The following is a 72089-nucleotide window of genomic DNA, read 5'->3' on the forward strand; positions in this document are numbered from 1 at the left end:
AAAGCTACTGAATTTTGCAAACTTTTAGCTGACAATTCTCACTTTAGAATCACTGCTGCCATTATTGATGTTTAATAATGCCAATTTAAATGCATTAGTGAGTTTAAAATGTGAGCTCTCCAAAATGTGCCTTATTTACTTCTGAAATCTTTCCTTTTTAGCAATAGAGATACATGGTTTCTCAGAAGTGACAGATGCTGCATTCCTTTTGCTGCTCAGGATTCTCATCATCCTTTCAGACAATTGAATTTCTTCCATTTGTAAAATGTATTACCAGAGGAAGAATTGCAAGTAAAGCCCAGTGACTGGAATCAGAACTGTTTCGGCAGTACAGGAATACTTCATTGATCCATACTAATACCTAGGAATCCCATTTAAAAATTTGTATGTACTTATTCTTAGGAATTAGATCTTGAGCAATATCATTAAAAAGTTCACATGGGATATAAATTTGTAATATAAATTTGTATAATAAATATGTATGAGATACACTTAAACTTGAACTAATTTGATGGTTTGATTTTTGGAAATGCCCTAAATAAAGGTGACCACATTAAATGTCTAAAGGCTGATTCACCAGAGAGACTGAAGAAAACAATCGCAAGCAGAGCATCTTTATCCAAAGAGGTACTTTCTAGACAGGTTCCCAAAAAAGGATCTACTTTAAATGAGATGTGAAGAAGCATTTGTCAGTGATCTAAATGGGACTATTAAACTGATGCCAGTAGATACGAAAATACTAATAAAATTTGTGACTTCATAAATAATTATTTGCAGAATGACTCAGAGAAAGCAATAGCCCTTTCCAGACTTAAAAATTTATGAACTGATGACATTCTATTGATTGGAACATTTACCGCACCTTCAATAGGTATAATTAATGAAACTGTTCACCGAATTAAACATAGTACTTAGCAGGATGACACTATGCCCCAGTTCTCTGCAAACATCTCCACATTCAAACATTTTCATGCTCCTGGAGTCATCTACTGAGGAGCCTACTGCTTGCCCTAGTGAAGTCGGAAAGTGTTTCTCATTAAGTTCAGGTATCTTATGCTTACCTACATGCAAATATAAAGCTACTTATGAGATATGTAAACTGTAGGATCTGATACTTGATGAAACAACACTGTTAAAAATCAGACGTAAAAGAATACTTGGTTGATATCTTTTATCAATTAACTTCAAATCATTACTATAGTGATGAAGATGTGGACGGTTACTGCAACACACTGGAACCTGTGGCATAGACCTGGAAAAGAAATTTGTTATATTTTGTAAATAACGTAAACTTGCATTTTAATACATTCAAATACAAAGGTATAGATCCAGGAACAGGTAAAATGGCATGAAGTTTTAAGCAGCTACATTATGGCAAGAAAGGCTAATAGGATTTTTGAACATGTTAAAAGAAAAGAAATGAGCAAAAGCAGAGAGGCAGTTCTTGCCCCTTGATGAGATCATTTTAGAATAATATGTTCCTGTCTACTACCTTTTTTTTTTTTTAAGATGTTAAAAAAGAAGGACAGAAATGAAATAAGAAGAGCCATAAAGCTCAGGCCTAAGATAATGCCTTAAAGCAAGAAACTTGAGGTGCCAGATCATCTTGCTTTTTCAGAAAAAGGACTGAGAAGAGACTGGAAACTAAAACAGAAAAAGGCACAAAGAAAACCAGAAGGTGGACTCAGAAGGCAGAGAAATTCAACTTAAAAACTAGACGTCGTTGTTTTACAAAGATTAGTGGATTTTTCATCTCTCAGTGCCTTCAGGTGAAGACTAGACACCTTTCTAGAAAATGTTTAGGAAAATGTGAATCATTTTGCCAAACAGTTGTTAGAATGTAAGAGTAACTGCGTATTTGTTCAATATATGAAATAAAGAGACTTTATGATTTACTATTCTGTTCTGTCCATCTGCAAAGGTAGAAGGGTCAGTGGAGCAAGGATTTTGGCTAAAGGAGATCAAAGTTTTCTGGCTCAATGAATCCTGTTGCCAGAAATTCACTGCCAACCAGGCATCTAACAAGCAATTTCAGAAGATTCACATCTTGAAAGAATGGAATTTGATCCTTGCCTAACTGTTCAATCCACAGATCCAAGAGCTTAAAGCTGTCACCCTGAAAGTCATATTGCTACATTTGTAGTACCCTCCTCATATTGCATGATCTTATGTCATGTATATACTGCAATATTTTAATGCAACAGCCTCAAAAGGAGATGAATTTACAGCCTTAGTTTTCTTGGGTTTGTGAGCTTCAGTCAGCACCAACATGTTATTTTTACTTTAGAGACATGTTAGACTACCAAAGACAGCAGCAAGTTTTGGGTTAGCAGCTGGATTTTCTACTGCAAAGCATCATATAAACATGGTATTCTAAATTCTGAATTTTGGGGTAATGAAATACTTCTAATTCTAAAATTGACTTAATTCTAAAAGCTACCAGCCTTGGGAAGCTGATATCCTATAGTAGTCCACAGAATACAACTGTGGCTAGCAATAGAAGTACATGTTCACCTGCCAGTGTAGATTCCTACTCGAATCTTCCCTAGAAAGGGAGTGTTTCACTCTTCAGCTTACAACTTCAGTTGTTCCCCAGTAACTTCCCTCAATCATCTCTCCTTTTCACCCTTCACATAAAAACAGCTTTCATGTGTTGAGTGAAGCTATAATCTGTAGGTTACCAACACTACAGCCCATCTAGACTTCTCTAGCTACCACTCCAAAACCCCACACTTCAAAGAACTTTGAACAATTTGAATTTAAGTTTAAAAACCAGTATGAAAATTCACTTCCATCCAGTCCCATTCAGCTGCTGAACTGGAAGTTTTAATCTAATGTGATTTTCCATGTTTGGTTATTACAATGGCTACATATCATGGAGTCAGTGACAAAGGAAGGCAGCTTTTGCTCTTTTTTTTTTATTTATTTTCTGGCTAAAGTTAGAGCTCTTACATGACTTGAATCTAATAGCATTTGACTGAATAGGAAATCAGAAGTCAGACAGGAATTTTTCAGCCCTAGAAAAGATAAAAGTGAGTTACTGCTTTAATTGGCTGTTGAATTAGCTCATATGAATAATAGCTCACGGTCTTTTCAAGTTCTGTGGTTTAATAAGACTCCCTTTTACTTCTTTGTCTGAAGATTTACTGGAAAAGATTCATTCCTTTGGGACATAGTGATTACATTCAAACTCCAGATGTGAAAAAAAGAAATAGCTATGCAAAGCAAAAAAGCATAAATAGTACAGGCCGCTGGTAGCACTGGTTTTTTACCACCTTCTCCATGTGGCAAACACAAAGCTCTGTTTTAATTATGGTACAGGGCAAAAACTGAGGAGGCACCTCATGACATGGGACTGCACCATACGGGCCTTGCAGACCTGCATATAAAAATAAAAACAAGAAAACACAATAAAGGGACAGAACAGATGTATGCCAGTCAGCAGAACCGTCATCCATGTCACAGGGTTGGAACTCAGGTGGTACACAGGCTTTTTTAAGTTCAGAGCTGAACCAACAAACATGGGGAGAAGTTTTATGTGATCCAAAAAGTAGATTCCTATTGAGACCCATACCTACGGTACCTACAAGCAGATACTACCAAAACCCACTTTGTGTGTATCAATAATCAAAATGAAAGGTCAATACAAAAGGAAACAATTCCTTATTCTCTTTGAATTATTTTTGTTGTTAGTAAGCCTAGTTAGTTAGTAAGTAAGTTAGTAAGCTCCCTGCCTGCATGAACTCTTACTGTAATACCTTTTTCCTTGCAAACAGTAGCATTAAACATGTTTATCTAATCTCCAACCAGGCACAAGCTGTTAATGCATTGCCACTATCTTCCATGGCACCCATTAAATCTCTACCGAAGCACTATTTACCCTTAGTGTACCCAACCATACTACTCAGAGGCAGTGACTATGTGGGGCATAGTATGGAGCAAATTCCCATAAAAGACAAGAACCTCCAAAAACTCCATCGCCTTCTACTCTCAGCACAAAGCGCACTCCTGAACCCTACAGATTTAAAATAGGAATATAGCTATTAAAGTACTCATCACAAACCTGAAACTCCGTACTAGACAAACAACCCTGCCCTAGAGACAGAAAAAGGCACATGGGGCATCAGCACATTGTTTAATGCCCCTCTTGGAGGTGATAATAACGTCTTATATCTATGCATTTTGACACAGTCTTTAATCACTATTTTTGCATAGGACCACTGCTTCATTCACCAAACAGCTAATCAATATTTTGCTTTCACCTCATAACTCACTGTGTGGCCCATGCTTTGTTTACTGCCCATTATTCAATTGTGTTATGATAGCAGAATTATTAATTTCCTCCAGGGCTTCTCAATGGTGCTCATCACTTCAATATCTGAGTGCAGCACAAATGCAAATTAATTTAGCTTTGCAAAAGTCCACAGTGGCAAAGAAAAGGTACCACTGCTGTCTAAAATATAGGGCGTGGAGGCACAGAAAAATTAAAGGCAGAGGTATTCACTGATTTTAGATGTCCTGTCTGAGACACCGTAGATGTAATTTTAAAGTATTTAACAATATCTCAAGCACAGAGGTTGCAGCATCAGTCACAGGTGTGACTGCCGAGCAAATTGGATTTAGGACCATAAAGGTGGTCATTAAAAATTAGATAATTAGAAGCTATTAGACTATTAGAGGTTCCACATACAGAGATCACAGAACTGGTTTAAGTGGCTATATTAGCACTAGATAGGAAAAGTCCAGTGCAAAAGTGCATTATTCCAGTCACGTGATCTTCCTTTAGTCTCCCTTGTTCATTCATTAATGACTTTCCAACTCAAGCAATAAATGAGGCAGGGGTCACGTGGGCATCACGCGTCTCTCCTGCATGGCCCTCGTACATCCCTAGAGCAGGTCCATCCTGCACGATGCTCGAGCCAGAAATCCTGCCTAAAAACAGTCTGTGATCACACATGTATCATAAGGGGACCAAATTAAGGTTGCCAAGCAACCACCTCCCCACATTATGCCACAAATCCTTGTCCTTCATCTCTTCAGCAAACAAATGCCAGGCCCCATCTCACAACCCTACTCTTTCCCTAGTCTGCTTCTGCAACCCTAATTACCCGTGCTCCCAAAGGCTTCTCCATTGCAGTTTCTTTGTCCAGACAGTACCAGCTTTCCCTCATTATTCCAGTTGTTATTCTGTCTTTGTGTTCTTCATAATTAGCATTTAATCCACCCCATTTCCTATTTCCCTAACCAGCTCTCAGTCCCAAAAGATGAGACAGACACTGTTAAAAAAAATAAAGCATGCTCAGTGAAGAGGGAAACTTCAGAGATTTTAGCTGTTAAGATTTTAGCAAGTGTCTCCAAAAGCAGTATGAAGCACAGTTTTTTCTAAAGCATTAATATGTTGCCAAGTTTAAGCAGATTTTTACAGTGAAAAGACAGTCCATTTCTCTGGTACCAAAACAATTGCCTGCCGGATTTCAATTATCTATTGCAGAATGGATCATGCTACTGCATTTCCAAGAAAAGATCACCAGAATGAGCAAAGCATTGTCATATTGCATAAAATTTATCCCCAAAACCAGCTAAGACATCTCAGCTGATGTTTTTCAAACACAAACAATAATCAATGTGCATGCAACAGTGAAAATGTCAGATGAAGATAATGAAGTCTGGCAAAGCTGTGAGCAAAAACAGTTGTTAAATGAAATTTCCTGTAAACTTTTTAATGGGCTAAGAGCAAGACTAGAAATAAAAAGTTCTCCTACACTTCATTCTCAAAGTGGTTTTCTGCTGCTGCTTCCCCGTAAGTGTGAATGTCACCCAAATGCAACTAATATCTTCAAAGTCTGTTTTATCTATCCTCAGCGTATTTTTACTTTATCATCATCTGTTGTCTTTACTGTGATAAATCACTGAGTATATCAAAATAAATTTTAGTTGCAAAAAGAATAGATGTGCCCAATATCAAGAACTGGATCCTTGTCTGAGAGCCAGCAGTAACATAACACTTATTGTCCCAAAACACACATATCTATGAATACGCCTGACTACATAGAGAAAAATGGTCTAGAATATACATGGAGCATCAAATGGTCTGTTGGTCTTCTGCAAGGGGTGTGAGACAAAAGCCATGAGGAAACAGCTGATAACCAGCCAACAGTCACAGGAAATTTAGTCAATCCAAAGACGAGCAAAAACAGCAAAAGAAAGTTTTAATAGTCGTGTGCTCTCTCACTGCAAACAGTAAGGGAGACAGAGCAAAGTGAAATAGGCACTTTGCAGCATAATTTTGTTGTTGATTTCCTGCTACACAAGGCATTTTACTGTTCAGAAAACTATAGTCAGGAAACCAAATCAGAAACGTGCCAGTATATGCCCCATTTCAATAGGACACTTTCAAATTGGCTTACTGGTCTTGGAAAGACTTGTGATTTAGATCTGCTGAGTATTGGCACTTTTGTTTTTCTAGGAAAATTTCATTGTGACCTTATGAGGTGCAGTGGACGGTGTTGTCCCCCCTCAGCCTAATCTTAACTCCTTCTGCATCATCTACTTGTCTCCTCCCATTTTAAAAGGAGAATCGGATCTGGTATTCTTCTCTCTGTTACTTTTTACTTTAAAAAGTGAAGACCCCTATGCTTCTAGGACTGAAAGTGTACTTAGTATCCCACATATAGATAAACATAATAGGTCTTGGTAGGACACACACTTAAAATAAGCAAAAGAAGATGCCTCTTTACATAGCAAGGAGCAACCCCATGGAACCGACTGCCATGGGACATTGTGGACATTGTAGAAGATCCATCAAGGGTTACTGAGTAGGAAAACTGTATCAGGCTCAGGCATCTCCTCAGAGCAGTCAGTGGCTGCAATGATCCCCGGGGGAGTATGGCAGGTGCTTCTCCTACTCTCAGCCTTCCCCGCAGCATTTGCCTACAGCCAGCGATAACAGGGAGAGGCTGGATTACCAGAGGGTTACTAAATGTGTACAGACCACAGGAAAGCCTCAAATTGCATATATTATGAGAACAATAGGAGCTCTGTCATATATGCTTGCCGCCTGCTGATACTCCTAGGCCTGCGTTTATGGCTGCTCTTCCTACACGGTTTCCTATTTCAGAGACAGGTGTCAACTCTTGTCTAAAAAAGAAAAAAAAACCCAAACAACCCCAAACCCTAAGACTTTACCTGTGAACAGTGAACTAAAGGGGAAAGAAATTAGGGAAAACAACCGCAAAGGAATATGGAAGTGGAAACAAGAAGGCAGGGGAGGGTCAAAGGATTACAAATGTAGAAAACAGGGATTCACAGGGGAACATCAAGCTGAGCATCCCTAACAGCACTTCTGTCCACACTCTGAACATAGGCAAGGACGCGAGGAGGCTGCCCAGGGGTGGCCTACCCGGAGATGGATGGTCAGGAGGAGAGAACCAAAATAGTCCCACAGGCCCTGGCATTCCCCTTCAAGTTGCCTCCTCTAAGAGCTGCTGATGACGGGTTCACCCCAGGCAAGAACGTCACTGACTACAAAATCCCATTATCTGGTGGGGCCTTGGAATGGGAAGATACAGAATTTACAGGCTACTGGATAGATGGCCCCTTGGTCTGATCCCATGCAACAGTTCTCATGGTCTCATGAACAAGGGTGTTTCCCACAAGGCCTATGGTGGTTTATGTATATGCAGCACAGGACAGAGTCTAGACGCAAGCAAGTCACTCCCATCATGCGGCCCTGCACAGTTCTAGCTCATGTCTCACGGACAAGGGTGTTGAGGGAGATCCCATTATGTACGATCCCCCCCCCCGTTAGCATTGCTTACAGATTTCTAGGAAAAGAAATATCTGCAAATACCACGATACCTTTATTCAGCTTCCCCATGGTGATCCTGAAAGCTGCTGAAAGGAACACCGTGTGCAGCCGTGCAAGTACAAAAGCTTCCATGAAACCAGGCGAGCACTAAAGCTGCACTATTCCAACATGTATGTGGAATGAGCAGCAACTGAAATCGCTAATGGTGACATTGTTTGCAGCTAGCTTATCAAGCCGCTATCAAGCTTTAACAAGATGATTTTCAGATAGGCTACGCCCAGCAAAAAAGCACAATTTCAGAAGTGGAGAAATGCTAATAGAAATGTAACCGCACATTACTGCTTTGTAACTCAAATGTTACATAGGAAAAGAAAAGGGTAAGAAAAATATAATTCAGGAAGAAAATGGTCACCGTGCTTCAGATATAAGACACAGTTACGCATATGTATCAGTGTTCTTTCTTTCTCCCTATGCTTTCAGTCACAGCTAAACTTTTAATCTGCTTGGTATATTTATGGAGTTCTGCAGAAAATTTCAGAAGTTAGTTACAAAAAACATTTCAAAATTACAAAATCACACATGCATATGTTTGTAGTCTTCTCTCTCTAAATTTCACATTAACATACGCAGGGTTTAGTTGCTTACTGAAACACAAACTATGCTAACGTCTTCTAACCTATACTTAACCTGCTGTGAAGAATAAGGCTAGACAAAAGATTCTTTCACCCATGTTAGGAAAATATTCTGGCAAACATTCCTGCAAGAAAATCTTTATTGTACCCATGCTTTCAAGGGCACAGAGGACTGTGTCAAGGTTCTGTTTTAGGAGAACAGAATGAAAATAAAATATCAAATAGTGCTTACCAAGGGAGTACCATCCATCTTGTTATGTATGTAGGGAGAATCTGGTGGAAAAAATAGCACGTGAGTATATAATTAATAACTGTATCATGATATATATGCATAGGAAGGGTAATTAAGGTTGCACAGGCACCGTTCTTCTCTGACTTTTGAGGACTTCATCATACAGTCTGAACAGTATCTTTTACTGTAGGTTTTGGTGAGGGGTTGGAAGCAACAGGGATGAAAACAAGCCAATCATGAACTAATTACTAATTAATTTTCTAAAATTGCATAGACACAAACAGAAATTGCTCCAGAAGGCCTAAAGAAGTAGGAGTGACCAAAGGGAGAAAAAAAAAAAATCAGCTGCTCTAAATAAGGTCCATTACATTTCCTGATGACAAAGGCCGAGTGCAAACAAGTCTCCCAAAATTCAACAAGAAAAAGCTGAATTTCTCAAGTTATTTAAGAAAGAAAAACAAGGCTGCAAAGTCTCCCAGCCTATGCAGCAGAGACACAAAGCACAGGCAGAGAGTAAGAGATTCATGACCTACTCCCATCTCTGCCATTTGTATTATTTCAGTGGCAATGTAGTTCATTTACCTAGCAACAATAGTCTTCAAAGTGCTGCGTGAACGTTTATCTTTCCAGTATCACCAACTTCCCTTCTCTGCAAGGGGGCAAAAAGTAAGATCCTTTCAAACAAATGAAGAAGAGAGCAAATGGGGAAAAAAAAACCAAAAGCTTTTCAGTGACCTGGCCAAGGCCACAGAAGAAGTGTCCAGCAAAAAAGCGGGATGAAAGCCCCAGTTGTATCCCGTTGCTATTCAGAAGCCGTTAAGGAGTGTTTTGCTCAGCAGAACATCCTCACAGCCCGTACATCCACAGACCTGGAAGTAGGCTGGGCTGCAGATGCATTTTGGTGTCAATCAAGAGAAGGACCGGCCTGTGAAAGAAAACAAGTGCTAGCCTTGCTAGGACGTGCTGGAGCTTAATTCACGCTCCTCTAAAATTTCTGTGAAACACAACATTAAAAGGTGGCAGTGGCTCAGAAGTGATTTATGGAGTGTCTAATAACTGCTCCCGCACACGCCAAGGCTCTGACGTGACAGTGACGGCCATGCAATTTCTTGCACCGCTTTCTTGGCAGCCCCCTCCCCGGGAGCCCGGTACCCGCTCCTCGGGGGCGAGCCGAGCTGTGTGTCCCCCCGGCCCCCGGCCTGAGAACCCGCGGCAGCACCGCGCCGGCTCCCTCGGGAGGGGCTGCGGAGCCTCCCGGCCCCGGCCCCGGCCCGGGGCGCCGGCCAGAGGAGCCGCTCCCGCACCGCCGGGCGGCAACGGCCAAGGGAGCGGGGAAGTGCTGCCGGCACGGTGGCGGCGGCGGCGGCTACGGGAAAGCCGAAGGCGGGCGCCCGCCTTGCCAGGGGCTGTGGGAACCCACCGCCGACGGGAACCCTCCCGCTCCGCCCGCCGCCCTTTGCTCCTGGTTTAGCAGTCTAGCAGAGGAAAAACGGAATTCAATGAGAAAGATGCCAGGGCGGGTTTGCTGCCTGCTGGGCGTGCCGGCTGCCGCGGCGGGGGTGGGGAGCCGAGCCGAGCCGAGCCGAGCCAGGATGCATCAGGGCAGCGCGGTGCTGGTGTCGCCCCCGGCCCCCGGCAGCTGAGCGCCGCAGAGCCCAGCCGAGCCCAGCCCAGCCCAGCCCGCTTCCCCGGTGCCGCCCGCACCGGCAGGGCGGCGGGGGACGGCCGGGACGGGCGGAGCCGCCGCCGCCGCCGCAGCCCCTCACCCGCTCCGCGCTGCGGCTGGCGCCGAGCCCGCGGGGGGGGGGGGGCGGCCGCGCCTAACCCCTGCCCGCCCCGCCCCGCCCCGCCTGCCCCCTCCCCGCTCGTCCCTGCCGGTCTCCGTCCCCCGCCCCGGCCGGGCCGCAGCTGCCCCGGGGCGCGCCGCCGCCTGCAGCACCACGGAGAGCGCCCGGGCGCCTCCGCCCGCCCCGCGCCCCACCGGGCCGGGCCGGCGCCCCGCCGCGGCATGCGTCCGCCTCAGCCCGGGGCAGGGCCACCCCTGCCGGGCTACCGGGGGCCGGGGGGCGTCCCTCAGTTGGGGCGAGGCTCCCCAGCCCTGCGAGGCGTCTCCCGCCCTCCGCCCTTCGGTGCGCAGCTCTCAGTCGTTTCTCACCATTTCCTCTGAGGAATAAGCTCCTCTCACTGCAGACACCCCGGCACAGTGAGATCTCTGGCCTCCTGGTCACCCTGCCCCACACGCAGCTGAAGGCCCCGAAGCGCTTCACCCCACAAGGCCGCAGGGGCCCCGGGCAGGGCCTTCCAGGGAGGCGGATCACGCCCTGCGGGGGCCCCGACAAACCCGGCCTCGTCCCCCTCTGGCCGCCCAGCCGGCCAAGGCCGCCTCAGCAGGGAGCCATCACAGCATCTGCCGCGCTGCAGCTCACACGCTGGTGAATCACACGCGCCTCTCTGTGTGCCCTGTGCAGGCTGAGGATGTTTCTCGCCCCGAACTCGCTTCCGGACTTTGCTATTCTCGTTTAAAGAAAAAAAAAAAAAAAAACAAAAACAAAACAAAAAAAAAAAACCCACAAAACAGTTCCTGCAGTTCAGCAACCGTCAATAGCGACTCAAAAGAGACAGCTGGCCTCAGGCTCATGCTCTGGGCCCGGCTTTACTCAAAAGATGCTGTTTACTGACCTCAAGGAGGCTTGAAAAGCATAATCCTGTGTTACCTGTCCTAGGGAAGCACACACGGAGACAGAGCATCCCCGTTAGCGGTGGCACGCTGTGTGGACTGTGCAGCTAGCTGCAAATGGCACCGCTGAAGGAAGGAGAAGGAAGGGTGCCAACGCCCTGCCTGCTCCGGGAGAACACAGCTCCACCCTGGAGACCTCTGCCCGCTCTCCTACTTTTCTCACCCACCCACACACACCATGAAAGAACTCCACAAGTCGTGTCCTACGAATTCCAAGCTGAAAATCTGCCCTATGCCCCGTCTGTCTGCAAGCAGCGTGGGAGTCTGTTATCACCGCAGGCTTTTGACAATGAGGCTGGTTTTCCCCTGGGAGAGGCAGATGAGCTCCAGCTGGACAGTGTGAGGATGAGAAGGTAAAGACAGAACGTCCTCCTGTTTCTACCACCATCTTGCATACTGCCTCCTCTAGCCCAGCGACTGCTTCCAGCCCTGCGAGGTGTACGGATAGGGCCCATCACTGCCGTGTTTCTAGCAAGAGTTTCAATTAACCGCCCCCATTGTTTGGTGGCTGCCAGGCTTGTCACTGGCTTTCCTCTTGCTGGGGATAGAGAATCCTTAAAATTAGCGTAGAGAAGGCTTAGAATGTTTCCATCCCCTTTCATGTGACAATCATGTCGGGGCCCATTCTGCACACTTTATCAAGTGAATCAAGCTCGCAGCTTCCCAGTGGCTCCCGATATAGTACATCAGGGGAGTGGTTAATGACAGGTTTTTTCATGTTTATCCTGGTTTTGGCTTTCCAGAGCCCTTTGAGAGCGGGAGCAGGCCCAGCTGCCATTCCCCATGTTTTAGCAGAGCCCGGGTTGCCCAGGGTTGTTAGGTCTGGGGGTACTACAACAAACAGTGAAATACAGAAACATTCAGCATAAAACAATTGTATATGGTATCTGTATGCACTTGTAGGAAGTGGGATGCAGAGGCAAGAATAATCTGAGCAGCTGTTTTACTAAAGCAGTTTAGGAAATCCCGTGCATCGGTCCCTTTTTTTTGCCGTATCTTTGGAATAAAATGTGTTAAAACAAATTTGTGCATGTTTTACAGGTAGCAACAGCAGAACCTTCAACACCAATAGGCTTTTTTCCTGTAAGACATAAAACATTTGACATGGAACGTACTATTAAAGCCAGACTGAGGGGGGGAGAGGCATTCAAGGACTGATTTCCATTTCAAACTGCATTTTGGCACTTTGTACTCCAGCACCATTGGTGGATCAATATTTAATGCCCGGAGATTCTGGCTCCGCAGGAGTCATGTCAGGGGACCTCTAGAGCCAATCTGCTTGGGTAGAGGAGCGATAATTATTCATGGGCTCCTGCCTCTTGCTCCTTCTCTTGCACAGCCCCACTCTGCTGACTCAGTGCCTTATTCAGTCTTCTCTCCCTCTCTCCACTGCTGTAGCTGGACCCCTTTGCCTTCACCGCCTGTGAGAGCCTGCACGTCCCACCATGGCTAAAACGGCAATGGGTAAGAAACCGCCTCTCTTTTTCTTCAGCCCGTACAACGGCCGCTATTTCCTAGGACCGCTGCCTACACCGGGTGCTCTTCTCAGTGTCCCTCAAGTTTAGGAAAAAATCAAGACAACGCTAAACGTATTTTTAATTTCTTGGATCGGAATAAAAGGGAGGGGTGGGGGATCCCGGGGCTCTTTTAGCGTCCTAACCTGAGATCAGCTTCATTATTGCCTGATGGGTGAGGTCGGCACGGGAGCGCAGCCTAATTTTGAAACGGCTTTCATTATTTTAAAGACGAATATATATATACAATGGCATATATTTTTTTAAAAGAAAAAAAAAAAGGAGAACAAGAGCCGGAAAGTTATCCCCGCTCTAAATACGCCTCCCACCGCCCCCATAGCCCCCGTCGGCCGGGGCCAGCGCTCCCCTCTGCTTCTGAAAGGAACCGCGTGGGGAGGAGAAGAAAGGAGGGCAGGAGGAAAAGCACCGACGACCGAAACCCAGCACCGCGGGGGCGGGGGGGAGGCTGCGGGCGGCGGCCCGCGGCGGGGGGGGGGGGGGGGGGGGGGGCGCCGGGCCGGGCCGGCGGCGGGAGGGCGCGGGGGCTCCGTGCTACCGGCGGGGCGGGGGGGGGGGGGGGCTGCAGCGGGGCGGGCACCTGCGGCGGCGCGCACTGCGGGCCGGCCGCGCCCAGCCCGGCGCTAGGGGCTGCGGGGGCGGGGGGGGGGGGGGCAGCGGGGCGGGGGGGCGAGAAGAAGGAGCCGCCGCTCGCCTGCTGCCCCGGCGCTGCCCGCACCTGCAGTCTGCGGGCGGGGGGGGAGCTGAAGTAGGTCACTGCATTATGGGTGGCTGGTATTTTCTAGCGGTTCCCACCCTGTTTTTGTCTCCCGGGGGGCAGCTCTCGGGGCTGGTGTTAGCTTGCGTTTTTCAGCCGCAAGCGAAGCATCCGTCCCGTGGCGTCCCCCGCCCCGGTTCCCGCCCCCGGCCAGGAGCCGCACCCTGCGCCCTGCCGCCGCGGCGCGCCGCCCCCCGGGGAGCGGCCGGGCGGGGCGGGGCGCGGCCGCGGGAGGGGCGGGCTGCCCGCCGCAGCCCCGGCCGCGGGGAGCCAGCGGGTCTCGGGGAGCCCTTTGCCCTCGGGGGGTCCCTCGTGGGCACGGGGCGCTCGTCCCGGCGCCGGCGGCGGGAGCGGAAGGCAGCGGCCCGGCTCCGGCCCCTTTGTTCGAGGGAGGCTGCCGGGGGGGGGGGGGGGCGGGGAGCGGAAGACGGCGGCGGAGGGTGTGGGAGCGAGAGAAGAACGACCGTGGGGTCCGGCTGCTGAAAGCATCCAGACCCTCTTGCTCCTCCGTTCGTTTTTCTGGTGGGGTGTGGGGTTTCTTTTTTTTTTGGTTTTTGTTTTTTTTTTTGGGGGGGGGGGGGAGAATGAGGCAGAGCCTACGTTTGACGCATTCAAATTCGAGTTTTCACAATCATTCACCATTGAAGTCGTGTACGCACAAATCCCACAGAATAAGGACAGAGAGCTCCAACACAATCATTATCCTTCCCCCAGAAGCAAATCCCACTCCGATCCCCGTTCTGTCCAGACTCTGTTACCGCTCTTAATCACATTGCACAAAGTTATACCGAATCCTCCTGGCACTGGCTGCATCCGATGCATTACACATTTATTTATTTGAACGCTGATGTTCTGCTCCCGAGGAATAACGGGTGTGGATTGAAAGCGTTTTAACCTGGCTGTGGCACCCCTGGGACCAAGGCATGAGACAGCTGTAGATGCAAATAGAGGAGGGAGACAAGGGCTGTGGGAGTCTGGCCAGCCCTGCAGTGCCGAGCACGCCGTCCCCTCCCCACTGCAGTAATCTGGTAATCAGTATTGATAATTTGTAGTCGGTTGGAGACTTATCACTGCAGAAGGCCCTGTTAGGGATTCTGTCACTAGGGAAGAAAGGGCTCTTCAGCCTTAGGTTAATGACCTCGCAGCACACGAATACGAAGGCTTCTGCAGCAAGAGAGATGCCTGGAATCGTTAGGTTTGCCCAGAGATGGGTTGACTGTGTCACGCCAGTTTGCCTATTAATACCTGATTAACAAGCTACATACACAAGCAATAAAAAGCAATGTAACTACCTAGCTCAGGTTTCTAAAAATACTAATTACAGCAGCATTCAATTAAAAAATGAAAGATAGGTTATTAAAAGCATCTTCCCTCTTTAAACTCACAAAGGTTAAGGGTTCTCTTCACCTTTTCTTTAAACCTTATTCTTCCTTATTGTAGTTATTTGTTGGGAAAATTTGGATCTAGACAGCCTATTAGAATAAGCCACTTTATTTCAAGAGCTTCTTCAAAGCAACAAATTTTATTTTCATGGGGAAAAATGGAGGCATTCTCAGTCATACACATTTCCAGTTAGTGCTAAATAAGCTACATTTGTTTTGCACTCAAGCTTTACCCAGTGGACCACTGAGAGAACTACAGAGCGCCTGATTTTTTTCCCCTGTTGAGCACCATATTTTGCAAAGTGGCAATAAAGGCTAGATCCTGCTGCCACTGGAGCCAACAGTACATTTCTAATCAGCTTAAGCTGGCCCACTATTATGTTTCTGGCCCTGGTCCAGCAAGGCACTTAAGCAGGTGGCTGAGTTTGAGCATGTGAATAGTCCTACTGGCTTTGGACAGAACTCTTCACATGACCCAGGTTAGGCAGATGCTAAATAACTTGATAAGCCTGTGTTTATACTCTGCCACAGAAAGCAAAATTAAGCGTCTCCTAGGCTCCATTAAATAAAAGGTTTTCAAGAAAAGCTCCTTTGACTTACGTAGGCATTTCAATAGCTGCAAGAACTTCTGGAGCTCAGCACACCCTGAATGCCCATGAAGTTCTTCTTTCTGTTTAGTTTACATAGTACGTGAATGATGGACACCAGGCGTGCACACACACACACACACACACACGCATCTATCTATTTATTTATTTATTTGTCTTTGTGTCTTATTTTAAAATTCCATATAACACGACTGTACAGAAATTCTGAGGGCTTTTAAATTGCATCTTCCCCTTGACGCCATCTTCCAAATGAAATCTGGATTGTATGGATGGACTTCTTCGTACCTTGTGCTCCCCACCATACAGGATGTGTGTGAGATAAATCGGCGGCTTTTGCAGGTGTGGTCACTGCAGACCTGGTAGGCCATGTACTTGGTTGGATAAACTTTCTTAGGGTATGTACATGGCAGTGCGAGGGTGAAGCAGCCAGTGATGGCACTGGAACTAAAAAAGGTGTCCGAAACTGTTATTTCATTGTTTCCTTGCGGTGTATAATTTAAAGAATATTACTATGGAAACATCTTCAGACAATTATCGTAGAGAAAGTCTCAGTCCCAGTTACGGTTCTTGTTTATTTTATAGGAAGTTGTTTAACAGAAATACATGGGGTATGTGTTAATACTGTGTTAAAGAAGTGTTTTGATTCAGGCTCCTTTTGAGATAGTCGGGAACTCTCTGAGGTGATAAATGGGCGGGATTATGAGGATACGGGAATTCAGGCAGCGCCACGCTGCCTCCTTTGCATATCTCAGTAAGACTGATTAAACTGTTGTAAAAGTGCTTCAGAGTTGTTCTTCTACTTTGTCATTCGCATTTTAGTTACAAGCTCAGACCTCAATACTTAGCTTGATGGATGCAGTGTCACTCTTAAGTTTGTCTGTTAACTGAGTACTACATTATTGTTTTATCTGGTATGTAAACATACCCATGAAGTCATAAATAAGTGTATGGTTGTGAGTTTAACTGGTTCAATTATTTTAATAACTAGGCTTTTTTACTGCAAAGGGGTAAGCATTCTGCCTCTGATCTGCCAGTACACTTAAACAGTTGCTTGATCTTCAACAATTGCACATGAGTAGTCATCTGGACATCAATGGCAGCGACAAGCTTCAAGTTAAACAACATATGGCTAAGCGCCAGGCTGAATTTGGACTGAACATGCTCCTTTCCGTTTTATGCAGTTTTTAGCAGAAGGTTTTTACCTTCCCCTTTTATAAATAAATGAACACAAGTCAAGACCGAATTATTTTCAACTGTCAGAAAATTATATATCTGAAAAGACAAATAGGAAATTACTTTTATGATGAGAATGAATGTAGACAAGATTCAGAAAAGAGTTTATTGCCTCATAATGTTAGCAGAAATGGGATTTGACTGTGACACCATTATTCCAAATTTTGTCAAGATCTAGCAGAAAAAACATCTCAATTTGTTTATTTTTCTGAGAATTGTGGTTACTAAGCTAATATAAAGTTACTGGCAAGTACAATTCACCGGAGAAGTGAAGGTTAACACCTATTCACATTCTTTTCCTGTTTTTAAAGAGTAGATTACTTTTCCTGCTCTTGAGAATTAAGGCAGTAATAATTTTAAAAACAGTCCATATGGCTAAGAATTTATACTGCCTCGTAGCAGTTCTTTACTTACCCTGTGAAGTATACAGGCAGGAGGATGGAGTGTCATCTATTCCGTCATCTTATGGAAGAGATCCCGTAACATGCTGAGGAAATAAAAATAAAATTCAGCTGCTTGAACACTTCCAAAATGTTCTCTCACCTCCCCCTCTATCACCTCTTTGTCCCAATATAAGTTCTATTTAGACTAAAGGCTTCCCTGTGTAATAACCTATTCTTGTAATTCATTCACGTTGATTTTTTTTTTCAATTTAAATTTCCTTTAATTAATTAATAAAGCCTGGATTTTTTTTTTTTTTTCATTTCTTTGGTATTTGTACTACAATAGTACATTTCACTAGATCACATTTTACATGCCTATTTTTTACTATAAATATATGTGTAATGTAACCTCATGGTTAGATTTTTCTCAGGTAACATTGATATTCATCTCTTTAGAAAAGAATTCTCCGTTTTCAAATTAATAGCATTAATTTAAAAAGCTCATTACAGAAGAGAGGTGGGACACTCATATCCAGCAGTATATTTAGATAGCATTTTAGCATTCAAAGACTATACAACATTAACTAATTAATTCTGCTAAAAGCCTTCTGTGCGAAGTAGGCTTTATTATATAGTCTGAAACACAGAGATCAGAGGGTTCCCATGACAGGTAGGTCTGGGCAATGCTTGACCCGTGCTGCAGCATTTTCATGTAGGTCTAATTTAACTACCTTATTAGTTTGTAGTCAAAAGGAACAAGAGATCTTCAGCACTCCTGAAAAACATCAAGCCTTAGGTGTCTTAAAGTAGGCATCCTAAAATGGTGCCACTCCAAACAATTGATATCGTTGGAAAATTAACTCACTAAAAGCTTTGCTAAAGTTTATACAGCAAGAAAGCCATCACTTGAACGCACAGGACTGAGGGTGGCTCCTAGCCCTATGACTAGTGGGCAACGACACAGCTGGAAGTGAAGTCCTCCCACAAGTCTTCTTGCAGCGCATGCTCTCCCCAGGCTGGATACATATTGAGTATATTTGCTTTTCAACTTAAATTATCAGGCTTCAAAGCCCTTTAACCTGGCACTGCTGGTAGTTCTGCCCAATGCTTTAAGGAGGAGCAAATGTCGCATCATGAACCAGCAGTGCTTACTTACCTCTGCAGTAACTACCTTCAAAAATACAATGTTAGTTCTCCATATAAATCACCTTTATAAACAAAAACACTTGCTCTCATCAGGTGGCTTGTAGAGAACATGTCTTCTTCAGCAGTATCCATAAAATGGATGATAGATGAACCAACTTTGCAAATGAGTCTTGCCTCACTGGAGCCAGTGGAGTTCAGCCACTGGCCTCAGCACAATCAGCTGATCTTTAGCCCGTGGGGACACAGAAATTGATAGCTCATTTGAAGGAATGGCTGCTATTTACAATTCTTTCTAGGCTATGCACAGTTGTCACGCTCTGAATTCTGTGGAGACAGTCTGAGGTGGTGTTGGTTTTCATTCAGTTTAAAAATACTGTTGATCTCACTTGGAAGCGTGAGTCCCCCTGTAAACATCAGCCAGCAATTCTACCTGGGATGCATCAGTCCTGCAAGGTGCTGGGCACCCATCACTACAGTGCAGGCAACATCTATTGCTCTAGTTGCTCAGCACTTTGCAGAAACAGAAAAAAATTGCTTTGGAGACCTCAGTCAGCGCAGACCTGCCTCCTCAGTCAAAAAAATGGACTGGTGCGGAAATGCTGGCTCCTGGGAACAAAGTATTCAAGACGTCGTGTGCCTGAGCAATACCAGCATACAAAGCTGCTCTGTAATTATTTAATTTTCTCTTCCACTTGCGATGTTTTTCTTTTTCCTGTCCGCAAATACATAACTTAAGAAATGAAGTGAATTTAAGCTCTTTCTGCCAGGATGTGCAGTTAAACTGATGCACAGCATCCACACAAAACAGTAGACTTCGCTGAATACATTTAGAAATGTTATTTCTTTTCAGGTACAGCTGTCTAATCCAAAAAGTTCTCAAATAAATTATGATTTATGCACTCATTCCGATACACAAAACCCATCACTGTCGTAGCAGTTACTGCATGGAGAAATTGTGACCCTTCAGGGACGCAATCACAAAACAGGATTGTTGGGGTTTGTTGGGGTTTTTTCCACCAGTTTTGCCCCATGTAGGTGGTTTAGTTTAGAGAGGTGACTGAGGATAGAGTTCGTAAGGCTCTAAGGCACCTGCGGTGGGATACAGGTGTGACTGTACCTCCACAACACCTGGGCAGAGGTCAGTGCCTCTGGCTACGGTCAAACAGCGCATTGCTGAGGTTTGCCCAGAGTGAAGGTACTCATCACTCAGTGACCCGGGGGGAGATGCAGGGGGGAGCGGTGAGACTTCAGCCGTCCTTGGGCACTTCACCCGCGGCTGCAGAGGAGCCCTGCTTCGGTCTCCTCCATCGTGGTGGGAGGAAAAAGAGGTGGCGATGGGCACACTCCTGCCCCTCAGCCAAACAGCTGGTGGTTGGCCTCCAGGTGTGGTGGTGGGATGTGGTGGCCCTTGTCCCTGCATGTCCTCCCTCCCCAGAGAACACCAGAGCCACCAAGCTGTGGGAAAAGCATCGTGCTGGAGAGGGGACGAGAGGGCACACGGGAGGGAGGATGACCTCCACCTAGGAACTGGGAAGCCCTGGCTTATAGGACCATCGCCAGATTTTGCATGATAAAGCAAAATAGAAACAGTTGTGGGAGGAGAAAATAAAACTTGAGTTTCTTTGGGTGGCAGTTAGGACCCTTCAGCTTGAATCCCCTCCTTTCTGGAAGAGATTGAACCCAGCTCTGGCATTTCCCAGTCGCAGGTGCTCACTGTAGACAGTTGTCCCAAAGGGCAGGAGCAAGATGGCCAGCAACATTTCCCCTCAGCTGCATTTTAAAAGAAAGGAGTGGCTGCCCCTGCATTTATGAAGGATCCCGTCCTATCTATGTGTGCCACGTGCTCTCAGGAAATAGGCTACACAGATTTCTTCAGAGGATGGGATCTGGGTTGGGAGAACACCCAATGTTAGGCGATTAAACATGGCAAGTCTGAGGCACTCTTGCTTGTACAAAAAAGTAGCACCCTACAATGCACCGCCAATTTGAAGAGCACAAATTGTGGTATTTATGGATTTTCACAACCTCTCTGCAGCCATGCAGGAATTTGCAGAATCCACATTTTGGATTTAGAAGCCTGAATTTTTCTTAAATATCATTTTAGGCACCTAGCTACTTTATTGGATTTGTCCCATAATCATTTTATGACCTGACTTTCTCTTCATTAAGATGGTGATAATCTTACATACTTACCTCAGAGGTGTGATGTGAGATTATGTTCCATACTGCAAGGAAATGTGTAACAACGCTCTAATGTTATAGAAGTTGCAAAAATCCATACTGATCAGATTAGGAAACAGAGCAACGTACCTTCTAAAGCTGTATTAGCGTTCTGTGCTATTCAGGTACTTTTTATAATCCTTAGGGAATTTCTTAGGTAAAGAAAAAACAATTATGCATATATTTTATACTACTGATTGGTGTAGAGGTCTTCAAATTGAGAATTTATATTAAGCTAAGGTATGCTTTACCTGAAGCTAGCTAAGGTACCTTTTAATGCTTAAGGTTTTTTACATTTAAATATATTCATTGGCCACTAAGTGGCTACATAGCTATAACTTTTGATCTTGATACTATTTTTGATCCTTTCTAAAGTTATTGAAAACACAAATTGTCCTTTTGGCCTAAGATTTCTAATACACACATGTTCAAATTCATCCTCTGGTTTCCACTAGGATGACTCCTGGTGTGATTCCATTAGCAGGGCTCCCTGAAGTGTCTAATACTATTACGGTTATTAAATTTTCCTTTCAAAAGACTGTAGACACCACAGCCAGGCCAAAGATGCACAAAAATGTTTAACTACATTTGTATATAAAAGTGTAGCAAAAGTGAAATTTTTTGGTTTACTGTATATTTGCACTGGAAATCCTCCAGTTACCTGAATGGAGCTTGTAAGAAACATTTGCATGCTCCAAGGAAATCTTAATTTGAAATGAATGCATGAATCAAGCTCTGTAATTTTTCAAAGACATTTTTTGGAAGTGAAGTTCACTTCTGTAACCCATTTTATCAGCCATTACTAAATACCACATTTAATTATTTTGATATATTTGTTTCTTACATCACTCATGAAAAGAGCAACTGATGTCACTCAGGAGTCATGTTTATAGTCACTTGAATATACAGTCTTTGTCTCCAGGTACTGGCATTTATTCAATTTATTATGTAGGTGTAATACAAAAGACTATTTCTAAGCTAATTTCTTTTCTGTGTGTTTAGACATTTTTTGATGCTGTCAAGACTGCAGTCAGGGAGCTTTCAATATTACATGTTGTAGACAGGAAAGAAGCCCCATACTCACTGTTGTTTAAAAACTGAAATCTTTAATATTTGTCAAGAAAACAATTGTTCTCAAGGCAAATAGCTTCTTGCTGGGGGAAAAAAATGTTCCACCTCTAAACATCATTATTTTTGAAGTAAAATACCAATAATGACTTCTTAAGAAAAGTAATAGTAAGTTATGTATATTTTAATCGGCACCAAGGATTCAAGTTACTCCCTTTTGAAGTGCATTCACGTTTTTTGCAGTGAAACGTAAAGAAGGGAAATACCTTACTTAAAGAATCATACAGTGGTAGAGTAACAGTGTAAAAAATTTCACCTGCTAGTGGTGGGAGGCCTGAAAAACAGGATTAAACATGACAGAGGTACTTTTAAGTGCTCTGCAAAATTTTAAGTATTACTTTGCATAGCTTGGCAATGCTATTCAGAGGCCTCAGCTCTGCCAGCATCCTGATTTCTGCACAAAAGATGAGAAAAGTACTGTCAAGGATAAAAAATTGCAATAATAAAAATAAATACCGAACCCTGGCAGAAAATTCAAGGCATTTAGAGAAGCAAACAGGAGTAATCTACAATACAAAGGTTACAATATTACATTTAGTACAATTATATGTAGTTACACAGATATAATTTCCTAGATTAAAACAAAAATTAAGAAAAGGTATCCTGGAAACAGAATATTATATCAGATGGACCTCAGTCTGTCCCTGAGCTGCTACTCTAATATTTTTACAGTCTTTTTAGTGCCATTTACATATGAGATGAAGGTCTGAGCTAGCAGTCAGGAAGATTTCTATTTCAGATGACTCTGAACTTTCTTGTGAACAATCTGCCCTGCTAATCAGGGTTTCCCATCTGCTCCATCCCCACCACCTACTGATTTCCAGTTCCAGTCCATTTCCTTGGTACCCTTTCCCTCATTTTCTTAACCCGATCTCATTATCCAGTCAGTTACAGTGTCACCCTCATTCTTGGTCCAGTTTCAATCATGCCATCCCTTGACTGACCTTACTTTGCGGGGGTGTGTGTGTGTGTGTGTGTGTGTGTGTCTTCTTTTGTTTTTTTTTTTTTTAATTCATCTGCTCTCAGCAACTTCTTCCACCAGGCAGAGTCAACTCTCACCTCTTCACACAGCCCATTCCTTCTGGTAATCCTCCGCACTTCTGTGAGGCCAGAAGGGCAGAAATTAAGACCACGGGATAGTAGTTTCCTCTTCTTTTTTCCAATTTCCAGCGCTCCTCTGGTCCACAGTGACCAAGAGGAGCAGTGTTTGAAGCATCACTCTCAGCCCACGTGGAATCAGTCATGTCCAACACAAAGTGTCATCAGAGAAATTGGCTGTAAAGCTTGGACATGTCTCTCCCAGCCACGGCTGAAGCCTGAAATCAGATATTTCAATGACTTATTCCACAGCCAGGCCTGGACAGATTTTTCAAATGAGGAATGATTTTCTGGCACAGAGTGCTAGAGCCTTTCAAACAAATGCAGTAAGTGCTTGTTTAGTTTACCATGTGCATGTATTTTTCCCTAGTCATCTTCCCAGAAATAGTGAAATGATTTTTGCTAAAAGCTTGTCCAAAATTCAGCAAGAGGCAGCCCTCCAGCCAAGAAAACTGTAGGCCACATCATTGTAATTTAACAAAGCGATGGTCAGTGGAAGGAGGACTCCCATGTTTTCTAATGCAGTGGAAGAAAAAATGTGGCACTAGATGGGAAATAGCAATGGCTCACTGTGGTGTATGGGTCATACATTTAAGTGCCTAAGATGTGCAAGTGCCAGGAATACCAGTCTTGCTAGAATTAGATCCTAAACCAGTGGAAATCTATGGTAGTAGACTCATGTCAATTTACATCTGGTGAACCCATTTTTCCCTCTATAAATCTCCTGAAGCATCAGCTTAGGAAGGAAACCTCTCTTTTCTTATTTTGAAAAGTCATATAAAAGCCAGCTGCACTAATAAAGAAGAATTTGATTATACAGGAAAAGAGACTTTTTTATATGGGAAAAAGAATTTGATTATACAACAAAAGATTAAAAACAGGCTGTTGTAAGTTGATGTTTGGATATCTCCAGCTCTTGCTACTTTTAGAACATATTGAAAAATATGACGGCCAAGCCAGTCCTGGAAGTTTGATAAGTCTGTTATAAAGGACAGGCTGAACAGCACAGGAGCAGCTCTCATTTGCCTTTAATGACAGACTGTTGATGCTGGGATATGCTGGTTCATAGTGCCCTGAAAATATAGGTATTGCAAGTGATGATCCTTTTTTATTCTGAACGAGCCAAGCACCCTCACACCAGAGCCCCACAGAAATCAATGGAGCATCTCTGCAGGGATCAACTCCTCATGTGGTTAATTTAGTAGCAGAGCAGTGTCTCTGAATTCATCAAGAATGAATGTGTAAGTGGAGGCCAGTACTGCAGAAAAATAGAGATAGATGGATAGATTGCTACAGAGAAATAAATAGACTGACAGAGCAAATGAATTCTAGAAATCTTCAGTAATATTTCAGAACAGGAAAAAAATCACTAACTTGAAAAACGGTATAAAAGAGTGAAGGAGAAGACAAAAGATGAAAAACAGAGGTGGATCATGAAAGACTAAATTGGGAGCAGTCCCATTACTGAAAGTCCATATAAAATGTTATAGTGTAGACATTTATGCATCAATTTTACATCTTCTATGATGCAAATCTGAGCAAAATGACTTAAAACACTTCCTTTGACCAGTGGTTCTTGTCCTAGTTTTATTGTAGCATCAATTGCAACAAAAATATCCCACCAGCAAATGTTCTTTGCCAGCCAATTTAATCAATTCTGAATAATATACTAATTTCTTTACACCGTCAGCATGGTTTCAAAGAAGAGGCTGTCATTCTTTATTTTTCTTTTCTTCTCATTCATTTTACACATCTTCTGATTAAATTACTCAATAATATTTATAATCTATGCTTAACTATGATAAATTTTAGCAATATGCTGTTGAGTGGTATCATTATTTTCTTAATGGAGGCAATCAAATGTTTGAATATATGCATAAAGACATGGTAGGATACAATAGTAGAAGTATAAATCAGGTAATTAGTAATAATAGCTGCATAGATAGTTTAGTTAAAGCTCATAGAGAAAAATCTGAAAGCCACAGAATAACAGATACATAACAAATGGCTCAAAAGTTTCATCTTAGAAAGCCCCCCCAGAAAACATCTATTGGATAAAACTTAAATGCACCAACGTGGAAGAGAGCTTTTTGATTGACTTAAAATGAGGCTGGGATTTCATCCACGAATGATCTGATTGCTAGTAAAACAGTATTAATCAGCTCAAGATCAGGGCTGACAAAAACTTCAAACTATTGTAATTAATTTTACTGGGAGTTAGGAGAAGTTCATGGCGGTAGAGTGATGCAGGACACGGGCCATATCTTCTAGATGGGCTTCTAGAGGACCACTGATAAATGGCCACAACTCAGTGGATGCTCCAGCTGAAGCTTTATTTTAGCATACCTACTTTGCATGTATTTTTTCTCAGGCTAAGAAAGGATGTGCAAATTGAAAAACGCTTGTCACCTAGCAGGAGTCAAGGTTATTGACTTCACACAGGTCACTTCATTGATTGTTGTCACTGCTCAAATCAGTTTTACTAAAAAAAACAAAGAACGACCAATTAAATAAATCTCTCAGAGTTATTTTATGGTCTGGATTAGGTCTTAAGTTTGATCTATATATATGTTTTCAATTGTGACAATTTCTGGTTAAAACAAGCACATTTATATCCATGTGCTCTATTTTCAATATGATTTTATGGTTTTGCTCAATAACAAAGCTTGCAGAGACACCAGATTTGTTGTGCTACATAAGTTAATACTCACTGATGACCAGACTGCTATTTTATTTGCAACAATTCCAAGAATAAAATGATCATTTAGACTCCACTGGCTACACAAAATCGTCCCAGTGAGGCAAAGCCAAAATTTAAAAGAATAGTGACAATAACTCTCTTTATTTGCTTTTATTTATCTTTTTCATTGCCTATGTCTACTCTGTCTGGCTTATTGCTTGCTTTTCAAGCAAGCTTAAATGCTGAGAAAGTTTTTACCAAATCTGAAAGGGTACTTGGAAGACTGCATTTCAGAAAAGTGGTGGGATGGCTGGGGAAGTGGCCTATGGTGATAGCCACATCTGAAGTTCGGCCGCTGAACAGCTGGGGTCTCTTCCTGGTGCTACCCCAACGAGATGCTCTTGGAACACAGCAAAAGGAAACTGGGAGGTTCTTTGGCAAGAAGGGAGGTTGGATGGAGGGCAGCAAGTGAGTGGGTGGTTGGGGGAAGAGCCGGGAAAGGAGCCCGAGGGATTTGGTTCTGTAGTGTGCTGGGGATGAGCTTACCAAGAGTCTGCAGCCAATGCACAAATCCTGAGTGACAGCAACAGTGTAGAGGGCCAGCGAGATGAGATGTGTTTTTGTTGGGATAGCAAGCACTAAAAGACGTGAATAACAAAGAGGAGTGGAGCTGGGGCTGTAAGTTGCTAACAAGACCTCCCGCCCACAATAGCACACAAAAAATTAAGCTCGCTCTGGGAATTGAACTATGGAGAAACTGGTTGAAAGGACATCTAGAGGTTATCTAGCCTGCCCTCCTGCTTGAAGAAGTACCATTGCCACTTTGTCTAGCCAACTCCTGAATGGATGATCTTACAACTTCCCAAGCCACGATTTGTGGCTGTTGTTCTTTCTTCTGTTATCTGAAAAGAGTTTGGGTCTGTCTGTCTTTCATTGATCTTTCCTTCAAATAGTTGTAAGCAGCTCGTCCCTTAGCTACCTCTTTACCCAACTAAATAAACCTGACCCCCTCCATCACCCTTCACAGGCCACATGGTTAAGGTCCCTCCACTGGACCTTCACCTCTTCCTCCATGTCCCTCTTAAATTGGGGGGCCCAAAACTGGATGCGGTACCTCAGGTGCACTCCACAGCATCACATACCTTCAACCACCGGTGAACCCAACCTCCCCTCCTGTTGTTTCACACACCCCCCTGCTTCTGGCCTGCTGCTTCTCTCCATTTTCCCAGTATGGCCCCTTTAAAAGAAAGGTGGAAGAAATAGCAAAAAACCTCCTCCTTGTGAGACTTTCAGAGCCAACCTACATACGCTGAATTTATTTCTGTAAATTTATTTTTTTTAAAAGGTTACTGCCCCAGTATCCGTTCCTATTTTGATGCTTAGACTTCATCTTTCAGCACTGAAGGTTATGGGTTTATGTAGCCACACACTGAAACATCTGAAATCTCACTTGGGCATTTTTACTCTCTTCAGGACTGTGTAGAAGACTAGAAGAAAATTATCTTGTGTCTTTAAATGCTGTGAGAATAGATTTTCACAGCGAAAACATTGAACACTGAAATGTCTAGAAGTAGCCCCAATTTCTAGATTTGAGGACCTGCCAAAAGATACTTTTCCTAGTCATTCTGCTGCCCACTTGTTAGGAGATAACACCAAGAGAAAAGATGAATCTGCTTTGTATCAACATGGTTGATCAGGGAGTTGCTGTCATTTTTGTTTACTCTGTGCAGTGCTTTCAAAGTCCTTCAAAACCTAAAGACGTTATTTTTTAACCAAAGGATTTCTCCAAGCATAAACACACCGTTGATAGGCTTCCTATGCAGGGAGACTCTTAAAATAGGGACTAAATTTCTCTAAACACAGAAATTCAGTCCTTTGGAATATCTTGTAATTAAATAAATACACCCCCTTGTTCCCACATATACCCATTTGAGTAGACTCTTAAATTTGTATAAAAGCATTTAACTTTCTATAGTCTTTGTTATGAAAATAGGGATTTAAGCCATAGGATATAAAGTACCAGAGTATAAAGCAGAGTATCAGGTAATCTGCAACACAGGTTCCATTATCACACCTCCTTGGGTTTTAAAGCAAAGTCCTCCACAACACGAGTTATGTCGACAGGCAAACTGTAATACCAAACAGTTTTATACAGAAACTTAAAAGTCATTTACTAAGAGCTTATTTTGTTCTGGCATTCAAATTTAAAATACTACTATTAATTAACGCAATTATAATATGTATGCCATTGTCTGTATTAGTGCAATAGGATCCCTTCATTTTTAAGTAATCTACTTACATACATTATTTGCAGTTGTGTGCAGAAAGCAAACTAATGCCGTTTTTCAAACTGATGAGACATCCTTATTTTAAAATGTCCCACAAAATTAAAATTCCATTCAAAACCCAGAAGAAAATTGGATTTTTCAAACTGTCTCCTTTCATTGTCTTTTGCATGTTGACATTTAGTCGGTAGTCATGGCAGCCAGTAAAAGTGATTGTGTAGCATAAAGATGCAGTTACACATATTTTGTTTTGGGTTAAGTACATTAAATACATGCAGATTGCTCAAAATCAACCAATAAACTTACATTAAAAAAGCTCAATATATTTTTATGTATACACATATATGTAAACTAAATAATGAGTGCTTCTATGTGTTTGCTATTCAGACGCTGTAAAATGGGGTTTCTAGTCTATATTAAATGATTAGTTTGAGGGGTACCTTCCACAGCCCTCAGAGCAGCATATTGTCTCTAAAATGGATTCTCCTGATAATTATGGTATGAAAATAATTGCAATAGGTTCTGTACTCAGTGAAGTGACTCAGCAAGCAAGGAATACATTGAATTACTGGACTGGAAAGATCAAGAGTCCAGGCCTACTGCAAATTATAATTGTGTTCATCCCATATGATATAAAAACAAATTTCTTGTTAGCTAATGGCCCTCAGTATTTTCTTTGCCTAGAGCAAAAAAAAAAGGCACCTTGCAATTGAATTTGCTTATTGTTTTCTGAGCCTTAAGTTATGACTAACCAATATTCTGGCCTTCATCAGTTCAAAGCACAATTTTTAGAATATTGGAAGACATCGAAGATATCTGCACTTCGGAATGGCACAGGATATGTATTAACGAGGGTTGTGGTTACAAGCCCCATATGAGTTATAAAAAAAAGTCACATTCTATATCTGACTTGCAGTTCTATTAAAACCACATGTGTATCTGATCCCAGAAAAAAGGCAAGGACCAGCCTGTCTGTTAATGGAAACTGGCACTGTAGCAGTGCATCTCTGTTCCCTTGATTGAGGTACTCCGTAACAGCTGAGATTCCCTGAATGATGAAAACACAGAAAGTTGGGTTCTTTACCCATTCTTTCTTAATTGTCTGCTTTGCTGAAGCATTTTGGGCCATTCCTTTGCTTGATGCTGTGTCAATGGCTTGCTTTCAGAATATATGGGTAATTCTGCTAAAAATTTGCTCTCTTGAGAAGCTCGGTCTAGGTCTTAGAAAAATTTGACTGTAATCTCAGTCCAAAGATGGGGGGGGCGGGGGGGCGGATTTTGTAATGTAATTGAAGTAATATCAGTACAAGTCCAGAAGGATCTACTGTGTCCAGATGAAAAGAAACAGCAGCGGAACTCTTACTTCAATTGGGAAGACTGACAATATGCCAGGATTATGTCATTACTCTCTAGGCATGATAATGCACAGCCGCCATGGAATAAAATTACATCCAATGTCAGTGGGTGATGCATGGCCAGGTGATGCAAGACCAGGAAGAGTTTGAGCCCACATAAAGGGATCAGGGTGATGCAGAATTAAGTCAGTGGAAGCCTCCGAAGAGATCATTAGTAAAAATTGAATAAATGCCACCGAGATTCAGAAAAATAAAAGAAATACCGGCAGCCAGTTCTGTCACACCCTGCTCTAGTAACCCAGTCTTACTGTGCTAAAACAGAACGCGTAGCACGATTCATACCTTGGGAAGATGCTGTTTGATCACAGTAGGCTGCATAACTAAAGTGTTGCCATTCTATTTCATCATACTTGATTTGCATCCTCACTCTAGGGTCTGTTTCACCAGCTCAGCACCCGTATTGCCTGCAGCACTCTCACAGAGACAGCCTGTGCCAACGGAGGTGTCACTCATCCAGAAATCAGGAGACCTGTGTTCTCCATGAAGCTTTTCTGCAGAGCGGGACTGTTTCCACCTCTGGGACCTTTCTCCCCCTGCATCCCTTGCCTGTCTTTCTCACTTACACCATAAGCTCTTTGGCATAGGGTGTTTGCACCCGACATGTTCGTACAGAAAGTAGTGCAGATCTCGGCTGGGCCTCCACCTGCTCCCACCACGCAACAACGAGATGACCTTAAGAGCATACTGGGAGACGGCAGCCATCTCTGATAGCCTACTCCCTGACTGCTGGGTCCTCCAGGGGAAACTAGTATGCTCAACAACAAGGACTCAGAATTGAACTTTCCACCCAGCGCGTGGATGGGCAGCAAGCTGTAGGCACGCTGCTGTTGTGGTGACTGACACCAGCATGCCGGGGCTGTCAGGGAAAGGCGGGCTGCCTGCAGGCTCCGCAGCTTCCACGCTGTGACTCAGCCCACCCCACCCCACCCTTACAAAGACACTGAAGGGGTACCACCTCCCTCACAAGTCCTTCCCTGGTGCTTCAGCCACCAGCAGGGCCCCAGGACCAAGCCAAGCACCAGGGCTTTGCACCCAGGAAACAGCATGGCTCGGGGGCCCCTGAGCACTGCACAGCCTCTTCTGAGGGAAGGATCATAAATCGGGGGGTTGTGCTGCTCTAGGGAAGTCCTGAACCAAACTCCACTAGGCTGCTGTTCTGGCAGGCTAGTACAGGCAGTAGCCCCAGTCTCAGAAATGCTGGGACAAGATAACCTGTGTACAGCAGGGTGTGTTGAGGAGAGTCTCCGAGAAGCCTTCTGCTTCTCTGGCCACCTTCACAATGCGTGAATATGAGCATTCCTGAAAACACTGCTTTTAGCCTGCGTGGAGACAGATTCTGCTTCAGTGCTGCTTACCGGGGGGGGGGGGTGGATTTCAAAGCCATGGTAGTGGAAATTTTTGAGTGAAATATCTGGCTTTTTAAGCCATTTTATATGTGACCTGTCTTAGAAGTAAGAGTTTAACGGCTTGGTGTGCTGGCAAAAGGGTATGTCACAATCCTTCAGGCATACAATGTGAAGGAAGTACGTTACACACAGTGAGCATTAAATCATGAAAAGCAAATCCGCCCAATCCGCCCATTCAAAAATTCCAGGGCTTAAGGTTTTGATTCTTATATAAGATTCTGAGTGATAGCTCAGGGGATAGGGATTTTTCTTGAGAACCGGAAAATTAATGATAGGATGAGACCCAGAATGATGTGTGCAAACTCATTACTACTACTCTATCAATAGTCCTAAACTAAAAGTAAATCTGAGGATTTTTCTGTAAGACATGACAGAGCCAAGCTTGCTACAATGCCAACCAAAAGAGACTGTTTTCTCTGTGTGCAGGTACATAACAAAATCAACAACAGTTCTCACGCAGGTAAGGTGAGCCAATTAAGGAGGGTCATTTCCTCCTGGTGCAGCTGCTACAGCCTATTCACTTTTTCCATCCAGTTCACATTCAGGAAAATTTCTTTAGTTCACATCATCCCATAGCTGAATTTCCACAGTGGTTTGTGCTTCCACAGAATACAGGGGACAGCAGAGAGCAGAATGGTTGCTGGATGGGGCTGCCTTAAAGATTTGCAAACTACTGATGCTTACATGGCTTTCACATTTAGGTGATCATAGTGTATCAGGAGCTATCGATGGCTGTGGTGGCCTCTTATGAAGGTAGGCATAAGTTCAGCATCTTGAACATCAGCATCCTGCCAAAGCACCTGAAGAACGGGGGTTGAACTTCTCACTGTAAAAAATTAAACAGTTGTTTTCAGTTAACCAGTAGGAAATCAAGCTGTCTCAGGAGCACTGTAGCCTTTGAGTTAATTCCTCACTGTTCATCCTCTCCATTGTCTTCAAAGTCTCTTTTAGTAGCTCACATCCTTTCCTACATAAAAAGCTCTATGGGAAGAAAATAGGGGGAAGGGAGATGGGGTGTGGAGGTAGGGAGGGAAATATGGGGGGATGCCTTGAAAAATTTGCAAAGGTAAAGCAGACCTTAAAGAAGGAGGTCTTCTCCCCTTGGGAAAAAAAATCTCCGGAATTTTTGGTTTCACCCTGGCTGAAGTTCCCTGGAGTTCAAATGGATTTTGGGAGGGCCACAGACCTCTGTATTAGCATTGGGCTCTGTGGCCTTCCCCTCAGTCCTGGAGGACTGTTGGAAATGAAGTGCCAAGGGTTTCTTCATGCTGATGTGATGCACTGGCTCTCCAGAGGGGTGGCTCAGAAGAGGGAGTGCAGTATCTGTCTCTGCCACTGCTGTGGACCACTTTCTGCAGAGCTGGAGAAGGAGGAGAAGCTTACCCATAGCTCTCTTGTCTGTTCTACCCATGTTTCCACCAGCATGCAGTGTGGTGAGGCTGCCGGCGCCCTGGACAGGCTCTGGACAGGCACAGGCCTGTGTGCCTTCCACACTGGAAGGAAATGGGTGCGTTTCCATTTCTATAAGCAGACAGTACAATCTGGCCCCAAACTCTAATAGTGACTTCAGCAAAGCGTCTGCATCACTGTTGGTTTTGAGTAACCATCATAAGACTTTTTTTTTTTCCAAATTCAAAAAAACCCTTCCATTAAAATCTCATTTTGACAATGCGGTAGCAGTAGCCCAACAAAATAGTCCCATTAACTCAAGTCACAGATGACCATAACAGTCAGGGTTCAGTAACTGGGTTTTCTCATTGCTTCAGCAGTGAAAATCACATGAATTGAAATAATACAAAATGGTAACTTTACATCTTAACATTACATTCTGACATCAGGAAATAAAGTGAACAAAGACGTTTGAATCCAATCACACACCTTAAGTAAAAATCATAGACGTGGCATCTGGAGTAGTCCATTTTAGTCCAAAAATCCATAGTCATGATCAGTGATTAAGCTGTAAATTTAGGGGCAATTTTCAGTCAGACTTGTGCCACGCTCCAATCTGCATGTTTGCATGTGTTTGCATCTACACACCGTAGATGAAAGAAAATCATTACTGGGCAGTCTTTGCATAAGCAAACAGCTGTTTGTGTATTCCTTGGGATGGGTTTTCCAGCCAGATCCTGAACTATGCTGTAAAAGTGGCATGCAAGGGCTTGCACTTGAGGGCAGGGTTCCTTGGTACAATTTGACACAATCTTAATAGGAAGCTGAAGGGTCAGATCTGTTGCATCTTTTTGTGTGTTTTGAAGAACTGATGCTACAGTGCTCCCGGATTTCACTGCCACCCTGTGCTTTTAGGAATGACACTAATGCTTTATTCCATGCTAAACCATTTTAAAGCCATTTGTTAAAAGGATCTCTTGTTGGAGAGAATAAAATTGCTAATACTTCTGCCAAAACCTAGGTAGCTTTAGTGACCTCAGAACAGCCATGAGGGCTATGGAAATTAATGTCTAAAACTACTTTTTAAAACTCAGTTGCCACAAAAGCAGATTAGATCTGTCCAAGTTCATTCTTTCTCATTTTCTGGACATGTAATAGGAAATGCCAGTCACTGTTGACAGAAGAAACTCAGTAATTCACAATTTCTTTTCCTCATTTTCTGTTTCTTGTTTCTTTTTCATAGTACCTGCTTTCTCTATGGCCTAGATACAGAAATATCAAATAAATCAGGGGTGAGGGACATGACCAAAACTCTATACTCATATCTCTATTAAACTGTATTGCAGTATATGAAAAGTGCAATTTTAAAGACTTTTAAAGAATGGCCCCAGGTGAGTGAGGGTCCCATGCCCCCTTTCCCACCAGTGAAGCAGGTCTGTTCTGTAGAGCATTAAAGAGCCTATGAGCTGTTAGTACAATTTAAAGCAACCTTATTTTTGTTAGGGAAACTGGAAAAGCACACATATGCATAAGGTTGTGAGATGGACTCACACCAAATACTCTGTTGAGCAGTGTTTTGCATTCAGAAAGACAGTAACAGAAATAAGCCCCACCTATGTGAACCACCAAAATGAGATGTCACTCACGACTGAGTGTAAAGGAAGGATAAGGTGTATTCACTGCAGGGGCTTTTGCTTTCATTCTCTCCATCACTGGCAGCTCCATAAGCCTATAAGCATCCTTAGTTTTTTTGACAACAGAGAGAGATTCATTGGTCTTAAGACAACCTAATTCATTTATCTTAGACATCTCTGTTGGAATGGGACCAGACACAGTCACTCTCTGGTATCGCTTATCTCTCCATTGACTAAAAACAAAGCTTTCATAACTGCTGCAAACTAGCTGTCTCAAATATTAGATGGCCAACATTAATTAAAGTGAATCTCAGACGAGTGCCAAAAATTAAATGGTATGTAGGATCCCTCTCAGTCGTGCCCCATCTTGAGTTTTACTTCTACCCATCCCCATCCCATGTACTAGTCCCAGTACTAGTTCACCACTTTAACAGCACTCATCATGCAGCTTACTTCAAATACCCCACCAGCTATGGAGAAACAATTACAGTTATGATCATATAACACCTTTTCATTTGACAGAAAAGGATACAGCAGGCTACTATAAAAAAAAAATATATTACTGGCCAACAGAGTGTTGGTGTTCACAAAATGACATAGCTTTTTGTGACTTAAAGCATTGTTTCAACAAACCAAAAACTCTAGCACCTCAAAGGGAGCATTAACAAAGTGAAATTTGTAACAAACTGCTTTGTCAATAACATCCGTGAGAAATCGATGTAAACGATGGCTGTGGTAGGTCTTCTCTACCTTCACTTTCATGTTTCACCCAATCTTACACTTGCAGTCTCTTCCAAAGCAGAAAACAAAGCAGGATTTCAGTTCGGTCTCAGAAAGCTGACTGTCTCACAGGTGCCTGGCAAGGGAACACGGGGCTGAACTGTGTTACGGGTTGCACATTTTGACCATGGGCAATGTGCCAGTTTCTGCTTCCTTCCAGGTGTGCAGAACTTCCAAAACTAGTTGGCTAGTGGGACTTGAAGTGTCAAAAATCAGTAACACTTTATTATATGTGGACTGGATTCAGTAAGGCAAAAGGCATCAACAGATTTGCCTTCATCAGATGTTAATTATAAGTAACATTTACACTTATCTCTCTGCTTTCATGTGTTAAAAATAGTCTTGCTTATGAATAATGGTCTCTGCTGTGACACAGCAATCTGTCCTAGCTGTGCTTTGCCAAGGAACAAAATGTGACCCAAATTGCCCATGGCCCATCAGTCAGGACAGATTTTCATTTTACAGTGTAAACTGTAAAAAAATCCTTATAGCTATTGGATAACCGATGAGAACAGACAGGGTGGTTTTACTGGTGTTTTCCCTAATCTTCCTTTTTCTCCCAGCAACAAATAACGGGCTGCTGACTTCTAATGGCAGCCATAGCATTCTTCATTATTAGCTTCACTCAATGGGCAACTGAACTGCAGGACTGGTGATGGACTAATTTTCTGTCGTTAGTGGAGGAATATGGGATGTATCTGAATAGGTATATTATTTGAGATCAGGCGAGCACTTACAAAGAGAATCATCAAAACACCCCAGCTGACCATGCTTTGATCACACTGCAGAGCAATCTCAGAGTGCACAAACTGGTTTACTTGATAGGTAATGAAACTGGAAGATGTGCAATAGCAGTGTATCTACTGTGCTCCAGGCACTAATGGTTGTTTAGACCATGGGACCGAACTAGTCTAGAGAAAAGACCCCCAAGATATATACAGCATCGGCATGGAGTCCTTAGGATTGCTTCTCCCCAGAGATCCAGTCCTGTGCTTCCCTGCTTGCTCATGCAGACATAGCACTGGTGCCCTTGAAAGCCTCCGGGAGATCTTACCTGGACCAGCAAGTAAAGAGCCCACAAAGAAAGAGTGTGGAAATGTTCACCCAACACAGGGAGTGGTTTCACAGTTTCTAAACATAGCTGTTAAAACTAATGCCTGAAGTTTGAGAAAAATAGTGAGATTGGGTTAAAACAATGATATTAAGGTGCATTTGGGACTCATTCAGAAAAAAATCTTTTCGTTCTTGAGTTTCAAAGCTATCTTGAGTTTCTTCTCTGAAGCTGTCAAAGCTTTTAGAGGCATTAGATAGTATTTCTAAGGCATTCTTTGCAACTCTGAATATGAGGAATTTATTTTTAAAAAAGTAGATGAGGTTCTGAAATAATCACACGGCTTCAGAATTTAAGAAGACCTGTAAATACTAGGCTATTCATAGAAAAACCTGCAAGAATTGCTAATACTGAAATCCCTTCTGGTTTTAGCAAAAATCAGTGTTCTGCTCTTGCCCAGCTTTGAAGCTTTTAATGCATATAAACATTTAAATCTTGCTGCATATAACTAAGAGGATTCTGTTGCCATCTTTTGTCAACATTGTTCTTTCCTAGCAATTTCCCTCTCAAAGCTTTTGTAGTATTACGATTACCATCATTTACTTTCCTTCATTTAACTTGCGCACTTAATAGAATGATATGTACCCTACATGACTGCACAAGGAGCTATGTAATTAGCAAGCCAATTGAAACACATTTGGAAAATAAACTTTGTTGCAATCACTGCTTGTCTTCAAGGGTTTTTAAAAGCTCTGCTATAAGACAGATAATTTTTGTGCCTATTTCAGTTAACACAAGAGGTCCCGTCCAGATTGCATAAATGCTGTGCTGTTGGCTTTCTGGCCTAAGTGTGCTGCTTTTTTAATAGAAAAACATTTCTTTTTGGGAGAACAGACTTCCATGGCTAAAACACTAACTCCTCAGAATTTGGGAAAGCACAGTTATCTCCCTGTTCAACCTGTGTGACATGGGCCTGCCACTCTTATCAGACCACTAACTGGGCTAACATTACGGCTCTTCTGTTTTTTTTTAATGTATGGCAGTTTAAGGAAAGGACAGCTGAGCAAAGCAGGGCTCCTGCCACTCCATGCTGCCAAATAAGCTGCTCTTTCCCTGGTCAAGGGGGACAAGCCATCACAGTGCTGATGCTGGACACCTGAGGAGCTGTGTAGTTCTTCCTCTGAGTTCCTTTGAGACCCTCAGCCCTTAAGTCTCCCAATGGGAACAACAGTACTAGTCAACACGGCAGGTTGGTTGGTTCCCAGCAGCCTCCAGAACTTTCTGTGAGTATTCAAGCCAAGTTCTGATTATGGTTGAAGGACTTTCTAGGGCAAATGGAGACTAAATCAATACCATGAAAAAAGAAAATGTAATGCTTGTAAAGCATGGAAAGTCATCCTAATTCTGTCAGTGGCCAGAATGAAATAGGACAATGATTTTGCCAGCGTGCTTTCAGTGCAGCTATTGTTCCGAAAGGAAAGAGAGCTGAGCACGTCCTTATCTTTCTCCAGCCATGTTTTGCAGACGACAAGCTGGGAGAACAAACACCTTTTTCCAATTGTTTTAAATGCTGTTAGAAAACAAGACATATTCAATGTCAAGCAAAGATAAAAAATAATAACAAAGGCCCCAAAAGGCAGGATTCCTGGGACACTGCTTTGCATGCCTCTTTCTATAAAGATATTTCAAGGTATACATTGTAGCAGGGATTCGGCAGACCTTGTGCAAGAACATGTAGCTTTCAGCTCGTGTCATTGATGGCCATGTCCTCAACATGCAACCCAGCATCCATTTTCTGTATGTCTACCAGCCTCCCGGGCAGCGTGCGGGTCTCGTGTGCTCCCACTCCACAACTTGCCTGCTGAAAAGGATGCGATTTTGGTGGTGTGGGCAGCTGGCTGGGCAAGCCCTCCTCAAAGGACAGTCTGGACAACCACACCCGTGTGCTTAGCATTATGCAGGTGGTTAAATGCTTTGTTGGATAGAGCCCTAAATGAACATATCATTATGTTTGACTATTAACAGACATCAGTTGGGCATGACTTATGTCTTCAGAAGATTTTTGAGTTACTCCTTGCAAGTTGGTACTTACGTTTCAAACCAAAAAACTTGTGAAGTCCAAGCTTCCTTGACAGCCTCGGTTCACAGAAAGCAAAATCTTCAGTACACTCTTGACCTGAGATGCTGGCTTTCACCAATTGTTTCCAAAAAGCTATATGTCCTTTAGGTGGGTTATTTAGTGTCCCTGATTAGAGATCTCCATGCAAAGCTTAACTAGATTAATCAGTCATCCACTGACAGCTAGAAATGAATTCCTAAACTGATGGATCATTCAAATACCACCAAGCAGCACCCAAAGGCTCTGAAGCCTTCATCAACTTCAGAGGCCTTTCTGAGTAGGAAAAACAAATTCAAAAAGCACAAGAGCATCCATTAGAAAGGCTGAATGACAGTTTCATATGTATCCACAATCTGACGATCAAAGGGCTGTCCAATTTTCCTTTAGTAACATCAAGGATTAGTTTGGTCTAATCTGTTAAGTACAACACTTTCAGCCACAGTTATATTTTAAGCCATGTTTTCACATTCTGGCAGCAAGTGTGTGTTTGCCTCTGTAGATATGATTTTGATAATAGCAGGGATTTGTGTGTGCCAGGATGAATTTTGAAGCAATGCCCTTCCCCCCTGCCAACATATATACTTTATGCAGTGTGGGCAGTAACTAGGGTATTGCTCCAGGACCCAGGAGAGCTAGCTTTAGTTTGGGCTTTGTCATTGACTTGCCAAGTGACCAGATACAAAACAATTTTCCTACTTACAAGCTGGGATGATAGCAATTAGAAGGGGTGAATGCAGAACATTGTATAATGGTTAGGTATTGGTATCACCATTTCTAGACCAACTCCTCCTCAGTCCATGACTGGGGCCTGTAGGCATTGCAAAGGCAATAAAGGTAACACCTTAAAGGTAAATTACAAGGGTATTTGTTGCATCAAGTGATATAAACTAGACCCGAGTATGGAAGCGACATGTTTTGGCCAGTAAATGAAAGAAGGAAAAGCTTTCTTTCAAGTCATTACGCATATTAAGGACATTATGCAAAGGATTTGATAAATGTATCCTCATTTCTGGTTTCATTTTTAATTATCTGGATGACATTTTCATTTGTAACAGATAATGTCTTTAGCATCTGCCTATGGCAACACATGGGCAGCATTTCGGAGCTGTTCTCAATTGCATTTGGATACATCAGAGAATTTGTAAGACCTTCATGTCTCTCCACCTGCCAGGAGAGAGTGTAGTCATGGCACTCTTCCAATGCTAAATACATTTCCTAGTAGCCATATCCACTTTCTATAAACCAGAGAGAATGGTCTGCATTACACCCAAGTCCGAGGTCATGTGGGAGATCAGAAGCAGTCCCTGCCATACCGAGCATCTCATGTGTGATTTGCTAAAGGCTCAATGTTCAGAAGAAATAGTTGAAGGTAAATATTCTAGAGAAACCTGCCAGATGGGTGATAGACCAGATTTGCTGGTACCCAGCCAGCCACCTCGGCTAGAGATTCACTAAGGAGGAGCTGGGGAAGTGAAGCATGCTAACAAGATCTCTCATTTCAGCTTACAAGGAAAAGATGAAGGAGCTGTCCATGCTCTCTCTGATCTGCTCCTGTTTTTACCCGGAACCTCGCAACATGAACATCTATAAATATGATGGTGAGTGGCTTTCACTGGAAATCGTCCTGCAGGTCAGATAATGTGCTAGTGCTGGGAAATGACTCACTTCACCATCCCAGTCGATAGTGTTAGTCAGTGGATATTTTGCTGATGTAACAATTTATTTGCTGCTTTGGGCTATTACTATCTACTGATTGTGTATTACCCATGATGCTGGATATTGTTCCTAATGGCAACTAACTAAACTCTTAAAGCTAGCCCTCTCATACTGAGCTGTACTTTTCCTACTACCCATTTGAGAATTACAGCTCTTCACAGCTGACATAATTCCCAAGGAAACCAAGAAAAGATGAAAGCATGCTTAAAAAATTAATCAGCTTGGGCACTGCTCACAGGAGGTGTGAAATGACACAGAACACCAATAAGCTTCCAAAACTGCTGTAAATTTTTATCTTTATGAGATTAAGGTATAATTAAGCTATTACAGATAAAATGGAATGTACTTCTCCTGAGAACAGTTTTCAGCCCATAATCTGCCATTGCATTTGGAATGCCCAAGGCAAAGATGCTAAATCTTTTGTCTGTACTTCTGATCCCACACTAACATCTGTGCTGCTTCTCTCCTCAATACCACTGAGGTATTGAAGGGCTTACCATTTCTCACTTTATTGTGCAGACATGGAAGTGAAACAAATCAACAAACGTGCCTCGGGCCAGGCCTTTGAACTGATCCTAAAGCCGCCTTCTCCGGTCTCAGAAGCACCACGAACTTTAGCTTCTCCAAAGAAGAAAGAACTCTCTCTTGAGGAGATCCAGAAAAAGCTGGAGGCTGCAGAGGAGAGGAGAAAGGTATCTTTCCTTAAAAAAATGCTAGTAATTAGACCTGACTTAGTGTACAGAATAACAGCCAAGCTTCCGTTGCCATCAGTAACCCACAGTGGCCTGCATGGACAAAAATTATTAACATGTTTGAATGAACAAATGAGTTTATTTTCTTTCAGCAGCTTGCAAACAAACCTCACTGGGTTTGATGCTTGGGAAGTATGCGTCACAAAATACAGATAGCTTTGGACAGGAGGCACAAATGGGTTCAAATACGCATTGCTTACTCTGTGAGTGTGAGTGAGCGATTCATTCAGAGCATCTGTAATAGTTGCTGAAAACCAGTGCAATTCTTCTGGTGTCTTAAGTTTAAGAGATGGATGTGCAATTCAAACAGCTACTGTCTGGGCTGCCGGATCTTGACTCCTTGTAGAGCCCATGGAGATTACTCACAAGGCCTGCCAGAGGCAGCTAAAATGCCTTATTTATGCAGTATGGAGGCATGTCAGCCCTGAATAAAGAGCATTCTGAATCGTTCACCACACGCTTGAATGAAGACGCTAAGCATAGTGCAGCTACTAAGAGAGGCATTTCTAGCAGTCAGTCTCAATAGTGCTGGAAGTTGGCCTTGTAGGGTTATCTACAGACTAAGTCTTCCCTTCTTATGACCTTACCCATAATGGCAAAACCCTGTTTCATAATCAAGAAGTTTTGCCACATAGGGTTTGGAAGGGTTGTTGCACCTTCTTCGCAAAGGTTAGCACAAATGCAGGGTGCATACAGCGGTAAGTCCACATTAACTGTTTCTTTGGCTTTCATCATGACTGATGTGTTGAAGAGGTCTTTATTTGCTCTAAGTCAGAGCTAGCTCAGATAGCCTTTTTTTTTTTGCAGAAGATAAAAAGGCCAAATTCAAGGTCAGGTAAGTCAGGGGATGACAGGCAAAGCCAAGGAGACACTCCCCATAGCCAGCCTGAATTGCCAGTCTGGAAATCAGCAGTGTTCTGCATGGGCCCAGTGTTTATGCTGTGTTGCACTATTTCAGGAAAGTCATGGCTGGCTGCAATGGCCACAGAAAACTCAAGATGTGGTAATATATTGTCCTGCTTAATTCATGTTTCCTTTTGCTATGGCACAAAAGGAGAGCCACAGAAGCCAGAGAAGCCTCAAGAGTCATAGAAGGACTTTGTCCTTCAAGCAGGTGATCAAAGTTATTTTGTGGCAAATCTGCTTGCACCAGTTAAATTGGAGTTAGAAACCTTCCACCTGCTCATGGAGTCCCTTGTAGAGGGTATCTGAAAATGAAACAAGCTTAGATGTCTCTAAGCCTTTCATTTATCTCTTAAACAGTGTGATTTGTTACTAAAACTGACTTTTACAGAATCTTTCCAGATACGGACAAAGATGTATACAGAAGACCAGGGACAACAGATATGCCACAGATATGCACATGGAGCAGCTCCAACAAAAGCAGCTCCATTCTCCTTTCACTCCTGTCAGACCAGATCAGGGTCTCTTCCAAGAAACCAAATGGAGTGATTATACTGGTGTATGGTGAGATGTGAGTCCATTGAAGTCAGTAGATCTGGATTACTGACAAGTGCTTAAAACCTGGCCCTCAGATTTGATTTGCAGTGAAACCTGACCATTCTGGACCTCACTGATTTGAACAATTCATGTAGATGAACACTGAAGTGTTGCCACAGTTGCCATTTTTGCTGCCTTGCTAACACAAGACTATGCTTCTAATGCACACATCAGCACTATTGCTTCTTTCAAAGAAATACTTCTGCCAGAGTATTTGTTTCGGTAAAAGGACAGCTGTATGTGAAAGGAATATACATTTGCACTAGCACCTGCCCACCCAAAGATGATATGCCCCAAGGACTCAATCTGTGAAGTGCCTCTGTACCAAGTACAAATACTCAAGTAAAGATATGGACACAGAATGAAATGGCAGCAATTAAGAAGCCTGATATTATGCATATACTTAGTGGGAAATATAAATTGAATGTTCCAGAGATTTCATTTCATTGATTCCATTACTGTTCATTTCTTCCTAAAGAAAAACTCATTACGCAATAAACTGGCAATCAGTGATAGCAATACAGGCACCTGCCATTTCTTCCCCTTGGTACTATATTCATTTTGAATGAACATATAACTGGGTTATTTTAATAGACAAGATCCTCCACATTAGTATTGCAGCAGAAATTGCTGAGAAAGGAACAAAGAACGGAGCGAAAAACTTCATTATATCACTGTTAAAATCCCTGGTGCTCTCACATCTCAACTATTGCCTTCATTTTTTGTCCTGAAAAAGAGTATAGTGCAGAGAAGGATAAAAAAGCAATCAGAGGAATAGATAATCTTCCATAAGAAGATAAATTAAATAGTCCATTTTTCAGTTTGGAAAGAGACAATAGATGAAAGATAAGATAGAAGTCTACAGTCATGAATGGTAATGAGGATGAACAGGAACAATTATATTCTGTTTCACAGAATCCAAAGGGGAAGAAACATTCAATGAAATCGTCAGACAGCAACTTCAAAACAGAGAGAGAGAATCACCTTTTCATGTATTGTTTAATTGAGCTATATTTGCTATCACAGACTATTTAGAGATTATTAAAATATTATTTATTTCCAAAAGATAATAGCAAAATTGATAGAGCACTACATTGTAGGAAACGATTATGTGAATGCAACCTCTGGCTCAGAAAATATGTAAGTTGATGACTGCTGAAAGCTAGGAAGCTCTATCTATCTATCTCAAGGAAAGGACCAGGCAGATTTGCTCAACTTCATCTACACTTTCCCTAAACATCTTCCACTTTCTGCTGCTAGACAAACCAAGCAGACTTTTTCTGACAACCAACATGGCAGTTGTTACCATACTTTTCAGGCTATGTACAACAGCTGTCAGGCATGACCATTCTAGATCGTGTCCTTCCAGCACAGTTCTAATTAAAATCAAGTATAACTAATGGATGAGAATTGCCTTTTCAGAAAAAAATACTAATTGATTTCACACTGTTTAGGAATTAGGTTCTGCTCTGTTAATTAGACAATGTTCATTAATAAATTTTCAAACTCATGAGAACATCTACAGCAATACATGGTCTTCAGCAGTCTCCTGCTTATGCTGTTTCCTGTTTATCATTCTTGTTTATTTCTTTATAAGGTTCTACAGGGCTCTTTCCTTTTCTCCTCCTTTTTCTCTACCTCACTTGACAGTCATGACCTCATACTCTCGGACCAAATTGAGAGTTTCACCTGAGGCATTTTTTCCTTTTGCGCCACACAGTGAGACCCATTTGAGCTAGTTACAAATTTGTCCTTTCCATTTATAGAATCCTCTTTACAGCATGTCGTTATTATCCCATTATTTTTTTGCCATATGTGTGCTATATTTTTCCACCTTGGTGGATAATCAGAAAGATCTTTTCATCCTTCTCACTTAAGAAATTAGAACACAGTGACATTGTATGCAGCAGAAGTTTATTTCTTACAGAATCTTTAACCTTTATCAATTCTTACCTGTTGGCCTTGAATGTTCAGTTGTTATTACCCTTGATGTACAGACTTCAAGAGCCATATGTTCAATTATATATCTTTATTGCCCACGTTCAACATACTAGCATAAAAATGCAACACTAAAGGAACGCACATTTCTACAAGCCTTTGGATTATGGGAGAGAAATTGTATGTGATTAAATCCTTTTAATGGCTTTGTATTGGGATGAAATTGAATCTGGCTTGTCCCTAGAGCTTAGTGCTACAAAGAATGCAGGAGACCAGTCATAATTTTTTAACTTTCATACAGTTGGACGTAGACTTACAGCTACATGAGTTGTTAATACCATTACTATGAAGTGCTGCGAGATAAGCCCCCTGAGCAGCCTCGCCTGGGCAAGGCTCGCTGTGCTCCCCGCAGCAGGCAGTCAGCTCGGGGCGTCTCTGCCAGCATCATGGCCGCACTCTGCGTTGGGCTTCAGCACCCAACTCGCTGCCCCTTTGAGCCAGCCCCACAGCCTGCCCAGTGGTACTTCTTAATACTCTTGATTAATCTCTCCTTTGGCATTGAAAAAGCCACCCGTGCTTTGCCACACGGGTCAGCAGGCTGTTGGGGGAAAAGGCTTCTCCAAGGCAGGGAAGGCAGCGGAGCTGGGGGACAAACGCTTCCTCCTAGACATTGCGTGGGACCTACAAAACTGCCGCTCCAGGCAAGAGGAGGAGCAGAGAAGGGATCGGCACCTTCGCTGGCGAAAGTGGGGCTTGCTCGCTTCTTCCAACTCATTCCTGCTCTCCTCCTTTGTTTCCCACCAAATCTGTAAGTGAGCAGGCTGGGAGGGACGACAGGCACTGCCCAAGACATTTGCCTCCCGTGTTGCCCATCTACTGATCTCCCTTTCTGTTCCTGCTGGCCCTCGGCTATGCTTGTGCAGAGGTGGAATACAGCGGGAAGTGCTTTTCCATGTAAAGTCCCAGTATTGTGTGTGGAATCAGCACCAGAACTGGGTGTTTCTGCTGCACTTTGATTGACACCGTAGCATTTCCATACATGGTGCTTAACCCCTAATGTTTACAAAAGATAACAAAAACTGCAAGCCGCTTCACAGTTCCTCATCCAAAAAGCGTAAGCCTATGGAATATGTGCCTGCAGGAAGATGTTTGTTACCAGCTGGGAGAGGGTTTGTTGTGAGACACCAGGGTCTGTCTTGGAGCACATGGAGTCATGAGCAGAGGCAGATTGCATCCCAGTGCTGGCAAAGCTTGTCCCCACAGTCTGTCATGGGCTTTGCTGTTAATGAACAATCATAAGAAAAACTTGGCATTGATCTTTATTAACCTTAAAACGCCAGGCCAGGCCTCAAACTGCAGGGGATCACAAAATCCCTCATCAGCAGGTAGAGGAGCATCAGACAGAGGGCTCAAGCGGTACTTCTTGTATCCCTCCAACATGCCTTGTTCACTCCCATGGGTCACAACCCTGAGAGCATGAATTTTGTGCCAGTTGAGGAAGAGAGAGTTTTCTTGAATCACATCATGGATGCACTCTTTATTTTTTTACTCTTCTTCACGTTCTTAGTAGCCGTGGCCCAACGGTCCCTTGGCAGACTGGACAAAAAAAAAAGATCCTCATCTAAATTCAAGCAAAATTTTGCACCATCTAGTTTCAGTAGAAGCAGGACTTCACCTACGGTTACAGCTCAGATGTCTCTGACTCTCTTGCCATATGGCCATTTCACTTCGTTGCAGGAGCATCTGCCTCTCCTTTGTGTCTCTTTAGACTGTCCTTGCTCTGGGAGAGGAACTGCCTCTCCCTGTGTATTTGCACACTCCCTGGGACAGTGAGTTCTCACAAAAGCCAGAACAGGTGCTAATGTAGTACAAATAATAGTATCTTCCCAGTGAAGAATAGGATGTAACTGTGCAGAGATTTGAAGAAGCCAGTGCCATGAATGAGGTCTAACTCAAGTCCATTCCCTTGCTTTTATGTGGGAAAATCTCGACCTCAATTCCTTCCCCTGAAAACATCGCTATTTCAAGTCAACATTTCCTTCCGGTTAATGCCTAGGCTTCACCTTGGCATTTACATTGCAGTAGGAGCCTTTAATCCTGTCTTCACATTCTGCTCCACTAATAGTATCTCTTAAATACACAAAACACTGAAGAATTCCAAGGTTAATGCAGCTTCTGCTGAACAATTGAATTTTAAAAAATCCAGCCAGTGAATGAATGTGTTACGAAAGTGGAGCTCATGACTGGTAGCATGCCCCATACATCCTAGTAACTAAGGATCCTGGTAACTAAGGTGAATGCAGACAAGCTGAAATTTCCAGTTTAAAAGCAGTTGTCTGAGCCCCTTTCTTTCTTAAAAGTTATCCTGTAATTTTATCTCTGCATAAATTACTTCAATATTTGTATGTACATGTCAAAGAAAAATAGATAAATGTGAGAAAATAAAGCACCTGTTACTCAGATAAGTAGAATTTTCTTCCTGTGAGTAATGATTAAAAAATATATGTATCTCCAAAGCCAGTTCCCATAAATAATTTTGCTCATGAAGGGAGTGTTTAGTTGTCTGCATCTATCTCTGGCCAGCTAAGTATGAGATGTGGATTTCCTTTTGAGGCAGTCATCTCTGCAAACTGAGGGTGCACATGATCTTTTAGAAATATGACCTGAATATCGTAGGAGTTTGCCTGCATTAGCCATCTTTTTAGCACAGCAGTACATTTGTAGGTATCTGTACCAGGAATGTTTTGCCACATTTTTATTCCTCCACATCTAGCATTAGATGCTGCAGCTGTAGCTGCGTTGATTATGCCTTGTTATATTTAAGAAGAGTCTTCTGGACATTCCCCCTTGAGTACTGCTTTTTTCTTTCTCCACCATTTCATACTTTTGTCTCCTTATTAATCTTTATCTTTCATCCCATTTCCAGCCTTTTTTACTGATTTTTTCACAATAGCTATACAAGAAGCGCTTACCGTAAGCCAATTACAAGTATGTTAGAACATGGACTATCAAGGATTTGAAAATACCCTTTCCAGCACTTCAAACAATACAATGTTGACAAAAACTTGGAATAAAAACTTCCTACGTATGTTGGAATCCTGTATCAAGACCATGGGAGTCCAAGCACAGCATTTAAAAGCCAACACAAACAACAAAGGGAGTCTATTAATCCCAGCCCCGCTAGGTATCTGGGGTCATTCATCCACCCATTTCTGGATGTGTAGTAGACTTTGAACAGACAGGGTGGCCAAGTTCTTCTGCCAAACGTGTTGGAAACAGAAAATCGTTTGACAATCCAGTACAAAAACATCCAGAATTGTCGTAAGGGGATTTAAAAAATGGTCTGAACACCAGGGAAGCAGGCAGACTCACAGCTGGCGTACAACAGCATTAGAAGAGGGATGTCAGTCTAAATGAGACTCTACCCCGTAGATGTTCTGTGGTGGAGAGGGGGGGTCCCTTTGTTTTGAACCAGTCCTGGGTACCTTGAACATTTTGTCTGAGGAAAAGGAATGCCATTTAAGGCATATCGTAAAGGAAAATCGCATTAGGGGTGTGCAGTCAGTTTCTGAGCCCTGGTTTAGCTTTCATTCAGACTCTTACTGCTGCCAACACAATTTGCATCCGGTAAATACTGAATTAGAGTATAAGGATTTTCTTCATTATCGTGCATTAGTGGACAAATTATTTTTTAATGTGTTGTCTTCTAGTGTAGCCTCCAGAACTGTGTGTGCTTTGATATGGAACTCTTAATTTTTCACTGTTTTCCTGGATTTATGATAATAAGAAGTAGTTCCGGAAGGCAAAGGGTTTGAACGGAAGAAAACAAATCCTGAAAAATGGGCAAGTGCCCCAAAGTCTCAAAGGCATTTTGCTACCTCCTGTTGAAAGCCAATGCTCTTTTAAAAAATGCTGCTTATAGGCACAGTCCAAATCTTACTTTTTATTATAGCATCTCTACAGGCCCTGGCTATGTCCTTGGAAATGTCTGTTTTCCAAATCTGCAAAGGTTTGATTTTATAACGCATTATATATACATATGTAAACACCATGAAATGTTAGCCTTTCAAATTAACAAGTCACTTCTTAAATGTTCCATGGAGAAGGAAATTATAATTGGTATCATAGTCCCTTTTCTATTCAAATTCCCAATAGGAAGGGGAATAGATACTTAGATTATCAAAGTTACTTTTAGATCACTTAAGCCAAGGGTTCACAAAATTCGTATCAGCAGCAACCAAAACTTAATGACAATAACTTTTCTGAAAGTAGATGAAAGGTTGCCATTGAATACTAAATTAAACAGAAAATGCCGAACAACTTCACAAGCACTGGTCAAACTGAGCCACCCAAGTTGGTCCAAAAATGGTGAAGCAAGGTGAAGATGTTCAATTATTTCAGTTTTATGTTGTACCAAATCTTTCAAAATAACTTTTTTTCATTTTGAAATAGCCTACAGCTAAATAAATCTTAAATGCTAAGTATCTGAAATCAAATATTGTGCTTCAAAATAACTTATTTTTATTATATTATTATTGAAATGATTGGTGGTTTTGTTAAGCTTATGGGGCTTCTATGATTTTTCAGTTAGTCTACAAAATTTCTTCGTTGCCCAGCTCTTCTTCCTTTTCACTCATCCTCCTTCCATTCTCCACCAGTGAAACTCCCTCTGCTTTTGGCTGCATCTCTCTGGGGTCATTTTGTTCCCATTTGCAACATCTTTCGGCCTGCATAGCAGTTATTTTCTCTGAGCCAAAGACCTGAAAAATGTTTGCTCTGCTACTTTATGTTCAGCATATGTTACAATGGAGGTAAGAGCCAGGAAGAGCCTTTGTAAGGTACCAACCATTTCAGTAGACCGTTTCCATCCGCAAGTGCTCCAGGGATCCCAGTTTGAGAAATGAGCCCTTTACTGCAACCAGGCCAGAGGTGAAAGCAGATACATTAAGTGGCCAGGATGGATGAAAGTAGCTCTTTCCTCTGATCTCAGGCAAGCCATTACAACCTTTCAAAGCCAGATATGTTTTACTCCAGTGTCTTGCTGCAAGATGTTCTGCCTGGCTTTTGCAGCATTTTCTAGAATCTGCTTAATTTGCCTTATCAGTGCATCTGGCTTTATGTGTATCTCACCTTCGTTAGAATACTTGTTTTCTCCTCCTAGCTGGATCTCGCTCATGTAAAAGAATTGCAGCCTTTTTCACTCCATTTAAAGCCACGCAACAGAATTTAAAAGGATTCATTACCGCTAATTGTAATTATTGGTTAAAGCCCTTAATTTAGACCTTAAACTAATTCATTTTTGTGGATAACAATGGCAACAGTGCATTGTGATCTGCACTGAAACACGCACTTAGCTTCCCAGAGCCATATTTCATTCCCCGTTTTCTGTTTGCTTCTCATGCTCCCTCTAATTTATTTTATCCAAAAGCGTACAATGTTATTTATCATTTCCAAATAACCCCTCTGAAACATACTGTCTTTTTGACTAGACTTGCCTGGAGGATAGGTCCAATGCTGCAAGTTCTTTGGCTTCTCTCCTAGGATTAGTGGTTTCATGTTAGTAATTTGATTTAAGATAAATAACAAAGCTGGTGCTTCTGAGCAATGCATTTACAAAGAAGAATAACAAAGTATTGCGCATAGGATGCATCCATTTAACCCCTAGCTGCAGTTTTCATCTTCCTTGCAAAATTTGAACTTTTAACTAAAAATAGCTTTTTTGTTATTTTCCATAGAATAAACCCATCTTTTCTTTCCTCATCAGTGAGATGAAGCCAAACATAAATATCATGGGAAAAAAACATTGTCTGAGTTGATTCTGTCTGTCTTACACAACAGTAAACTTCAAACCCTGTTACTAACTATTCAAGCACTTTAAAAGGATAGTCCAACCTAGGCAAAAAATGCACCTCTCCTGTGTCAGCACCCTCCCTTTTAACACTGTACATACCTTCAACCCCCAGTCCCCTATCTCTACAAATAAAATGCTCATAGCTGAAAGACTGCCGCTGTCAGAGGTTGAGCAACAGCTGCAGTAACCAAGGCAGCCCAGGGCAGTAACACATGACAGCATTTCTCATGAACAGAAGTGCTTCGGCCACTTCTCTGCTGCTGCCTCAGGCGTGTACCCCACATTTAGCCAGCGCCTGTAAGCCCCTGTTACTGAAGATAACCTGGTTTATACACAGAAGTGACCTTTCCAGGCAATGTATAAAACATCAAAGCAACAAACTTTATGCAGTTTCTGAACTCGGTGAACTGTTGCCTGATGGGGGTTACTTTGCTCCGCCAGAGTATTTCATTTCAGCTGTGTGTCTCTCTGTTTCCAGTCCCAGGAGGCCCAGGTGCTGAAACATCTGGCAGAGAAGAGAGAACATGAGCGAGAAGTGCTTCAAAAAGCTTTGGAGGAGAACAATAACTTCAGCAAAATGGCAGAGGAAAAGCTGATACTGAAAATGGAACAGATCAAAGAAAACCGTGAAGCTAATTTAGCTGCTCTTATTGAACGTCTCCAAGAGAAGGTAACCACACCATCACTCCTCACCTTAGACTAGAGAGAAAAATCTAATCAATGTTTTGAAGAGATGTTGTGGGTAGCCCTTATCTCGGTTGCTACACGTGAGCGATTTTTAAGTCAGAGCCCCTGATGGCTATCTCAACCACCACTCACTTTTGTAAAAGATTGAATGTCTATAATCACACAGTCCCAGGATGGTTGAGGCTGGAAGGGACCTCTGGAAGTCATCTGGTCCAACCCTCCTAGGGGTCCCCAGCCCCCTAGACCCAGTTGGCCAGGACCATGTCCAGATGGCTTTTGAGTATCTCCACAGATGGAGACTCCACAGCATTCCTGGGCAACCTGGGCCAGTGCTCGGTCACCCTCACGGTGAAAAAGAGTTTCCTGATGTTCAGAGGGAACCCCCCGTGTTTCAGTGTGTGCCCACTGCCTCTGGTCCTCTCATGGGCACCACCAAAAAGAGCCTAGCTCTGTCCTCTTTGCACCCTCCCTTCAGGTATTTATGGGCATTGGTGAGATCCTGCTGAGCCCTCTCTTCTCCAGGCTGAACAGTCCCAGCTCTCTCGGCCTTTCCTCATAGGAGAGACTGAGAGGTGCTCCAGGTCTTTAACATTCCTGGCTCTTTGCTGGACCCTTTCCAGAGAAAGGCTGATTTTCTAGCTTTTAAGAAGTGCTGTGAATGAATGAAGTGTCACTTGTGTTTAGATTTTGGCTTTTAAGAAAAGTCATTCATCAAATCAAACAATTGTCCTATGTCTGTAGTTCTTGGTCTTTGAGAGGATAAAGATGAAAAAATATGGGGAAAAAAATCTTTCCTATGCATCAAAAGGGGTCTGTTCTTTCATAAGTCTTGCAGCTGAAAGAGAGTAAATTTTCTTTTGGAGATCTTTGGTACAGCCGGAGGAAACAGGTAAATCACAAACCCCACCATGCAGGACCAAGTATGCCCTTCTTCAAAACAACCCGTCCACACAAGAGAGGTAAACATGCGAATTAAGATTTAGAAGTGTTAATAAAAAATTAATTAGATCTTCATGAGTGATGACTCGTTTCCTCAATGATGAACTTTCTAATATGTTAGTAAATTGACTAACGGAAAGAAAATAGCTCTCAGTGATTTTCAGTTAGATCTTCTGCATAAGCACCTCTGCTTCTTTGATAGAGACAAAAGTCTCGGAGAGTAGGAAAGAACAATAGAAAACAAAGGATGACATTACAAGTAACTGCACAAAGGGGATAGTTCTTGAGCTTAGGAACTGTACCCAGATGACTTGATGTTTTTGCATTGGATTAGTTTGCAGGCACGTGTCCTAAAGCTTATGAAAACAAAGGGAAAAGCCAATTAGCCATCCTTGAGGTCCAAAAGGAAAGGGAAGGACAGCTGAAGCATCCCTCTGTCCTAGGTTAATGTTAACAGACTGTTAGACCCCGTTGCCACACCAATACGATGGCATATGTGCATGAAATCCAAAGAAAGCTTCTGACCAAAGATGACAATAACTCATTTGGGAACATTTGTACAGACTGGTAATTAAAAATTGCATGACTATACAGTTTGGCCAACACAAAAGCAAACCCTGAACATGCAGGAAAAGAATAAGTGAGATATCTGGGTCCAAATCTTCAAAAGTTACACAGAACTGTGGACACCATGAAGTATTGGTATCTAGAAGTTCCTGCAATCAAAGATAACTTCTGTATACTGCAGTTAATAGAAGCCCCGAGGAACAAGTACCTTATGAAATCTAGCATTCACAATTATGGATCTTATAAGAACTGTGATTTACAGGTTCACTTGATGCAATAAGCTGTCTTGGCCTGTGATCCATAGCCCAGCTCAGACAATAAAAAGATAACTGTTGTCTTCTGTGAATTTTTTACCATAGAAGTCCCTGTAATGCATGGAGATACCTAGAGAGTGCCTTAAACTGAAGTCAGCTAGGGATGGATGTTTGCTTCTCTAGTCACCTTGTGCTTGTCATTTGGTTGTCTGGGGTTTTTTTCAGTGATCAGACATAAGAGGTAGAAGTCTGATAGTTTGACAGTTGAAAGGAGAGAGACATAAACAAAAAACCCTAAAACCCAGAAGCTGCCAAAACCAACAGTTTTATAAACACCCTAAGTAGAACGTTCCTAAATTCATTTGACAGCTGTTGTTCCTGACCACAGGCCTATTTCCATGGAAGTATCTGAATATACAGTCGCTCAAATAAGTCTAAATTAATTATGACTGCTTTTGTAAAAGGGAAGACAACATGGCTGAAAGTGGACAGAAAGGCTTAGCATTGACCTTTGGTAATGTTGTCCCTTCCCCATCAGAGCCAGAGAAAGAATGGAGAGGACAGCTAGCTTCATCATTCAGTCTAAGAGGGTGTTTGAGATGTTCGGATTGACACATCTTGGTGGAACTAAATTGTTGGACCTTTATTTATGGTTCCTAAATACTACAGATAACACAGTAACTAACACTTCTTCTGCATACAGTGTGCAAGCAATTAATTCAAGCCCACTCATCCTTCCCTATATTTAGTTTAACATCTAGGAATTCAAAGGGCAAATGTGAGCACATGGCACATCTTACATAGCTGCATGCAGCACCTCTCAGTGTGGACCTTTAAAATGAAACTCTGTGAGGTGCTGAGGATTATAAGGGCATATCAAATAAAAGACTGAGCTCCAGAGCATAAGTGGAATGTAAGCATTGAATGTGCCTCAGGCTGGTCTGGTGGATGACACCTCTTCTGAGTTGCATCCTTTAAAGATGGTTGTGCTGTGAAACAAGTTTGGCACAAGCATCAGATGCACAACCTACATGGGTTGTCATCAGGAGCATCCCTGGGCAGGCGGAATGAGAAAGAGATTTGATTTTTCCTTTCTTGATGTTTTCCAGGAGAGGCATGCTGCAGAGGTCCGTAGAAACAAGGAGCTCCAGGTGGAACTGTCTGGCTGAAAACAGCAATGGTGGATGTGACCCATCCCCACCATTAGTAAACTCCCCCCGCCTATATTATTATGGATCATGCGATATCAGTATGGGAAATGTATGACATGGTTTAAAAAAAAATAAAAATCAAGAACTCAATAAAAAACTTTAAAAAAGAAACAAAAATAAAGACAAAACCAGTGCGGTCTCTTTGCAGAATGATTTGCTTGATGTTTAAAAAACTTGGATCTTATTTTGTAAATACTTACATTTTTGTTAAAAAATACAAGTATTGCATTATGCAAGTTATTTCATAATCTTACATGTCCTGTAACAGGCTTCTGATGTTGTCTATTTCCACTCGGTTGAATTTGCTAGGTCTGTTCATTTGAAGCACCTCATGTCTAATTCCATTCCCTGCGACTTTCATTCCAACCCACCATGAGGTCAGTAGTAGTTCTATGGTGCTAGAGACCAGTCATTGCCTAATAAACTAGACTGCTTTGCCACCAATAAGCTTTGTTGAAACAGTGACTAGATCACAGGTATTGTGATTTCACATTCAGCTGTCCAAGACAAAAGGCTCTTAAAATGTAGTTTCTTCAAAAGCAACTTAACGCTACAGGACTCTGTAGTGTGCTATACAATTGAGGTTAAATTGCCATGTGCAGTACTTGTTGCTTCTGTTTTTTGAGGTGAGAGGCAACAAATACAGCTGTGCAACAGAATGAAAGCAAGTGGGATCAGTCTGAGGCAAATTTAAGAGGCACATCGTAACCATCAAGCTATGACAAATTCTGGATGATGCCAAACAGCCATACAAATGCTAATTGTAAAGTGAGCTTAATTCACCACTTGAAAATTTATTGATGGAGCAACTAATAGATAGCATCAAGTGGCTTTATCTGTAGGTGCCATGATCTATGATACTTACCTGATGCTACCACATTACATGTGCAATAGTACAAGAAGCTACCGAATATTTCACCTGGAACCCATGAGCCAGTTACCTTTTTTTTGACACTGCTGACTTCCATTTGTCATGACCTTTACTCTTCAGTGTTAGCCAACCTTACCTAGTGACAGACTTCTAGGAATAAGAGGGCTGAAGCAGGAGGAATGACTAGACAGGGTGCTTGTGCCAAGTACAGTATCACCAAACCTAACACATCATCCCCAAAATAGCTGCAGTTTTGAAGTTGTCCCTACCCCCCTGGAGGTTGCTGCCTGCATATTCTACTCTTCATTAGTGCTATTTTCCTGTATGTCATTGTGAGCAAGCTGTGATTAATAAAGAATTGGGGTTCTGTGAACTGAAAAAGGGCTTGTCTCTTCTCTCGCTCCATTACTTCTCCGACATGTGCCCATGTGAGGTGAAAACCTAATGTAGTCATAAAGGCATGGAAATGAGACTTAAATAAGACATATAAATAAACCAAGCCTATTTCTCTGCTAATACAGGACTGACCCCTGCTATGTGTTTTCCAGTGCTTAGGCTGGTTGTTTTTAAAGATTACCGTATAAACTAAGCCTATAAATGTGACCTCTAGCACTGAGTTTATTAAAAAAAGAGAACTAGCTACACATACATGCACAGGCAAACCTTAATCCTGTCTCAAAATTGGGGGGAGAAAAAAAGAAATGTGGGGAAAGAAATGTGAATAATGTAATCTGGGTACATACCTGAATAGCTGCAGCAAGATTCTGGCTCTTAACACACTGATTTTGAGGGTAAAAGGGATTCATTTACAGGATTTATTGAAAAACACAAAATAGCTAGGGAAGCTGCTGAGCTGCAGAGCTGAGATACAAAATTGGATCAGATCCCATTTAGAACTGGACAGGTGATTGAGAATTGCCTCTGGGATTAGTCTTCTGATTTGAAGTCATGAAAGTGGCATCATTTACTTGCTCTTTTGGAGAGATGGCTCCTGATCTGCAACAGTTGGAGCCAAGCTATGTCCCTGGAAGACTTGGCCCACAGTCAAAAAGCAGCAGAAGCTGATGCAGGCGCAAGGCTGCAAGCTCTGCTGTGTGCAGTGAGCTCTGTACCACAGAATGAAAGTACTCCACCTTGTTATAGCAGCTGGGTTTCCTTGCCTAAATTCCTTGTCTTTCTGGCAAAATTACGAGAAGTAAACCTGGCAGAGAAGCCAAACAGCAAACTTTGAATCTGGATGTCATGAGCTTCAATGTCGCCAAGCCTTCAAAGTTTGTATATTGCTCTAAGTCCCAGTGAAAAAGGTCATTCAGTCAAGTTTATATTTCAGTTTAAGGTCCATGATCTTGGTTGGAGGGCTCCCGGATTTTGGTTTCATTTCCCAACAGCAAGTCATTTACAGTTTTCCCTGTGCATTACCTTAACAAGCTCTGGTCATGCTTCCAGCCCTTTTCCCGTTTGTCCTGGTGGCTACGCTTGCTCGGAGAACAGGCCAAGGACACATCTCTGGTACTGAGGCCAAGCAGGGCAGCCTGCCTTGCCTCCATGGGGCTAAACTCTCTTCCCCCACAAATGAGGGTGTCCACATCCAAAGTGCCTGTTGGGATGGTCCCCGGCACATGCTCACCCCAGTACAGACCCCAGATTTGCCTGGGAAATGCTTCTCAACAGCGACCAAGAACTGCACCAGAGCAATGAGTGAAGAGCAAGGCAGTGTGAGCACTGTAGGCCCATGCTCTGCTGCGGTTCGCTTGGACCTTTTAACAGTCATGGGTCTGGCCTTCATTTTATTAAGGTATAACTACATCTTGAAAGCCTGTTTGCAGATACACTCCATATTTAATCTATAGCAGCAAAAAGAAATACCTGGAGAGCTGCAGCGTGGACATTTCATTATATTACTCCTGATTCCTTATATTACTTCTTCATATTGTGCTTAGTAGTGCCTTCCTAGCTCCTCCCTGCTTGTGCTAGCAAAAGTGTATTTGTTCCATGGGTCTCTCATGTGGAGTTACAGATTAAGGATCTCCTTGAAAAGTAATAAAATATTCAAAACAACCATTTTTAAAGTATTACCATTCTGGCTACTTGAAATAGCTCAGGTGTGTTTTTTTTTAATTCAACGCCAAGCAGAGTGTTCAGGACTTTTAGATAAAAAAAATTAGGCCGCTTCTTTGATTAGCTGTAGATGCCCAACTACATGCCGTGAGCTGTGAGCAGCTGATGCAGCAATGCAGAGCATTTTTTATGTAGGCTGCCTGAAACCTCCCGCAGTTCAGGAGGGAGCCTGGAGCGCTGGCATTGTACGAGGCAGATGCTCCCTCCTCCCATGGAGATTTACAGCGGCTCAGCAGCAGGGCAGAGCTGTGCAGCACATCGAGAAAGGCAATTCTGACCTGTGGCCTCTGCGGGGAGGGCTTGGTTTCCTATTAGATAACCCATCAGTTATGTCAAGGCTGCCATGAGGAGACCGCCCGAGTAATCAGACAGGAAAGGTTCAAAACTGTCACGTGGTCCTACTGAAGCCACAAAATTTATGCTCAAACCAAGTCAAACATTTCCAAAGTCAGGAGGCTTGTATGTAGGGTTTAAACCCACCACTGACCCAGAACTTGAAAACAAGGCCTTTTTTTCCCTTTGTTATCATGCTTCCTGCCAGGGGGAGGTGGTTTTTTTGAATGACTGGAACAAAATCCTAACCCTTCTATAGCCAGATGGCAATGTCTGTCTGTTCCTTCACTCCACAATCCCCAAACACATCACTGATCTACAGCAACATCCTATGCACACAGGCACAGAGTTGTCTGCCTTTCAGCAGTCCTTTCAGATGTGATCAGTGTAGGAAAGAGCTTTACTCGCAGCACCTTAAACCATACAGAGAAGAGAAGTACTTCTCTCTCATCTCCCAGAAGGAGAGGGACATGGTTTAAAACCTCCATTTAGGGCAGCACGAATGAACACCTCCTTTCTCATCCAACTGTGGCCAGATCCCGTCATGTCGAATCAAACCCTCCCATCAGGTTTTTGGTGGAGAGAAGAGAGGATTGCACAGGAGGAGGCAGGTCCTACTGACATCTTGCAGCACATGCCCCATTCTGAGCATATTTCAGCGGTGGAAGGAGGCAGCCGTTCTCTCAGCAGAAGGGCTATTAATGGGAGAATTTAAAAGAATCTTTCCCATGCCCCAGGGCTTGTGCCGCAGTGATGCTGGTGCAAGAGTGCCATGCAGTGGTCAGTCCTATTAATGGAGATCGTCTCTAAATAGACCAGGGATTGTAAGGATTTCCTCTGAAGTATACCCATTTAGTCTGCTGCACAGTTTACACTGTCTTCATGTAAGGTGGATGGTGGCTCTGAAATCTGAAGACTGAGTTCAGACATTTGCAGGTTTAACTCCATTGTAACATGAGTGGCACGACCACAGATAGCTGTGAGACCAAAAAGGGCTGATATTTTTGTGTGGATCAAGAAGCAGCCAGAATTACAACTGTTGCACCACCACCATCAGAAACTCTCATGACTATGAGAATATCTGCATTACTGAAACTTCAAACATTCCTAGAAAGCAACAGATAATACACAGCGGCCAGCTTAGAAGAAAGACCAAGGACATGATAAGAGCAACGTCAGAGGTAGAGGGAAGAGTAAGAAAAGCTAGCATCAAAACCCACCAGCAGATCAGGGTCTAAAAGAACCATGAAACAACTCTCAGATTTGAAATGTAGATTTCATCTCCCAGCAAAGGAGAGAGGATGGTCACCCATGAAAAACACTAAACTCTTTCTCCACCCCCACCCACCCCAATACTTGGAACTAGGGCCCGAGACAGAAGAGCCTAAAATCCAGCCTACAGTATATATGCAAATGTATCCCATAACTCTGTGAGCAGCAGAAACCAGAGTATGCTATGGACTCCCCATGGATTAGGTAGGTCCTCCAAGGTACAATAAAATGCCTGTGCTTCAGCCGTTCATAATTTCAGTGTTATCCCGATGCTCTGATAGCATCTGAGCTTTAACTTTTCCTCTGGTGAAATTAATGGACGTACCTTTTTCTATTCAAATGTCCACAAAGACCATAGGAATGCATATAACTGATAATTTACTTACGGAAACCTTCACCTTTTTCAATGTGATGCCATGCTTCCTTTCTTTTGGGTGGCAGTAAATAGCTGCTGGAAAATGTCTTCCTATTGTAACAGGTTGGCTTTGGTCAAATGGGTCCCAGAAAAGGAAGCTCCTGGGCAGCTCCTGAAGATGGAGGACAAGAAAGGTGTTATCCAAGATAAAGCCCGGACAAGTATGATATAAGAAAACAGCCGAGCTACAATTTAAATTTCTTTTAGCTATTATAGTTGCAACAGATTTTTTAAACAAACTTTGAAAAACAAGTACACCATAATAAAATAAATTTTAAAACATTAACTCTTAAAATACGCAATTTTCCAAGGAGTCTTTTAGATAATTATTTCCACAGGCTCACAGTTTGCAAACCCCCCCATGTACAACTGCTTGTGACCAGAAGAGGGCAAGCTCTGATTATTTAACAGGCAACTACAGATGGTAAATTTTATTTTGAAAAGCCTGTCAAGCTGTGCACTATGCTGAAATCCTGCTTTGTGGAGATTGATGTTCTGTATTTGCCCTAAAATCTGGATTTAGTTTTATATACAACATAAAAGATAGTACTTTTTCCTTGGGCAAAATTCATTACTTTTGCTACGTTTCCTGAAGAATGCAGCACTGGGCAGGCATCGCATATAAGCTAAAGGATAAGGTAGCCATGCAAATAAACAGGTTAGAATTAGCTGTTCCATTAGTCTTCAGTTTAGGAGCTGGTTCTAATTCTAGACAGTCTGAACCAGCTCTCCCGTGTGCTGGATGGAGGCAGGAAAACCTCAGTGCTGTTCAGCTGGATTTTGAGCAGGCTAGGAAAGGGTGATGCTCACAGCAGAAGCAACCAGACTCAACAGCTGGGACACCCCTTCCTGCACTGCGTTTTACACCTACACATTTGTGAATGATGAAAAAAATGGCGGAGCGCAGTGGTATATGAACAGCTCTCAATGAACCAGGAGCGGGTTGCCTGGATTGCAGATTATCCCTGACATAGGTATTAGCTTGGGAGCAGCACCGGATAAATGCCTATCTTCGGCTTCCAGGGACAGGTTTGGAAGCAGCACAGCTCGTCGCTCACAAAACACAGCCTGCGCCTGAATTAACAGTTTCTGTTAGACCTTTAAATGTCCCCGTGAGGGGCCAGCTCAGTTTTCCTTGTGCCATGCTCCTAGGACACCCTACCAATGCTGGAGGCAGCCTGACTCACTCCAGCCTGGTATGTCAGCTTGGGTGCCTGCCTATGCAGCCGCAGCCCGCAGCAGAGCTCAAGGGGAAGGAGAAGACATCCCCCAGGCAGCGCAGGGAAGGAGGAGGCTGCCGGCTGCCACTGGGAGACAGCAGAACATTGGCAGCTGCGCCCGAGCTGGGGGGAGGAGAAGGGCGAAGCTGGGGGTGCCGCTTCTGCTGTGAGCCCCCCCATCCCTGGGACCTCAGGAAGGGTCCTGTGGGAAGGTGTGCTGTGCGTGGCATCACAGGGCATCCCGGGAGCTGCACTCTGGAGCCATCCAAGGTGGTCTCCAGCCCTGACACCGCCGCGTGGGTGTGTGTCCCTGTGCTCCCCAGCTCACAGCAGGCCATCAGCCTTGGGCATGGTCTGCGTGTCCCGGCCAGCTGATGGCTCCATATTACAGCTGGCTGTAGAAATTATACTACTTTTTTATTTTCAGTGCATTTTTACCCTCCTGCTTTATGCGATAATCAAATGCTTGGGCTAGTCTTAAAAAAAGTTAGTATTTTTCCATGGAAGGATTCATGATGACTTTTAAAAGCAGGCAGGCAACTCTGTTCTCTCAGGAAGCTACCTCCATAGCTTTGATACAGCTCATCAGCAAATCAAGCTGGAACTTAGAACATTGAAGTTACAGAGATTCTTCCTCATTATTTCCCATTATTTTTATGGTTACCCAAGGTTGCCAGCCTCTCCACATCAAGGCTGTGGGCACATTTTTTTCTTTCAAAGCTACCTGGTAGTGGAGGACTAGAAGAAGACAATGAAAATAAAAGAGCTAATATCATTCTTCTCTACCTGATCATTTTAACAAGAAGCTGATAACTTGGACATCTTCCAGAGCTCTGGAACATGCAAAGTTTAGTGTTGCCAGGCTCACTTTTGGCCAGCGCAAGCTGCTGCTGTGCCAGGCAGGTCCCAGGCAGGGTTGGGGAGTTCCACGTTCCTTCCAGTCAGCCTGCACACAGCTGTGCTGCTTGGGCACTGGAGATTGTTTGCTGAGACACGGGCTGTTTGCACCATTTGGCCTCCATGCCAAGGCATGTTTAATGCTTATAGATGTAGCAAGCGCTCTTGGCTATACAAAGTGCTTTGCATTGCCCAAGGCATCTGCTGGCTCTTGCTGCACATGTGCAAGGATGTATCCGAACAGCCCTAAGGTCCCTGGCCTGGGCTCAGGGCTGGCTGAGCTCAGCCAGCTTGAAAACAGGATCTCCCCAGCTAAAAAGCTCCATGCTGGGAGTCCCAGGACACGCTGGTGCAAGTGGTCAGCGGCCGTAGCACACTTCCCCGGGCTCCAGCTCACCGCTGGCTCGGCTCAGCCGGTGCGGAGGGCAGGCAGAGCCACCACGGCTGCACGGGTCTCTGCAGACCCCAGAGTCAAGGCAGAGCTGGCGCTTTGTCCTCCACCAAACTCTGGCTCTTTTTCCCCAACCCCAGCAGGTTCCTCTGCTCAAGACTTCCCATGCCATGGTTCCCCAGTCTTCCTGTGGCCAAGCTGGCTGCTCCTGGCTTTTTTCTACTAAAGCCCAGTCAGTCCTTGGGGGTTTTTGTGAGTATTAAAGCAGATTTGATTCCTTCTCTCCTCCAGGAAGCATTGGGTAAGTCCAGTCGACTGCCATGATGCTGAGGTTGGCTGTCAAAGCCACTCGGCCACCTCATCCCGGCACCGAGACCTCCACCAGAGGCAGATAGGAAGGGAAGGGTGCGGGCAGGACTTGCAGATTTGTTCTGTACCTCTGAGCCGGGCTCCCCAACGCATTGACTGACTTTACAAGCTTTTCCACACTCCTCCTATTGATTCCCTCTGAATTAAACAAGTACCTAACTGCATGAATGATGTCTTGGAGATTTGATTAATTCTGCATCTTTTGAACCTTCACTTGCAAGAGCAACTGCACTGGGTGAGACCAAGTACCCATTTGGCCCAGACTTTGGCCGCTGCTGGTGGGCAGTAACAGATGCTCGAAAATGAGTATAAAAACACTGCAGCCTCCAACAATAGGCACTCCTGAAGCTGCCTGAGCAAGAATTACTTAGTACGGTTGACATACTTGATGCATATTTTCTTTTATTAATACATCTAATCACTTTTTGAGGCCAATGCAAACTTCCGCTATCCATAACAGCTCGTGACTGTGATCCCCACAGGTGTTCGATTTCACCTGGTAGTGGTGTCTGCTATCTGCTACATCTTCAAGCAGCTCATCAGTTCTTTCAAAAAAGGAGAGAGAGGCAAGAAACCTTGTATTTGTTGTCAAAGAAGGAAAATTTCCTGGACAAAGTTATTTCCTTCCTCCAGACCAGCAGCTCCCCAAGTCTCTGAACCCTACTCACCCACCCCCTACTCAAACACCAGCATGAACGCAGAATCATGCCTCAAAAGTACAGTTTGCTTGTCTGTATGTTCCCAAATTATTCTTTTTCTTCCCAGTTTAAGCAGCGCAACTCTTGAGGCTCGGGCTGCTTTCACAGACATACTCCAAGGTGTTAAAACAGCAGACGATGCAGATGTGCCTTCCTGGTCTGCACAAGCCAGCTCCTGTTCTTGGCAGACACCAGCCAAAGAGTAGTCCTTCCCCTAAGGAGCAGGTCACTCTCCATCCAGGGTCTCAGAAGTGGAGTGGCTCTTCTCCTCACTCACTGGAAATGGATACCCATGCACACTTCATATTTTCAAAGCTTCTGGCCTGGGGTGAAAAGCTGCCTCATGGGAATCCTCCTGGCTAGCACAGGTCACCCAGAGATGTCACTGCTTACTACTGTAAGCATGGAGCACTGTCTCAGACTATCTGGAAAACTGGATTTTTTTTCTATGTTTTAATACTGGAAAAATTCCACTCTTTTTATTTGGACCAATGTAATACAGGGTATGGGTTTTCGTCTTCCTATTTTACTCCTTTGCTAGAGAAATTAGATTTTTCTTAGTTTGGAGGAGAATAATTCTCTACATTGGAAGGGGATCCCTGCTTTCCCCTGTCCTGTAACACAAGGGAACACCATGCAGTCAGATACTATTATTTTACCTGTAGCCTTCTATGGATTCGCCAGGCAAAGAGAGAGAAAAGCAAGAGGTTTCTAAATCAAAGATAATTGCTTCCCAGGGGAATAAAGCACATAGGTGTAGCCTGTATCTCTCCTTTTTTCCACCACATTTCAGACTATTTTCCAATGGGCTTAAAGGCAGGACAAAACCAAGAAATCAACTAAGTATTCCAGTTTTCTAAAGAGCTCTGTATGCATTTTGTAGCTCAGAAGTCCTATGCCTAGCATAGGATGATGTACGGATCTGGAGTGTAAACAAAAATGAATGATTAAAAAAGAAACACACTATGTTTCTAAGCAGTATGTCGATTTCTGCTGAATGTAGTACTGAGCTTTCCCTCTCTGCAGTGGAAATCAAACACAAATACTCTGATAGTGAATCCTGGCATAGCTATACCCGTAAACTTAATCTTTCTTGGTTTGGGTAACATGGGAAAACATGATGTTTCTCCTTATTCTGCTCAGTGATTTATTCATTATTCTGGCATTAACAATGACTTATCCCTTTAGTTGAAGCTATAGTTGACTGAAAGCACAGAAAAGCTTTTGCACAGTGCATGTTATCTCACTAAGAAAAAGGCTTAGAACATGCTTTTGCATCTTTGCATCACTATGAAGACAGTATTGTTCTTCAAATGACCACTATGTTTACAGTGGTCTTAAAAGAAAGCAAACAGAAATTTAAAATGAAATTATCTCCATTATATTTGGCCACACAAGGGCTGGCTGAAAAGACAGCTGCAAGTAGCTAGAGCAGTTGCAGTTTTATTCAGCAGCTGGCCTTAGAGAAAGACTATGAATTTAAGTTACCAAAATGCCTAAAGAAGAGTTGGAACAACTCCACAATTTTCTCAGAATTAGGTAAGACTCATGAATCTCGCCATCTTGAGGGCTATTTCTGAGAAAATGCCTGGAGATAGAGATAAATTGCATCAATGGAGCGACTTTAGGAAGACAAAAGCAAGTGGGCATGTGGGTGATACTATGAATATTCAAGGTATTCATTGCATTGCATGAGGTAGCTGCTATACATCAACAGAGGTACCCATGCCAGTAACTGCTGATATTTTATTAAATTTAAATCTGAGGAACAAGCCCACTATGAAATTGCACACGTAGCACTTCAATAGCAAGTGCAACAATCAGCCTGCTACTGGAGAAACCATTCACTACTTGTATTCATAGGCTTTGGGTACAATATGCCCCTGAAGTAGTACAGTCTATGAAGCATTAACAACTCCATATGGAATCATAAAAATCGTTTCACATAAATATCAAAAAAGCTGCTGAAAAAACCCACCCTCTGACAAGGAGGATTCTTCATGCAGAAGAGGAGAAACAGTCTATAGTCCTGCACAGAAATGGCCTCCTCATGAACCAGTGGCCACATGCAAGGCACAGAATGGCCACTCCTGCAAACAGCAGGCCAGATAGGTACATGATTCTGGTGAAAATATCCTGCGTTCAGGTAGCTGCAATCACCCAGGCCGTTGCTGGCAGATTTTAAGCTGCCTTCGGAAAGTTGTGGCAGCATAGACACTGTTGCTGTAAATAGTATTAAGTTCAAGGCAACTCAAAGCAGAAATAAAGCTTCTCTCACTTTGTCTTCTCACCCACGCTTTGGATGACTCACACGTTACCTACTTTAGTTAAGTGGGCCTCTCTCATGACCCAAGTCCTCCAGACAACTGCCCTAGGTACCATTGCAAGCTACCCATCCTCTGAGTAAGCCTGTGCGTGGCATGGGGCTTCATTTGGTACAGCAGTCATAAAAGAATGTGAATCCATGAACCTCTCAAGTGCTACTGAAGGTCTTAGGAAGGACGCCCCCTCTTACTACAAACTGCTGAATATTTTCTGGCAACAGAGGTCTCAGAGGCCATCGTAGAGAAAAATATGTAAAGGAGAAGGCAGACAGTTTCTAAAATATGTCAGGTTTACCCCATCTTATGTATTTTGTCCATCATGGCATAAAATAAGATAATACTCACAAGTCCTGGTAAAAGTGTTTCATGATAAATGCAGGTCATACTTTGGGATTTGCACGAGGGGATGAAACAACATAAATAATAAGGTAACACATCATTTTGAGTGTTTGGACCTCATCAATTCATGTGTGCTTCTTGAAACAGTGCAATGCTTACACTACGGAAACCTGTTTAAGTCACACACAAGGAATTGCGCAGAATCCAATACTTGTTGTCAAACTGAAGAAGTGTTTTACTTTGTGAAGAATTAACCTTGCCTCTCAAAAACCAGATGTGGATCTGCAAAATGACTTAAGAATAAGTTTCTTTCCTTTTCTTTCCCATTAATCACAATGCAATTTACTTAATTTACTTAAAGGTGGACCATTTTCATGGGCTTTTAAAAGAGAATGGAATTGCTGTGGCATTCTGAACTTATATGGAATTCTTTAACTGGACATCACTAGTAAGTGCTGCAAATGTTTTGTATTACATTAGCATTTAATTGTTTTTGATCATTCATGTTTTCAGCCCTGAGAGAATACTGAATGAATTTTTGGTGTTGAAACATTATCTCAGTTTTTATTATTCTAAAGAAAAACTGATGGTGCTATAACAGTCACATACAGAGGCATCCTCAGAGTAAAATCTTCTTAGTTATAGATTTAAACCTTTGCATTTTGACTGTACTTAAAAAAAACCTGCGATCTAAAATTAACTGTAAACTTCATAGAAAAGGACAAAATAACACTTAAGAGGTGTGGTTGTTCATTTGATCTTTGCACGGCTAATAAAAGATCTGACCTCAGTATTCTTTAATACCAATAGAAATTTGTTCCACAATGTCAGTAAATGTTGAATCAGGTTCCAAATAGGTCATTCAAAATCTCAGAGTTAAAAAGCTGAGTCATTGTAGAAAGGAAACATTTAGAGTCACTTGAGTAAATAAGAAAAGGCACATACTATGGCCCTTCAGACAACATCCACTTTTTATCTAGATACCATGGCATAATTTTCCCTAATAAGGAAAGTACCTTGCTGTTGATCTGGGACTATGGCAACCATTCATTCATCACGTGTATCCAAACAGTACCTGTATCTGACTGCAAACTGAAAAAAGTAGCACCAGCAAAAGAAACACTCTCTTTGGCTTCCTACAAAGAAAGAAAAAGTTACCTAGTAAGTACCTGTGACCCCATGTGGGACTCAGCTCAGGAGCTGCATCTCTCCATTCTCTGACACAGATGAACTTTCTGGTTGGGCTACCTTCCTGCGTTCCTGCTTGCCAGAGCTCTCAAGAGTTTATCAATTCTTGTTGTGTTATTAATGAAGCCATCAGAATAGTAGGTTTGGTACAAGACATACAAACAATAACAGACTCTACATCTCAATAAAGTACCTAAGCAGTGGCTTGTATTAAGAGCAAGTCCTCGTGTGCTGGATGCAGGCAACACTGGTCTCATGTTGAGAGCAGGAAGAAATGCATGGAGGAGCTTGCCTGCTTTACCGTAAGTCTTAGTCACAAATCAACCTATCCTCAAAGTAGAAAGTCAAGCCACAGTCCTGTGCATCCTATCTAATTCTCCCGTCATGTTAGATGCTAAACCTAAAGTCAAGGACATGTTGTATAGGTTGTAGTTAGGCATCTGTGAAGATGACTGCCAAGATCACTTATATCTATTTTAATCCACCCCAAAGAGGAGTTTCTTTATAAGCCCTTTTGGGGAGAGATGTAAATGATAGAACCGTTATGCTCACTTGATTTAATGATACGTGGTTTTGGGCGTGGTCCCAGTGGCCCATCACCCAGAACCAGAGGGAACCAGAAGAACCTGCCAGGAATAGGAGAGCTCAGTAGTGATCCCACATCACTTAGGATTATTTAGGATTCTGGCAGGATACGCCAAGTGAGCACAGCACCAGGTAGGAGCCAAATGAAGGAAGAATCTGGTTCATCCCAGTGTTAAAAAATGACTGACCTTTGAGCAAATATGCTGGTAGTTGTACGTACCAGAGCAGGCCTGAAGTAACAACAAATTATGCCTGGTGATAACAGTTAAAGCAGAGTCCTAAAACATGTATCTGCTGAGCAGAGCCAAGCAAATCATGAGCTGGTGCCTCTGATCAAAGGCCACCAAGCAAGAGCTGCAGCATTCCTTGGCACGTTCAGGAGATCCCATGGCTAATTTTGACAACTGCCATGTGGTGGCCAGCCAATATATTCTGCAGATGGGCAGATGATCACATCTTGTTGCCAAAAAGCTTTAACAGATTTACTGTCTTAAAGAGATCCACAGTGTCTCTAAGCTCTCTCCCAGGCAGTAGCATCTCAGCACAGGGTGAGCTGCGACAACGTGTCCAGCAGGTGATGGGGCACTTCAGCTTACTTCTCATAAGATAACGCAGAGCTTATGGTGCTCTTTTAACCAATTCAAGGGACACCTCAAAGCCACCCATAGGCCCTGGGGAAGGATTGTGTCAAGGCCATGAAGGTGCCTTTGTCATGGATAAAATCTGTTGCTGTGCACAGACATGCTGTTTTGCAGTGCGTCTCAGGCAACCAGTGAAAACATAAATCTGTTCAAGTTTGAGGGGTGCTTTACAGAGAGCTGAAGCCCCTTTGAGTAACACTCTTCTGTCAGCAGAAAATAAATCGTGTAGATATTATGCTGACTGAGCATCGCTTTTAGCATTTTCAAACACAATGTCACGTAGGAGGATGCCAGAGAAGTAGTCAGAAAACAAAAGAAACTGCAAGCCAAGGTCTTGCAAGTCTCCAGTGGAAACGGTTTTCATGTCAAATGACATGAGTGTCAAACATGAGTCACTGCTGCCATTTCTCCCCGCCCAGAAGAGTGAAATGTATACTCTGTGGTCAAGGCAGAGCAGGACAGGATGATAGATAGTATGCAGTTTGACTCCGGTGCAAATGAGCTGTTAGGGTTTAATAAAGGTATATCTCTATAATGCATATTACATTTCCATAGCACTCCATGAAGGACTGGAAACTGAGCCTACCAGCCCGTGTGAATTTACCAACATTTCAGTGACAGAAAGCAATACTCTTGGAAAGCTCCCCTGAACCGCTGCCCGCATTTAGTAGCTGTGGTGACTAATACGAAGCTGTTGTTTTAAAAGCAGCGTTGGAACAAGAAAACTGTAGTTCTCCTTCATTTCTCCCCCTGATTTTATGCCAAGTGCCAGCAATGACTGACAGTTTGATGCAAAGAAAAGTTTAGGTTGGGGTGTAATTATTTAGACGTAAAAAAGATGAAGCACCTGCAAAAGTGCGTACACATAAGGCACGGCTTTTCTTTTTGAGAGCATGGCCTTATATAAAGAGGGCTGCTTAAACTAAGAGCAAAGTGGGCCAATCCTCAGCCATGGCAATATTTTAAGCAAAGCTCCACCAGCTCACAAATGCCAGGAATCTGGCCTATTGTCTGCCTTTCAACCCCACTTCATTGTCTGTGAGATTCGCCTTCGATTTACCCAAGTTTAGTGTACTTCAGTAACTCAGTCAACAGAGGGAAGTAGATGGCAAATATTCCCTGCCAGAAGCATGGGCTTACTTTCGGGCAGTTTAGCAACATGAGAGCTGTCGGTGGCTGATGCAAATTCTCCGGCCAGAACTGCTGTGCTTTGCCGTCAAGTTTCCTCTCTAGTCAAGACATCGCTGCCTCTTAAAAGTCAGAGTGACCTCGTTCGTTTTCAGTACCAGCAGTATATGTGGTTTGAATCATATCTCACTTCTTCAACAATTTGTCCAGAATGAAGCATCTGTTAGGAAGAAAATTGTAGCGCTGCTCCTTCCCTGCTCATCTGAACACCTTAGAGGCATGCATGTGGTTAAGGTCACACTGTGTCATCCCTCGCATGTGATGAGCAGGCTGCGTTATCTCTGAGATTACAGAAGAAAGTTCAGGGCCCAGGAGGGAGGACTTGCAGTGATGCCTGCGACTGCTGTTACTTTTTAGGTATGCTTGTATGTGAGCCTGTAGGACTCTGACAGTTCAGTGTGCTCACCGCATTTCACTTTTCAGACCGGGCTTCCCCGTACTGTTGTCTCATTTTTTAATAACAGTTAATTCAAACCTATTAATAGTGACTATTTCAACAGAGCGTAAACGTAACATCTCACCTGGCATAGGCATTTGCAGGAGTGTAATGCTCTCGCTCCAGAGAGATGCCAGTACAGCTTCAGAGCAGGAAGGTATTTTCTGACACTAGATCATTTTCTGTAAGGGATCTCCCAGGGCTCAGTGGCACTGAAATTACTATTTTGCAGTTTTGACCACATAATACTTGGTCCCACAGGTCCCAGGAAGAAAAGGCACTCTTGGACTGCAAGAGGGATCTCATGCCCGTGAAGACAGCAGGATGAAACATTCAATTATTACCCATCATGCCAAGCCTCTGCACAGGTTTGGTTTTGTTTTCTTTTCTTTGTTTGAAGGAACTCTTCCTTCCCTTGTGCCCTACATGTTAGAACTGAGCCCAGCCACAGTTGCTGGCCTTAGAGGGACAGGAAGGAAAACCAAGGGGAGTCAGCCCACTGCGCCCCAACCTGCAGAAAGCCACAGAGACATCAGGAGACAATACATCCTATAAAGTCCCCTCCTGGAACAAAAGCACCCTCATTGCACTCTCATTCTCTTTTAAATCAACAGAGTTGTAAAAGTTATTTCTATAGGCACCTATTTTCTCTCTCTCATAAAATCTTATGGAAGTGTTCCCCAAACAGCTCCATCTCTATTGTGCAGCCAGCACCCCCGCCCCAAACGGCGCTTCTTCGCTCCCATGGGCCACGCCACTGAATACAGCAATTGCTCTGCTGCCTCACAGCCTTCCTCCTCTGTCTTGTGAAAGCCAGAGGATAAACCAAAATTGTTCCAGAGACACTAATCTGTAATGGGTTTTCTGTACACTCCCTAAGAAGAGACATAACTGGCCTATTTTTGTATGTCCTCCAGAAAAGAGTTTTCCTTCCTGCTCTAAAGAGATATAGTGTTTCTTTCCTTATGGAGGATCCCTAAACAAGCCTCCTGTCCAAATTACGATTTTTTTTTCCTGACATCATCATGTGGAGACCACTTGCCCAAGGTTATAAGGGCTCCTTGTTCATTTCTTGAATAGGATCTTGCCATCACTCCAAGGTACAGATTGGCTTATTTGAAGCAACTGAGCCATGTGTAGGCACAAAGGCTTTGCTGAAGCATCTAGCTGTTTATTTGGCACTACATATTTGTGATTGTTCCTGGTATCAGGCAGCAGAACTACAGCGGTGTCCTGGTTTCAGCTGGGGTAGAGATCATTTTCTTTCTAGTAGCTGGTAGAGTGTTATGTTTTGGATTCAGTATGAGAAGAATGTTGATAACACACTGATGTTTTCAGTTGTGGCTGAGTAGTGTTTAGACTAAGTCAAGGATTTTTCAGCTTCTGATGCCCAGCCAGCAGGAAGGCTGCAGGGGCACAAGGAGTTGGGAGGGGACACAGCCAGGACAGCTGACCCGAAGTGGCCAAAGGGGTATTCCAGACCATGTGATGTCATGTCCAGTATATAAATGGGGCGGGGGGAGTTGGCCTGGGTGGCTGATTGCTGCTTGGGAACTAACTGGGCATCAGTCGGCGAGTGGTGAGCAATTGCATTGTGCATCACTTGTTTTGTGTATTCCAATTCTTTTATTATTATGGTCATTTTGTTATTGTTATTATCATCATTATTAGTTTCTTCCTTTCTGTTCTATTAAACTGTTCTTGTCTTGACCCACAAGTTCTTAAATTTTTCCTTCAGATTCTCTCCCCCATCCCACTGGGTGGGAGGAAGTGAGTGAGCGGCTGCGTGATGCTCAATTGCTGGCTGGGGTTAAACCACGACAAGAGGCAACAGAAGGCAAATAAGCAATTATTCAGGGGAAAAATAATCTACTACAGTACTGCTTGTGCTCAGGGAAGACTGTAAGAGCACAGCTGTGTCTGTGGCAATTCAGGTTCTGGGCCACCTTGTGCAAAAGGAGAGATGTTTTAATGCCAGCTTCTCATCCAGGTAATTATGTTCATTTCATGAATAGAGGCAACTTCAGCTGGAATAAAGGTCCAGCCCAGCTGATGGTGATCCTACCTCTCATGTCCAAGTTACTGATGAGTCATGCAGGGTTGGTAACCACCTGACACTTCTGGCAAATGAGGAAGATTGTGGGGAGTATCTTCTCCCTTCACACACGAGCCTTTCCTCAACCTTTACCTCTTTCCACAGTCCCAACCAGTTTCCTTTCATGCCTTTAATTCCTCCCAAAGCTGCACTCGTAACTGCCAATTTTCACATCCTAGACATTTTTATCACTACAAGATGTTCCACTGGGATCCAAGCTTGCACCTCCCCATGTCCCTACCGTGACCCAGTGCTACATTGGCAATCTATGCCACCTCAACAGAGCCTTCAGCTATGCATCCCCCACCATCATCCTGACACAGAGCTCCTCAAATAGATACTTTTCTCCCTGCTAAAACCCACTCTTCTCTAGATCTGGTCCACGTGAAGATAACCTACATGTTGCAATTATCCCTCCCAGTTGAAGGGGTCTAAGTAGCAAATCCAAGACCTTCAGCCCTTCTGATGAACTATATACATGATGATCTGAGATATAAGGGAAGCTGTGCCTTCAAATAATTTATTTAAGACCTAGTACATTATACACAAAAGACTGTGTTAAAAATACAATGTTGAGTTGTGAAGTCAAACACACAAAAACACATCTAAGGGGAGTATTAATGTTGTCTAAGAAATCTGTTTCATTCCAACCACTGGCTGGATTTTCTTTCATCAGGGAGTAGTGAAGGGGTCTAGTTGTTGCTGAAATAGTTGAATGTGTTAGGAGACTTTGAAATGTGAAATACAGTCTTACAGTTAAGGGTACTGAAAAGTACTGTGGGAACTGGATTGTTTTGGGTTTGTTTTTTTTTTGCTTCCATTTGTTTAAGACCTGTAGGAGACTAGGAAAAGGCTTCCTAAATGTTCCTGGTGCTCCAGGCATGGGAAACTCTGGCATGGGAAGTAGTTCAGTCTGATGTGAAGTACTTACCCGCTGCAGCTTCCAGAATGTCAAGGGCAGCTGTGCTTTAATCCCGGAACTGCTGCAGAAGTCCTGAAGAAAAAAAACAACCCGGTCTGCAACACCTCAGCCAAGCAACTCAATCAACTATTTGATTTTCAACTTTCTGAGTCTAACACCCTACCCAGAATGTAGTGCTACACTTCCACGGGACATTGCAAATATCACTTAACTTTGGGGGAGCAAATGTAGTAGTGCTCAGACTGAAAAGCCCTGGGGATAGGGAGAAGGAAGCTTATTAATAAAAACCTCCTCTTTAGAATCAGGCTTCAACATAGAAGAGGGCTTCAGCTTTTCCCCTCTGCCCCACCCGCTCCCCTGTGTGCTGGTTTTGGCTGGGATAGAGTTAATTTTCTTCATAGTAGCCAGTATGGGGCTATGGTTTGGATTTGTGCTGGGAACAGTGTTGATAACACAGGGATGTTTTCGTTCCTGCTGAGCAGCGCTTACACAGAGCCAAGGCCTTTTCTGCTCCTCACCCCACCCCACCAGCGAGGAGGCTGGGGGGGCACAAGGAGCTGGGGGGGACACACGGCTGGGACAGCTGACCCCAACGGACCACAGGGATATGCCAGACCATAGGACGTCATGCTCAGCGTATACAGCTGGGGGAAAGAAGAAGGAAGGGGGGGATGTTCAGAGTGATGGCGTTTTTCTTCCCAAGTCACCATTACGTGTG

At 43.1% G+C, this 72089-nt stretch overlaps 1 protein-coding gene across 1 annotated transcript; it reads left to right on the forward strand.

The window, feature by feature from the left end:
* Positions 1–12637: 12637 nt before the first annotated feature.
* Positions 12638–54354, forward strand: STMN2 (stathmin 2). The gene is made up of 5 exons (XM_049823612.1): positions 12638–12872; positions 39157–39252; positions 39890–40062; positions 49890–50081; positions 52968–54354. The coding sequence occupies exons 1-5, from the start codon at positions 12854–12856 to the stop codon at positions 53025–53027; spliced, it is 540 nt and encodes a 179-aa protein (XP_049679569.1). The 5' UTR covers positions 12638–12853; the 3' UTR covers positions 53028–54354.
* The last annotated feature ends 17735 nt before the right edge of the window (positions 54355–72089 follow it).

The sequence above is a fragment of the Accipiter gentilis genome, chromosome 2, assembly GCF_929443795.1.
Source record: "Accipiter gentilis chromosome 2, bAccGen1.1, whole genome shotgun sequence".
NCBI lineage: Eukaryota > Metazoa > Chordata > Aves > Accipitriformes > Accipitridae > Astur > Astur gentilis.

Coding starts and splice junctions, on each gene's coding strand:
- STMN2 (XM_049823612.1), top strand. Junction 39,253..39,889: donor GAACATCTATAAATATGATG/GTGAGTGGCTTT, acceptor TTTATTGTGCAG/ACATGGAAGTGAAACAAATC. Junction 40,063..49,889: donor CTGCAGAGGAGAGGAGAAAG/GTATCTTTCCTT, acceptor CTCTGTTTCCAG/TCCCAGGAGGCCCAGGTGCT.